Source organism: Girardinichthys multiradiatus, chromosome 21 (assembly GCF_021462225.1).
Source record: "Girardinichthys multiradiatus isolate DD_20200921_A chromosome 21, DD_fGirMul_XY1, whole genome shotgun sequence".
NCBI lineage: Eukaryota > Metazoa > Chordata > Actinopteri > Cyprinodontiformes > Goodeidae > Girardinichthys > Girardinichthys multiradiatus.
Window position 1 is genome coordinate 8,813,952 of NC_061813.1, and position 72,089 is coordinate 8,886,040.

Consider the following 72,089-nt stretch of genomic DNA (forward strand, 5'->3'; position numbering starts at 1 on the left):
CCTTGGTGGAATGTCCGTTTAACTTCTACTTTTATGAATTGCCGTTTTGTTGTGAAAATGTGCCCCTTTTTAAACGAGTTTCAGGTGAAACTTCGTCCTAAAGTAACCCTTTCCTGTCACGCTGTGATGTGGGTGTTGTGTCTCAGCTGGTCCACAGCTCCAGCTGTGTTATTCTCTTCCAGTTTACTACAGGTCTCCTGATTGGCTGCTTACGCTCAACGCAGCAGAGTTGCTCTGCGGAATGTCACGGACCGTACCATTTCTCCCCGGCTGGGGGTGCTAGCTTGATACAACGAGCGCAGTGTTTTATTTCCAGCGATCTGAAACTCATGACCTGTTTAAAAGGTAATAATAAGAGTATAATTTATTTAATTTTGCCATTATAATATAATTACAGTACCGTAAAATGAAATATTGTGAAAACTCTCGCTTGAGTGAAACCCACCCGATAAAGTTGACGGTTTGGTTCAAGATGGCTGGAGAAAAACAGTAATGGGGACGAAGGTTTTTCCACATTTTCAGGGAAAATGAGTGGTTGTGTGCTTTGAAGACGCTCCCTCTTGGTAACTGGGGATCCAGGTGAGAAATGTTTAAAGTCACGGCAGCTTTTTTTAGACCCTACGCGGCTCTTAGACCAGGAAAATCAAGCCAAACTCTGCTCGGTTGCAGGATTTTGACGACAGCCGTTAAGTAGTCTTCAGGAAGATTCTCTGTGTTTGCTTCGTATTTTGAGCGCAGGAACCGACAGAAACCCGCAACAACCCGCTTAATGTGGTTGTTGTTGTGCCATAACGCATATGCAGTAACAAATGTATGCAGAAGTCGTTACTCGGCTGTGAAACAGGAGGAGTGCAGCTAATGCAGAGCAGGCCTGAGGCTAACCCTGCAGCTGTGCAGCGCAGGTAGACGTCATGCAGCCGGGGTTCCCTGCTGTAATGTTGCTGCACAGACAGTAGAGCCTAGCTGGGGGATGCAGCTGATTAATACCAACCTTCAGTTTGATTCCAATCTGTCAGCAATGCTGGGGGGGAAACGGATGGAGGGGGCGTTGTCTGCTGTCACTGCTTCAGTTGCTCTGCATTACAGCTGGATCCGTGAGGCCAAACCAGACAACATGTATGGTAACAGGTACTTTATTAAATTCCTTAAAAGCGTTCTACCAGTTGTTGCACAGTTACTGTTCCCCGGAAAAGTTTCCACACCTCATGTACATTTTTACCACTGAAGTGAACATCAAGCTACAGTGTAATCTTTTTTATTGGGATTTTCTGTGTTTGGCCCACACAACTTTCTGCAGACCTTGGAAGTGGAAGGAAAATGATGTCTGATTTTGAAAGTGTGCCGTGCATTTGTATTCACCTCCCCTGAGTTAGTGCTTTGTAGAACCATGTTTCCTTGCAAGTATTGCTGCAAATCTCTTTGGGTATGTCTCTACCAGCTTTGCATATCTACAGACAGAATTTTTTTGCCCATTCTTCTTGGCCAAATGATTCAGTCTGATTGTATAGTGTGTGTCTGTTGTCACCAGTTTGCAAGTCTTGCCAACAACTCGTCTCACTGATGTCAAGGCCACAGAACTCGTGTTGTGTGACCAGCGCGTGTTCCCCCTGTCGCTTGATGAACCTCTGCCACTCTGTTTTCTACAAGCACACATTCTAGGTTAATCACTCTTCCTGTTTGCATAGGTTAGTCAAAAGAATTGTAAATGAAAATGATGTAAGTATTTCATTTTTGTTCTTTGTTCATGTCTTAGAGCATGACTCAGCGTGTATGGAAGTTTAAGCCGGTCTCCATATGCTCCGTTAGGTTGAACAAGATTTGTACCTCCCTGTCCGTTTGACCGTCCGTCGGACCACGTGATCTGTATCTGTCCATCAGGGTCTTCTGGGTCCAATAGCAGACAGCCATGTACTGCTCAGATTTTTCTGACTGCTCTGAACATAGGCATCGACAGCTAACTTCTATTCTGTTTGCACCGATCACAGAAAATGCAAAGAAGACTGAGTCAAACTACAAGCAGAGGAAGAAGGATAACAAGGAGGCTTGTTTTGTTGTCCACATTTGGTCAATTTATTACCACAGGGAATACTGGGACACAAATAAAGCATTCAGTTTGGGGTCAGAAATCACTCTTTCTCTTTGAATAGAAATCTGACAAAACAGCACATCATCGCCACCTACTAGCCTGCAGTCAACGTATGTATTTCTGAGTGAAACACTGTGGTCAAACGGACTCAACAATAGCAGGAATACAGTCAAACGTTCTGTTGGCAGACCCAGTAAGCAGCCTTTAAGGTGTCCCTGGAAGCAGATTTGGGAATATCTGATATGTTCCTCACTGGTTTGGATTGTTCCATTTGGTTAGTATGGATGGATGAGAAATGCACTGAACAGATTTTTGGAAGCTACTTTCAATCTGAGGTTTTCTTTTCATAAAACTTTGACCTGCGAATACCAACTCGGATTTCTCTTTTGGAGCATTTAAAAAAACATAAGAACAGCATTGAACATTTTTTTATTTATTATTGGCGATAATTAGTCATTTATATCAGGAGCAGAGGTGATGTCACAATGCATAGGTCCAAGTCACTATAAAACGGAGTATTAATATTTTAAACCAACTGATCATTAATTTATTGCATGGTTGAAAAAAGAGATTCCGCTGGTCTGGACCAGGTCTGGACCAGCGGAATGGTTCAGCCTTCCTGGGATTTTATTCTGAAATTTCACAATTGAACAGCGTCTTCAGAACTGATCATAAATTTGTTTTTACCCATTACAGATGTGAGGCTTGTAAACGTTTCTGTAACATATCAAACCAAGATTTTCAGACACATGAATACAACATTGTTATGGTCAACAAGTTGTTTTTTTTCTGCCTGGAAACAATTCTGAGTCGGGGCAATCTGACTTGTACAGATCAACGTGACATGATTACATTTTAAGCTGTTTTTACTAGTCACTACTAGTGTGGCTAGCACTGAATTTCACAGAGAATCTAGATCCTTACACTGAGATTTCCAGAAAGCTGCATTTCTAAGTCCAGTATGTTTAATGATAGATTAAGGTTGAAAGCTCAGAAGTAAACACAGGGACATTTCTCTTCTATGTGCAAACGTCTTGTCATCCTTTAAAAGTATTGCTCTCTCTCAATATCTCGCAGCCTTAATGAACCGAAGACATGATGTAGAAAGTAGTTTCATTTTAAATGGCCTCTTACATCTCTGTAACTTGATTTAAAAAATCTTTCCTCAGTAACAGTGATGACCTGGGCGTGCTTAGTCTGGTCCACATCATCAGAAGAAGATTGTTTTTTTTTTTTAGTTTTCAGCGAGCCTTCCAGCGGTCAGGGCTGCTCAAGCCCAGAATTGATGGATAATTGATTGTGTTCTATCTTTTATGAATTGATATCGTTTGAGAATAAGGAAGAGTGATGGTAGACGGTGGAAAGTTTAAACTGTAGTGTGCTGCATTTGAACAGCATAAATACACTTTAGAAATACACATCTGCATTAATGGCAACATGTTACATTAACACAGATACCCAGGGCCAAGGGTTATGGTGTGGTCCTCTTATATTCCCACCTGTGCTTGTTCGGCAGGGGCTGGAGGTGTGGGGATGGCTGGGGGTCTCTGGCGGTGTCATGGGGGGGTGATTGGGGCTGCTGAGTGTTAGTACAGGCCCTGGGCCACCGTGGGGACTGAATACTGGGCTTAGCCTGTACGGCAGGGCTGGTGGTGTGGTTGGGGTTGCTTCATTTATGAGCTACCTCTGAGCTGCCCTGGGTTGATGCCTTGTGTTTGTAACCCTAAGGCTGCTGCCGCCTTCCAAAACTGAGTCCACCTGTCCCTTGCTGCTTTTGGGTGCTGAGTGTTGCAGACTTTTACCGTTCCCACCACTCTTAACAACTGTGCACCTCAAGGTGACAAACAAGCTCAGAAACACCGACTCAACACAGACATTTATTTCTACAAAGACACTCACCCATCCACACACTCACACAAAAATGCAAAGGGTTAAAGGTCAGGTTACTGTTGTGCAATGTGGCCTGTTTACTTCCAGTCTTGATTTAATAAAGTCAATCACCCATTTAGGTTTCCGTCTTGAGATATCCTTTTGGTAGAGCAGAAATGGCCTGGCACATGTAGGCAAGCTTCTCATATGGTATTCCTGGAATGCCAACACAGGACACCTGTTAAAAAACAACAGCATGCAAAGTTCATGCTGGCTGGGTGCTACATTATGAGACTTTTGTAGAGGTATTTTCACACACATATATCAGCTTCATCTAGAACATTACTTTGCATTACTGGTTCTTCCAAAGAACAACTCTTTGCTCATGTGGAAAACTGGTGGGCCTACACATTTTTCTTCCACAGATGTTATTTGCTGACTAAGAACGGCTCTCAAGCTTATAGATGAGTCAGTGTGAAGAACACCCTCCCTCCCCACGCATCAAAACAGAGCAGAGTTTGCCTGCGACAGCCTCCCTTTATCGCACAGCCCACTGTGGGTAATGTCTCACACTTTAAAGGTTCATCACAAGCCGATGAGTAAAAAAAAAAAAAAGGAGAATTACATAGCAGGATAGGATCTGTCCACATATTATGAGCCAGGGGCTGATATGCAGGGCGGGCATCCAGTGTAAACACATGTCAGTGCGTCTGGAGCATTTAGTTTGAGCCGGCGAGAGGCTCCGGTGTGGTTTCACATGTGGCTAGACGTGGAGGGGTGGGAGCAGGCGGAGGAAACTGAGATGCTTGTCTAACATTTCCGCTCAGTCACAACCAAGATCGCCTTACCATAACCCACATAGACCCACCAGGTTTTTGGACCCCGGCGCCACTAATAGTAAAAGCTTTTGATCTCAGACAAGTTTAAAAAAAACTTCTTAAACCACACTGAAAGGTTGAACAAACTGGATGTAGTAATGCAGCCAAAGCTTCAGTCTGTTGCTCTGCATGGTTTAGCCTTCAGCTCGGACCGTGTAGCCGATAATTTTCTTGATGTATATCTTCATCTAAACCTTAGCTTACGCTTACTGCTAGTTGTATATTGCACAGTGCCTTGTAAAAATATTTTAAACCCCTTGAACTTTTTGCAACTAAAAATTCAAATTTATTGTGTTGGGATTTTATGATAGACCAGCAAAAGGTAGGTTGTAAAGGGAAAGAAAAATGATATGTGGTTTTACAGTTTTTTTTTACAAAATCTAGAACACCACACATCACCCTGAATGGTCGTCCCACTGTGAAACATGGCGGTGGTAGCATTATTCTATGAGAATGCATTTCTTTAGCAGGGACAGCGAAGCTGGTTTAGCGTTGATGGGAAGATTCATGGAGCTAAATAACAGGAGAACCCTGGAAGAGAACCTGCAATGGGCCAGAGGCCAGGTTAGAGAACTGAATATACCGTCTTTCCAGACTATAAGCCGCTACTTTTTTCCCATGCTTTGAACCATGCGGCTTATCGTGACGTGCGGCTTTTCTGTGGATTTTTCTTCACCCGCCAGGGGGCGCTTTAGCAGAAAGTGAAAAAAACGACACAGGTGGGAAGTCAATATTGGAAATCAAAGAAGAAGAAAGCGCTAATTTTCATTTAGCACATGCAAGCAGCAGGCACGACAGATTTTTTTTCAAACCCGTACCCACTCATCATGGAAACACGAAGAAGTTCATATGATGCCGCATTTAAGTTGAAGGCCATCGATCTGGCAGTACAGGAAGGAAATAGAGCTGCTGCACGTAAGCTTGGCATAAATGAATCCATGGTTCGGCTCTGGAGACGGCAGCAGGAAGAACTCATTCAATGCCAAAATATCAGATATCAGCGGCTTTTAGCCCGGTGCGGCTTATATATGTACATTTCCATTTTGTTTTTAAACTTTGTGGATGCAGCTTATATTGAGGTGCGTTCTATAGTTGGGAAATTACAGTACATGCATTACAGATTTTACTTTGAAAGCTGTTTTCCTTTGTTTATCTGTGCTGTATGTGTTGGGCTGCTGCACAAAATCAATATCACATATCTCAATATAATACTGATAGTTTTGTGTTAGAAATGTACCATACAAGACCCCACAGCAGGCAAACTGGCATGGGTTTCGTTTCCTAAAAACACTTATCTAGTGGCTAAATCAAGGGGTTTTTCAGACTTTTTGGAAGAAAACCTAAAGCTTTCAGACAAAATGAAAGTTGAAAAGCCAGTTTAGCCCATTTTTTAAGCTTCAGATGAATTTATGTGATGTGTTGCCCAAAGAAATCAAGAGCAACAGAGTGAGGAACAAGGAAAGTGCATCTCCAGCTTGAATAATAAATGTGGAACATATTGTGGATGGAAAAGGGAGGATGTGGTTCAGTAATAGTCGCCTGAACGTTTCTTTCTCTGCTAAATTGTTGGTCTTATTGCACTCGTGTATAAGAAAAGTTGATGAAAGTTACATGTGAAGCCTAATGACGGACTTTTACAGGGATTGGAGGCAGAGAAGGTGTGTTATTATATTAGGCTGTTGAGCATTAGCATTGTTCCTGGCAGTGTTCCACCTCCTGCAAAGCATTTGTCTGAGGTTTATAATGTCGTTGTGTGGCTGGAACATAAGAGATTTGATGAGGGCAGACTGTAGCTTTGACTCCAGTTAGAAGCTTTAAGATCTGCTTTACAACAGGTTAGAAATCTGCAGACAAAATGAAGCGTCAGAGTTTTAAAATCTGATGAAGAAAAGACGACCTCACCCTTACGTCTCGGTTATTTGCTCTTGAGCAGGAACTTTAACCTCGGACCAGCTAACAGAGGTGGTTCCACCCAGCAGTTTCAGGGAACTCTGTGTTTCCCTGTAAAGCACCACCTGAGTGATTAAAGCCTTAAAAACTGGAAGTTGTGTTCTCTTTCAGTCATGAAGAAGTTGCCCCCTCCTATTAAAGGATCTTGCATTCAGGGGCTTTCTGTGGTTTACTTTGAACAGGAACTTACAAATACATGTTTGCAGTAGTCAGTGAAACTTGTTTCTATTTCCCCTCCTTTTTTCTTGGCAGGGTATTTCCTTTTTTCTTTTTAGATTTGTTTTGCGACACAAGTTGCCACTAGTCTATTGGGTTTAAGGTCGGGGTTTTAGAAGACCGTTCTTAATCTTAAGGTTGGTGTGTGTTATCAGTTCAAGAATTTGGTTCATTATTCCATCCACCTCCTCTACTGCATCAGAGCAAGAAAATAGCCCCACAGCATGATGCTACCACCACCATGCTGGATGGTTTGAAGCATGTTCTTGGGTTTAAAGCCTCACTTTGACTCCTCCAAACCTTTCTGCCACTGTCCTTTGCATCACCTCACCAAAACACGTTTCTGCAGAAGGGATTTGGTTTATCCACAGGGGCAGCTGTACAGTTCAACTATGGACACCCCACCTAATGTTTCTAGAGCCACCCCTGGAGACTATATATAAAAAGTAAAATATAACCTTTGCTCTAGAAGTCATAAAGTATTAGATGATTTCATTTTGGTTAAATGCTTTGGCCTTCATATAGAAGGTTGTGTTTAGTCCTAGCAGCCTTAGTTTTTCCATCAGCAGCAGACACCAGGGAAACTAGAAGTCATTTTGGGTCTGTGTGTATGTGTTTATGCTCTCTTGGTGGTGGCTAGTGAATTTGAAACCCAAACCCACGCTTTGTCATTCCTCCGAGTCTCCTCCCACTCCAGCCTTGCACGCGGTGGCATGTGCACGAAAAACAGCAGAGAGGTGTTCACTTTCACCCCCCTGTCATTTTTGCTGCCGTTTTAACATATAGTCTGAGCAACCGCTCCTCTCTGCAACCCAACCCCACCCCCCCGCCCAAGTTCATTTCTGTGCTTGCTCTGCTCACTGTCTCCTCAGACTCTCATCTCTCCATGCATCTTCTCCTCCAGACACATTTGCGTCTCCCCTCCCTCTATCCCACAGCTATGATTTAGGCGTCAGGGTTGCTCCCACTCTCTCCCAGCCCTGGATCGAGTTACCCTGCCATTACTCAGTCATTCCCCTGGTGAGGGTGATCCATGTCGGGCGGAGCAGAGCCTGGTCGCTCGCTCACTCGCCTCTCAGAACCTGCAGACTGGCTGAGCTCAACCACAGACGCCCCTGGTCAGTGGAGCCCCTCCAGCCATGGCACAGGCTCCTTGGAAAGTAACGTGAAGAGGCCGGCAGAGGTATTTTAGGGCTGTGATTTCAATGTTTAGTGGAATTAAAGTAAAATGCAGCACTCAATACAGTTTTAAATGCCAGACTTACAGGAGATGCTTCATTCAAAACTGTGGTTGTTTCTCTTCTACCAAAAAACATAAGACTGTTGGCATGGCTGCGAGTAACGCAACAAGTCCAGCCGCTCCAGCTTCTGATTTGTGGACCTCATCGCTTTATGGTTATGTAATGTCGGGTTTTTGACGAGTTAAACATGGTGTTAAACCTCCCACTGCCCTGTTTCCATAAAAGTGAGTGATGCGAGGCCCTGCTGTCCCATCCTGCACGAAATGTTACCAGAGTAGAGGGGACCGGTTCTGTCGGCTCAATCAAAGCATGACCCTGCAGAAATTTCTCCAGTTGATTACGGCACATTGAGAGAAACAGCTACATTAAATGAGGATTTTGGATCTTTATGTCTAATTTGTGGTGGTCAGCAAAGTTTTCCAGAGGCAACAACAGCGTCTATCTCTTCCTAAGCCTGTTGTGCACTCTAGTGGAGCCATAACTCCCACTCTCTACTATCAGCAAGCCTTCAGCTCCTCAGATTTATTCAGCTTTGACATGCAGCCGTCCTGTCTGAGGCAAGGCGGCGTTTTGCCGCACAGCAAGTCCCGTTCAGGCTGGGCTAATCCTTTCCATTGGAGGGTGCTCTGGGTTGTGGCCCAGGGGCTTGTATATTGCTCATCTTATGGTTTGTTTTACAGTAATGAGACAGCCGAGGCCAGAGAACAGAGCTGTTGTGGAGCGACAGTAGGCTCCGGAGCCCAAGGGCCGATGGGCCTGTCGCAAATAGAACAGAGCTGACAGCTTGTTTACTCCTTTATGTACGGAAGGGTTTTATTTGGCCCAAATACAACTCTGGAAGCAACTCCTTGGATTGCTGATGCTAGATCAGATTTATTTATTTTAAAAAAGAATATTCAGAAAATATTTTTTCTTTAAAAGTTTAAATAGTAAACTAAACTTGACTCCATTGTTGGATAACTAGGGTCAAGTTGGAATGTGTCTGGCTTTGAGTCTGTCTGTATGATGGGATTAACTTTTTTTGTGAGGTGCCTTGAGACAATATTTGTTGTGAATTGGCCCAATATAAACAAACGGAACAGAACTGAACTGATTGGACTACAGGTCCTTCTCAAAATATTAGCATATTGTGATAAAGTTCATTATTTTCCATAATGTCATGATGAAAATTTAACATTCATATATTTTAGATTCATTGCACACTAACTGAAATATGTTTGGTCTTTTATTGTCTTAATATGGATGATTGTGGCATACAGCTCATGAAAACCCAAAATTCCTATCTCACAAAATTAGCATATCATTAAAAGGGTCTCTAAACGAGCTATGAACCTAATCTGAATCAACGAGTTAACTCTAAACACCTGCAAAAGATTCCTGAGGCCTTTAAAACTCCCAGCCTGGTTCATCACTCAAAACCCCAATCATGGGTAAGACTGCCGACCTGACTGCTGTCCAGAAGGCCACTATTGACACCCTCAAGCAAGAGGGTAAGACACAGAAAGAAATTTCTGAACGAATAGGCTGTTCCCAGAGTGCTGTATCAAGGCACCTCAGTGGGAAGTCTGTGGGAAGGAAAAAGTGTGGCAGAAAACGCTGCACAACGAGAAGAGGTGACTGGACCCTGAGGAAGATTGTGGAGAAGGGCCAATTCCAGACCTTGGGGGACCTGCGGAAGCAGTGGACTGAGTCTGGAGTAGAAACATCCAGAGCCACCGTGCACAGGCGTGTGCAGGAAATGGGCTACAGGTGCCGCATTCCCCAGGTCAAGCCACTTTTGAACCAGAAACAGCGGCAGAAGCGCCTGACCTGGGCTACAGAGAAGCAGCACTGGACTGTTGCTCAGTGGTCCAAAGTACTTTTTTCGGATGAAAGCAAATTCTGCATGTCATCCGGAAATCAAGGTGCCAGAGTCTGGAGGAAGACTGGGGAGAAGGAAATGCCAAAATGCCAGAAGTCCGGTGTCAAGTACCCACAGTCAGTGATGGTCTGGGGTGCCGTGTCAGCTGCTGGTGTTGGTCCACTGTGTTTTATCAAGGGCAGGGTCAATGCAGCTAGCTATCAGGAGATTTTGGAGCACTTCATGCTTTCATCTGCTGAAAAGCTTTATGGAGATGAAGATTTCATTTTTCAGCACGACCTGGCACCTGCTCACAGTGCCAAAACCACTGGTAAATGGTTTACTGACCATGGTATCACTGTGCTCAATTGGCCTGCCAACTCTCCTGACCTGAACCTTATAGAGAATCTGTGGGATATTGTGAAGAGAACGTTGAGAGACTCAAGACCCAACACTCTGGATGAGCTAAAGGCCGCTATCGAAGCATCCTGGGCCTCCATAAGACCTCAGCAGTGCCACAGGCTGATTGCCTCCATGCCACGCCGCATTGAAGCAGTCATTTCTGCCAAAGGATTCCCGACCAAGTATTGAGTGCATAACTGTACATGATTATTTGAAGGTTGACGTTTTTTGTATTAAAAACACTTTTCTTTCATTGGTCGGATGAAATATGCTAATTTTGTGAGATAGGAATTTTGGGTTTTCATGAGCTGTATGCCACAATCATCCGTATTAAGACAATAAAAGACCTGAAATATTTCAGTTAGTGTGCAATGAATCTAAAATATATGAATGTTAAATTTTCATCATGACATTATGGAAAATAATGAACTTTATCACAATATGCTAATTTTTTGAGAAGGACCTGTATTTAAGCTCTGAATAAGATGGATGTGCAGGATGGTTGAAACTAACTAGCTAATTGGTTTTTGCCTTTTGATAGAACTAATTGACAAATAGAGCATTTTTATAGTTTTTTAGTATATGTATTTTTACAGCCAAGTATAGTAAATATGTTTAGAAGAGAGGCACCGATCAGAATTGTGTGGTGTGTTGGACTTTGGACATATCCAGACCTTGCAGGACATCGGCCCTGGATAACTGGATGACACCCTGGCTCTAAGCCCTCTACAGTCCACAAGAGACCTCTAAATTGTTGCTTTTCACAACCAAAAAAGCATTTTGTGCCTTTTGAGAAAGATGTTTCTTCATTTGCCCCTAGTGTTGTCAGGTATTTGGCTTAGCTACACACATACACAGATAAAAAAAACACTCCCACTCTGACAGGTATGAAACTGACTAACTTTGGCGCAGGTTCTTGAGAGATTTAAGGCTAATACTACACAGTTGTAATCCATTATTTGGTTGGTTTCAGTGCACAGATAGCAATAGTTCAGCATGTACCTGTCAGTACTAAATGATTGCCTATTTCCTGCTCGGACGGGGGCGCGGCTTGTTGTGGAGTAATGGCAAGCAGCTGCTTCATCTGGACCTTTCTTCCAGCCTGCTGTTCGCAAGCTAGTGTGCCTGCCAAAACGCCCACGATTCCTCAAGTTCAGCGCTGCCTGTTGAGATACCAGCTGCTGTAGGTGGCATATAATCACCATGGAGCTGGAGCAAAAGTTCCAACCACTTTGACGGACAGTAACTTGCGTTAGGTTGTTGGACAAGGCCTTGAGGGCAAACAGAAAGCATCATTGTTTGTCCAGCAGGCTCACTTAGCACCTACTGCTTATGACAACCCCCTCTTATTCCTGCAGCCTTCTTCTGTGATTAGTTAAATGCCTCATTGATCCTCAAAGTTGAGGCACCCGAAGCGAGGGAGCTGTATTTATTACACGTGAGTGGTGCGTGCAGGATGTTGCACTGGCTGTCCTTTTTTCATTGGAAAACGATGGACATAAATCTGAGGAATGTGTTTGTCTGATATAAACTCCATGTTTTTTTTTTTAAGCAATCAGGAGGTTGGACATTTGACATGGGGAGGAAAGAAAGTCTCACCTTCAAAGTGCTTTCAAGTTGGCAAAGACAGACTTTAAAATCTGTGCCACAGTTAAAGAATTTGTGCTTCAAGAGTTTGAAGAATGCATGTAAGTGTTTGTGTGGAGCCCAGTCAGCAAAACAGAGGGACTTCTGGTAGAACAGGACTTCTCCCTGTGAATCACAGAAGCAATTAAGATTCAAATCTTTGTTTAGAGAAGGACGGGGAGTTGACTATACTTTCAAATAGGCAATCAAAGGAAAATCCCCTCATTCATGAAAGGACAAATTAAAGCATTCACATCCTTCGCTTTCAGGTATCAGTGTGGTGTGTGAGCAGAGGGGACATCTGTTCCAAAGAGCAAGGCAGCATTACAGTGAGTTAAAGCTTTCTCCACTCCATCAGAAGCAGAGTCCATGATGCATTTGTTTGACACATTTTAACGTGAGGAATTTACTGAAAGAAACTGTCCGTTGGCTGAAATCAGAGCTGAGCCAAAAAGCTTTTGATTTGATTTTCTATCGCCCCTTTTCCACTAGTACCAACTAGTTCGCTACGGTTTGACTCGCTTTTTCGGCTTTCCATTGGTTACGGTTAAGTGGAACTGATACTACTTTCAGTGCCTGCTTGCCTATGGTTCCAACCGTTCCGAGTCGCCTTGTAAACGCAACGTCAGAAGACTGTCGGTCACTGATTGGGTCGAGGGTGGCGTCACAGCATTTATTAGTTACTAACATCTCCAACCGTTAAATCGTTTTACGCTGGGCTTATTGAGTATATAGCACTATTATAGCAAGCTAGCATTAGGCAGCGTTTGCTTACCCTCACACGCCCTCTAGTTTGTATCCTTCCATTTAATACAGCATGTCTTTCCTCTCTCTCCTGTATTTATCCACAGTGGTTCGGGTCTTGCTGCCCAGAACCTTCTCCGTCTCTCTTCTTTCACTCTGAGTCTGACAACACCTACAAACGGAGCAGCAGTCTAAGCTGCTGTTGCGTTTGTGTCTCTATAAATCACATCACTTCGGACATTGGGGGCACCTTGCTATTAACGATCCTGCCCCCATTGAGATGATGCTCTATTGTATTAGAAAAATGAATCAAATCGTGTTAAACTGACATGATCCAAACAGGGCTGTCTTCTTCAGTTTGTTCAGAGCCAGGTTTAGTGGCCGAACATTACATCATATTTTTCATCTCTACGAAGTAAACTCTACAGGGAGACATGTCAAGTCAGTGATAGAGAAACTGAAAAAGGTCTGTGTCAGCCTGTTTCCACTGCTTTTCTTGTATCATGTTTGAACCGTTGGTTTTGTGGATGTTGATGTTCAAGAGAAGTGAAGCTTCAGAAGTCTTCTTTAGTCCTCTCTGAAATTAGCAGTGTAAATATCCCGTCTTAAATGCTCCCTTTTAGGTTACAGTACGACTCCATCACATTAGCCATATCGCTTCCTCTTTGTTCCCGTCTCATTCTGGAAGGGGTTACTCTCCATGTTTCCTGTGTAATTCCCAGTGCGCCAGCAACATTCTGATTGCTTTCTTGATGTTAAACATTCCCAGGCTCCTATAACCTTTTAGCTTGCCTCCTCCATCCAAGACCCGTCCCAGGTGAATGAGTGGGCGAACCTCCGTTTTTTAAGGATAAAATCTTATTTTTTTCTTTTTCCTCACAGGGGGGTGGGAGAAAAGGGTACTTGGAGGAGCATGGAGCTGTGTGATTGGAAAGTATTCTTTTGTTGCATTCCATTTAGTTGTTGCAAGACTGTGGGAAAGCATATTTTCCCAACCATGGTTCACTTAGGATGGTGTTTTCTTGTGATTTGACCTGAAGGTTTGATTGTGGAAAAGCAGAACCTCTCCTTCTTTCTGGCTAACACAACTCCTACTCAGTCACGTACTTCCCCACCTTTTGACATCTGATCGACAGCTGAGTTATGTTCTCTCGTCTGAGTCAGTACAGGGTCCGCATCGGTCATTAAGAAGGCGGGATCCGGGTTGTGCTAACATATCTGTGTGGAGGCTGGCATGTGGATGTGACCCTGGAGCAGAGCTGGGCCTACATGGATTATTTTTAGCCCAGCGATGATCATGCTAATTGCCCTCCCAGGCCTAATCATTTCCAGGCTCTGCAGCTCACAAACGACTGGAGGGGAGGCCAAACACCCACTAACCTCGTGTTACGGGGATGTCGGCATCAATGGAGCTGTCAGAGGGCTCCGCTGACAAGACAAATTACAACATTATGCTTCCTCCTCATATATTCCCAGATATTCTCTAAGCGGATTGGACTGAAGCGTCCAGTATTTCTGTCTGCTGCAGTGTATTAATAGAATATTTGATATTGCTAATGTGAAATGTCTTGGCAGCATCGTCTGTAAGTGACATTGTAAGGTTGCTCACTGAGCAGTCTCTTATGACTAATAAATCCCTCCTACAGCCAGTTTAGCTCCACCATGTGGGCTTCACCATACTTAAAGCACCAGCGCCTCCACCCTTATGAGCCCGTCTCACCACCCAGCATGAATTACTGTCCGAGTCAACTTACACTGTTTCCTCTGTGGTTCCTGTCCTAAGACTTGCCTCGGTAAAGCGGAGGGCACATAATGACCCGGGTCAGAGGGTGAGGTCTTTATGGCGAGGGGATGGTCAAATGAACTAGTTGGTTTGCGTTTCCTTCCTGACATGGTTCCCAATGGCATGCTGGGGGAAAGAGGGATTCCAATGTCTTTTCTGTGATGCCCCAGGTTGGTCCATCGGTGATGATGTCACACTGTAATAGGTTAATATTGAGAGGTGGCACATTAATAGCAGAGGGGTGATGCAGCCTGCATTCTACCAGTTACTTTGAGCTTGGAAATAATAGGAAGTGTGCAGCACGACATAACTACAAGAAGAGATGTATCTGACACTGTATTGTATTTTATTTTGGAGCAGGTTGGCATTTCCTACATTGTTCTCTATGAATAAGAACAGAACATGTATTGCACAGCTGTGGTCCCCAACCATGTTCCTCAGGGTCTGCTGATCTGCATGCCTCAGTAGATTCCCTGTTGCCTTGCACTGGATTTAAATTAATAGGTTATCAATGGGCTTCTTTAGAACTTGGTAACTTGTTGAGGAGGTCATGCAGTTATTGGAATAAGGCTGGAGCCGCAGGGCTATTGTCCTGTCCTGTGGAACACGGCTGAGGACCACTGGTGTACAAAATTGTATCAGGGTTCAGCTAAATAATAAAGCCAAAAACACATCTTGAACAGAAATGTTGATGAGATGCAGACATTGTTTAATCTAGAAAGTGCAACAGAACTAGGAAGTGAGTTTAGAAAAATTGCTGTATGTAAAACAGAGCAACGTTTCATATTCCGCCTTCCTATTATCGGCTGAAGTTGGCTCTTGATCAATTAGCTACTACTGCCAAGTTTGTCCGTATTGTCCCCAGGGTGGGTACCAATTGACATCCTGTGGCAGTCAGTTCCTTTTCTAACATGACCGGTACCTTCAGAAATCATCCATCTCACCTCTGGGCACATCTTTAATATTGGCTGATTGGGTGTATTTTAAATGTTGCAGCAGCATAGAGGAAAAACTTTCCGAAGTGGGAAAATATGCTGCACCATCTAAGTAGAACTGGATCCATTCTGCGCATGATTGCAGTGTCGTCGTCTTCTTCAGCATTTCCGCTCTAATTTGAGCTCCTAACAGCCTGCTCTAGTTAAACATACAGATTGTGCAGCGTATGCTTGCTGCATTGAGCTCCATCACATTTGAAAACAAAGGGTTTCATGTCAAAGAGACTTATTGTAGTTCTAAATTTAGGCTAGCCAGGCTTATCTGTTCCTTTGTGATTGTTTATTTAACACGTGAAGCCACTTTGGGTTTGATATAACGAGTTGGGTGTTAGATTCTATGCTTCGTGCTACCCAGTGGTATCTAACCCATCATGGAGAACATTTAGGTTATCCTACGAACCACAGAGAAAGATCAAAAGTGAAACAACCTGCCGTGTGTGGGCTTAAGCAGATTTTAAAGTAGCTGACTCAAGGGAGTTCACTGAAAATCTCTCATTTGTATCTTTAAAGCAGTGGGCTGCTCTGTCACAAGATGAACGGAAAGAGGAAAAAGAAAAAGTGAACTGTGTTTGTCAGCTTTTTAAACCCTGAAATTGATTCTTTTTCTGCTCTTTATTCCACTTACACCCTGATCTCCTGTTTCTTTCTGTTATAAAAAGAGGTTCTCTTTTTTTTTGCCTGCACAACACTTTGTTCTGCTTCTCAAAATTAGCTCTCATGATGAGTCTTCTCTCAGCAATCAATTTGCTACACCCCCCCACCTAAAAGGTTACCTGTGGCAACTGAGCCACGGTCACGTAAGTCTGGTTTCGCTTTTCCTGCCAGTTCTTATTCAGCTAATTAAATAAATGGATCTGTCTGGAGAGCTGGCTATAAAAACTGTCAAATTCTGATGCAGGATTGTTTCTTGATTTCAAGGCATTTGTCACAGGGAGAGAAAGTGGTTCCCATGGATGAGGGGTTAGCGTAAGCCTCGGGGCGAGTTAATAATATTAGTAGAGATTTGCTTATTTATGAGGCTGTAAGGGATTCCTGCTCGGTGCAGGCAATTCATCACAGAGGGGTTGGTTAGGTGTAGCCTGCCGCAGTGACACAACTCAGAAATGATTATCAGGCACTTTGGCTGTGACCAGTTTTATATGATCGGTCGCGCAGATCAGGAAGCTTGAGGACAAAGCTGGTGATTCGGCCGCTTTTTGTAGAAGAAATTCCTCTTGCTGTTTTCCAGCGTCTGAGTTTTAGTGCGCATCGGCTGTTTTTGATGTAGCAGGTTGGCCTGATTTCACCTCCCACCTGTCTCCTGCCTTAGCACTAACTAACAAGCTCAGCATGCTCATAATGAACAAGTCCATCTGTGTGCCATCACATCTGAAGGTAAAAGTGTTAATAGCTGTTCAGAAAGCCATAAAGTTGAAGGTGTGCACCACTTGCAATGTTAGCCTCCTTCAGATGTCTTAGTATTTTTGCTTTTTGTTTTTGACCTGATGCTGTGAACCACTGTCATGAAAATGAAGACACCAGAGGTTGTCTTAGAGGGTTGAACCCTTCTCCAAAGTGTATGATTTTGTTGAACAATTTCCATAACAAACATGATCTCCCAGCAGTGGATGCTTTAATATCCTGATATTCAGAGTTAGAGTCTTACTCCTCTGAGTGTAACTTAAAGCATCACTATGATTACCTTCTGGGACAGAGTCTGTATTTTGGTGTTTATCATTCACTGAGTAATTTTAAATTGAACCATATCAGCCTATGTTGAAGTACAGCCATTTTTAATAGATTTGAAAGGTTTCCTTCTGTTGTTGAGTCATCTGGTTTTTGCTGTAAGTGCTTGTTGGGAAGTTAAATACATGCATGCACACATTACTGATAGATTACAGTAAAGTATTGATTTTCATTGAATTTATCCTGTGTTTTCATTAAGGTTAGAGCTTCACAATGTATACTCAATCTTCATTACAATATCAGCAAGTGCAATGTCACAATCTCAAAGGACTGCTTGGATGCAACATTTGGGAGAATATACCATTTCATATGCAGTGGGTTAAATTTCTGCTTGCCTGTCATATGTTTGGTCGCTGGGATGGACTTTCTCTGTCCTCTCTGCCCACACCTAAAATAGATATTGGTGTCCAATACTCTAAAAACATTGTGATCATGGAAAAGAGAGTACAGAGGAAATACAGATTAATCACAATAATTGTTGTCATGGCAACATTTAACAATGAGATCATAATGTCATGTTTTCATAATATTGTACAGGCTAAATTGTGATAAAATACAGATTATGAGGCAGCCTCTAAACTTTTGGCTCTATTACTGACTCTTAGGATTGTTTTTATAGCTTATCAGCCATAACATCAAGAGCCACAGACTGGTGATGTGATTTAAAAATATTCTATCCTGGTAGCTGAAGTGTAAGAAACAGGAAAATCACACTGATCTGGCAGGCTACTATCCAATCCATTTTATTTATAAAGTACTTTAAAACACCGAACAGGACCAGGATGGGTATCCAGACTGATCTGCGAGCGTGCCGCTCCATGTGCCACAAACCACAGTGTACTGTGTGTTCTGACACCCTTCTGTCAGAACCAACATGAACCTCTTTAGCAGTTTGAGCTGCAGCAGCTTGTCTGTTAGGTCGGACCACGGCCAGCCTTCACATTACTCGTGCATCCTGATAGGAATTTATGATTTCTTGTGATATTGATTGACTCTAATTGTAATTGTTTGCAAATCTCAGAGACTAACAATTTGTTTGGGATTGTTACTTGGTCATAACTAGATCTTTCTACTGTTGATTGCATCAGAGCAACAATAACTGCTACTAAAGCAGTTAAAAATGCAATTGATTTCCAGTATTGCTGTTTAACTGTACAGTTGCACTGTTTAATAAATTGTCACTTCTATCGTTGTTGCAGTTAATACCACACAAATCATAAAGAAAATTTAAAGTCCACCTAATCAATCCCTAATACAGACTCCAGACTGAAAACACTCTACAACAGCCAGAGTTTTGGGGATACTCTGACTCAGCCGAACACCAACTTTAAAACCCAGGTCATCAATTCTATGTTCCACCTGGAAAAACATTAGTCCCTATCTAGTCTTAAAGTTTCTCTGGCTGCTATCCCGCTGGTTGTCAGTAGTACTGTATACAAACCTTGGAGAGGTTTTTGACCAGGACTTGTTTTTATTCCCAAATTAATCCTAGAGTAGATTTCATAAGACCTTTCATGCCATATTGCTGATGAGCCTCATTATCCCTTATTCATCCCCTAAGAGCTTCACAGCCAGTGCATTTCCACTAGTTGTTTCCACAGTGTTAGAGAAGTGTATTTAATTCAGCGATGAACAAACTATTAGAGGTAATTCCAAGTATCAAAATGAATGGTATTAGATGTATTTTTCCTGTCTTTTATATTCAGAGCTCAACCTAAGCTCCTGAATCTTCCCTTTAATGTGTGGACATGGTTTTCCTGTTAGCAGGAAGTCATCATGTCCAACATGTATCTCTGTAGCTGGGTGCATGATGATAATAATAGACAGAAAAGGAATACATGTATTTTCATGCCAGCTGCCCACTCCACCTTATTGTTTTTTGTGCTGACAACCAGGCAGGTTTGCTGTGCTGCTGCCAAGATTGGGGGTCTCTGGTTGCCCTGATAGCGTTTGGTCCCTGGAGGCCCCCAGCTTGATGTGGATAAGAACATCAGCCTTGTCCAGAGTCAGATCCCTGGCCAGTTTGAAACGTTCAGCAGCCAGGACCTGGTTCCAATAGAGATCCACTTGTATTTGATTGGACAAGGACATCATCAGATGTGTAATGTAGCTTTGATTCCTGACAGCACTGTTTCTCCCTGTGTGAGTCTGGCTCTGTGCTGGCACACATCAGTGCCTGGATGTTCCCTCAGAGAAAGAGCCCACCTTTCTGTTCTCCCCCACTGTTCCTTTCTTTTCTCCATCTTTTCCCTCAAAATTATCTTTCTTCTTCTCTGTCTCCCCTCCCAGTTCCTCGTCAGATCCATGGGGTTAGATCTTTATCGCTTTTCTGCGAGTCCTGCGAGGGGAACCTTGAGGGTCTCAGTGGGATCAATTTAAAAGGGAAGTGCTTGTCTCTCCTCCTCTCCTTGGCCCTCATGGCTGATTGGGTCCGCTCGCCAGGAACTCGCAGGCTTTTGATCTCAACCACCCCCGTCACTGCCTCCACCCCTGCTCAAGGTTTTTGTTGGATCTCGGCTCTTAAAAAAAAAAAAATCTGCTCTACTTTCTGAGAAATCTGGGCCCCATCCCCTTTTCTCTTCACCTGTGAGAGCGGAGGAGTCGTTTTGTAAACCCACTGGGTGGTATTAACAACCTATGGCGTGATTGACTTCTCTTTGAAGATGCGAGAACAATCTATCTCTCCAGGTAAAGGTAGACTGAGAAGGACCTATGCTCCTCAGGCAGCTCTCTTGAACAACTAGTGGGAAGTTGCTGGAAGCATCAATGTATTATTCACTCTGTAAGGAACGGCTGTCTCTGTTACAAAGAGAAGAAAAGTACAAGGTGGGGCCTGCAAGCATTCCCCTGCTGGGCAGCATTGAAGTCATTCCTCTCCTTGTACAACATGAACAGTGACCCTGTAGTTAGGGGGGTACCTTCAACTACAAAAACATTCTGGTTCTGCTTGTCCAATTTTCTAACACAGTTCTATCTTAAATTTCTTTCATAACAAGCCAGGTCTCATGTTCGTGACTTTTTGCAATCATTTCTTATGTTTCTCTTTAATTTGCTTTCCAAGGCTATAAACTCAGATAGCTCAACGACTTGAAATCACACGGTCAACTTTCCAGCCCTTGTTGTCAGTTCTGGCAAAAGCATCTTTCCTTTACTTCTGTTTGACTCGTAGACACTTCCTTTGTAAAGATGTTCTGTAAGTTTCTGAAAATTGTTAATGATGACCTTTGATATAAGGTATAGATGAGGATGATCTGGTTCAGAGCTGGACACTTAGTAAAAAAATATTTTCTTCAAGTATTATTAAGTATGTAATATGCTCCTGTTTGCCAAATATTTACAGCAACTTTTTTCCACTGTCTGATATTAAAGCTTTATTTGCTAGTGAGAGGGAAAACATTTGTTAGATTTTGTGTTATTTTCTTTGGCGTCACTAAGGTTTTTATGCCTTTTATTCAATTTGGAAAGGCCCAGACGGTTTTTTCATGGCTTTGTAATTCTCCAACCAGTTTATTCACAACATTTGACTTCAATGGAGATGCACTTGTGGAACACCTTAAACACACTGGTTCCCTGTGTGCAGAATTGTGGACCTCCACATGTCTGGTTCTGCTTTGGGTTTTGTCTAATGGCAGAAAATGTCACGTCCATCTGTCCAAGCAAGTGTATAAAAATACCAAACACCTTGGGAATGTTCAGTCATCGTGCCGTTCAGGAAGGCTTCCATGTCCTGCAGATGAACCCATTTTGGAGCTAAATATGTGTTTTAGAACCAAAGCTAAACACTTTGTGAAGATGTTGCTGAACCTGGTTAGAGAGTGACTGTGAACAATGAAACGGCAAATTAAAAAGCCAGATTACAGGTTGCAAATACACACAAAGACCTTTTTTTTTTTTTACGTGTTGTAATCTCAGCTTATGTAAAGAAAGTAATAAATAAAAGACAAATACATACTTATTCAGGCATTTAGCAAATTAAATTCTGTAACTACAACAGCTTATTGTCTCGAAGAAACAAATGTTCACATAAAGCATAATTGCTTTCGCTTGTATGCAAATATAATAAAAGGACATGCTCATTCCTATTTCTTCAAGACCTTTGACCTTTTTATCTAACATAAGGTTGGAGAACCCCCTACTTTGTTGGGGTGCATATGCTTTAATGTAGGTCTGTAGCTCTTTGGCTGTGGTCAGGGTCAGAACCCTGAACAGTGTGACATTCAGATTGTTTTTTCAGTCAAAGATTTCTTAAGTCAACTTGAGTTAAAAATAACCTTTTTACATATTTTAACCAGTTTCCTTTCACTTGTTGTGTTGCTATTCTGCTTTCACTGGTTGGTCTGTTGAGTTCAGAGAGATAAGTGTGAGGTGCAGATTTTTTTTTATCATAACCAGGCCAGACCACAGAGGGATATTTTCTATTTTATCCCATTTTAAAGATGATGAATGTTTGCTTTTAATAAGGAAATTTAATAAAATGTTTGTTTCAGTGATTGAAATGCCCCGTATATTATGATTCTGTGTGATTAAGGTGGCTCGCAGAGGTCAGGTTAGGGCAGCAGAAAGTCTCCCTCAGTGTTTGGATTGGAGTCAGGTCTTGTCACCCTCCTGCCCCTCGTCCTCCCCCTCCTCTGTCTACTGCCAGGTCACCACAGGTCACACCAAAGTTTTTCTTGTCCTACCTCACTGACCTCTCATCTCTTGGGGAAAAAAAATCCTGTCAAGAGTCAGGATTAAAATTCCAGGTAAATTTAGCCAAACCAGGCTTCAGGTTTCTCCTGCCAGTGTTTTTTCAGCTCTTATCACTTGAGTCTCCCTTCCTTTCTTGCCGAAAGCGCAGACTTTCTCAGCTGCTTAGAGAAAGAACTTAGAAGTTCTAGGCTGCTCGGTTTCTTGTTTCGGCTGCTGTACAGAAAAGCACCCTGAATTTCCAGGCCCTTTGGGTCCCTCGATGATGACATCATCGGTGTGCTTGTGCACTAATTGAGGTTTAATGCTAGAGTAGAGTAAGCAGGGCTGTAATTTTCCTGCCCTGGCTTGGAATAGATGAGAGCTTTTCATGTGGTCTAGGCTAATTTAGGCTGCAGTGCTGCAACTGTGGAACACTTCATACTTTAGTCCCTCACTGTCTGCCAAGAAATAAAAGAAATAAGGAAAATCAGCCCATTTGTAAGGTAATGTTAAGGACTTGGCATTACCAACACTCATACCAATAGCAGAACTGACTTATTACTGGGAGGCTGAAGTAAGTAAATCCCAGATGGGACTTAAGATAGATTGACGCCCAAAGAACAAAAAAGTAACGTGTACGGAAAGAAGATCTTAAAATAGTATCAATCACATTAGTTGCCATACTAACAAAACTTTTAAATACAGCCCGAACAACAGATTTAGAGCTGAATTCACATATTAATTTTGCATAGGGAAACATTTAGGAAAGGTAATTTTGAGTGCCTATAAAACCAGCATCGATAATCATTTGCCCACCAAGACAAACTCTCAAATCCTCAAGCAAAATGTCGGGCTCAGACCGCTAGCTGCGCTTTATACTGTATGCCATATCAGACTTTGTGTCAACATCAGGCTTGTTGAAATGGAAAGCCTTAATCATGTGTAATCACCAACATCACTACGTTGTGACTAACTGCAAAGGGGAGGAGTAGTGGTAGGGGAGGGGACACCTTAAAAACCTGCAGGAAGCCTCAGTAAGCCAAATGATGTCGTTAAGTTAAACCTTATATTTCATCAAATAAAGCAGCCTGAAAGTTGACAAAATAAGCTTTTCATTCACTTACTAACAGAAATGTTACACACCCAGAAGCTATAGTCAGATTTGGACATCGTTGGTTGCTAGGTCTACCAGACATGGGTATGTAAACAATATGATTTACTGGCAGGTCTGGAACCAACATCAGAAATCTTAAATGAGGGCAACAGGAGCCAATAGATGTGTTACAGACAGTTTCCAGAGCATCCAACAGTCCGTCAAAACACAAGCTGAAGGTCTCCAGACACAAATGACAAAAAGAGACAGGGAGTTAATAACTTTAATTGTATAACTTCTAGATATAACCTGCCAACACTCTTCAATGTGGAAGTTGGTATTGCAGGAAAAAAAAAAAAAACATTTTCAAGGAAAACTGTATATTCTTCAGGGTGACATGTCAGCTGTTCAGCCATCATTTCATCCTATTGCAGTTTTGGTTGTTTTGTACCAGCATTTTTTTGGGCACAAACAGAAGCCATCTGCCATAGGATGTTGATTCCAATTCAGTAGATAACTGGAAGGCTGAATGTATTTCAGCAAAGTTGGTCTGGTTTGTTTTGAGCTATCAACCTCTGTCTGGATTACATGCTGGATTTAAAAATTGGTAACCTTTTGGAAATGTTAAAGTTCTGGTAAAGACCTACACTCTCTACGGAATCCACTGATGTTTACAGTGAGCCTAACCGTGGTAGTTGTGCTAATAATTGGTATAAACAAAATATAGATATTACAGAAATACAGCACAGCAGAAATAGTTTATTGACCAACGCAAACAGGGAATTGTATGGATCTGACTGAGTATCCAAATAGGCTGCAAATGACATTGTGCATTTGGTTTCAGCATCTCTTTAGCGTACAGTGGCTGCAGTGTGTGATTTTCTTTTTTACAAAGTGTCTGCTGACTAACCTTTAGCACATGCATGACCTCAAGCACACACTGACCCTGTTGTACCAGGACCTGGCTGGCCTCTGCCTGGGCCAAGGCCTGCTAACTCCAATTGAGACAGTAGATACGGTTAATGGATCCTGTCAGGGTTCACATAACAACCTCCCGCTCAGCGGCTGAACCCATCAGTCAGACCAAGAGAGCTGGGCACTTTCTGGGGCTACTTGTATACGTCCTACTAAAGTTAACAGTGGGGGTTAGTTTGCGATTCATGGTAAACTGTACTTTAGCCTCCAAGCTAAAGTATGAAAGATTGCCCTTACTTTTAATACCTGCATATACAGACAGACTTGTACTTATTCTACTTTGAAGTCTATTTTTCAGCTTTATTAGAGTCATGGAGTATTATAGGTTGAGCTTTCTTTGAGGGCAGTTTAGGTGTGATGTGTGTATGTGCACTATGGTAATACTCCTCAAATATGTGTAGAAATGCATTCATTTTAGCCATGCCATGAGCAGGATCTGGCATAAACTGCCCTGTCGTGTTCTGCATTTAACCAGGAAGCTAATACTTGTTAATTTAAGCAGGAGATGAATGTTTCCCATTTGTTCCCACCTTGTGCCTTGTTATTATGAGCATCTTTAAAGTGGATGGCTTGCTGTGTTTTCTCATTTGAATTTGTGGATCAGAAAAAAAACGCATCACATGGCCTGAACCTCCATTTCTCAATAATTTATCCAGACAACTAGAACGATTGTTCTATGAATATGCACTAAAAATTTCCTTTCCTGTGCTCTTTAAGTTTTCTCTGTATTCCAAAGAGTGTGTTCATGTGAACAAATATACAGCTGTGTGTATGCAGCTCTTTTCTGCCTGAAACACAGGTGTCAGGACGAATTAGCCCTCCCACAACTGAACGCCAAGAGGGCTTAAGGATGCACCACAGGTTCTGCTGAGTCGCACACGAACCACGGTGTCTGCCTCTTCGTCTCTGCTCCCCCTCCTTTGCCACCCCCCGTCCACTCCAGAGTTGCTCTAACAAGGTTGTTGGAAGAGGATAAGGCGTGTTAAATGAATAATTTACACAAAAGAGCGCTCCTTATTTATTTAATATGGCTGAATGTGACTGAGTGGGCAACATGCGTCCCCAACTACAAAGACACTGTTGGCTAAACGAGCTCTCACTCAGCTTAATTGAGGGCCAAAGCGACAGGCATGTAGAGCAAGTAAGGGGTTGCAACGGAGAGTTTGTTCTGTGCATCTCCAAGTGCCTGCACTCTCAAAACAGGCCATGCATAGCTGAGCCAGTGTGTAAACCACATCGCTGCTGCCTTCTGTATTCTCAGGGTTAATACATCATGCCTTCAATGAGCTCAGGTAAGATTAGAGCCCCTCACCAATCTAAAAATGCTTCCTGAAATGTATGAGATAGCTTGTCGCCTGTGAGCAGGTCTGTAAATTTGACTAATCAGTGAGTTACCTCTGATGTTTGCACAAAAAACATTGAATAAAAACGCTTGAAAAATAAACTTTTTTTTCCACTTTTTAACAAAGAATCTTAGGGTAATTTCACACAGAAACCAGTGTGAATGTGCATTTTTTGTTACCTTCCAACATATCACAGTCCAGTATAAGAGAAATGGGATAAAATATGTCAGCTACAAGCCCTGAATTGCAACAATGTTTCTATTTTTACATATTTAATATTAAATGTGAGTTAAACTCTTTTCAAAAGGTCAATGTTTTAGGTGTAGAAAGTATCATCTATTAGTCACTATTTTTACTCCTTTTTGTCATCTCTTCATATTTGGTCATGTCAACCAAAGCTTAGCCACTTAACATGCTAACAAAATGTTTAGGCGGCTCGCTAGCTATTGACTTTTCTTTCACCTTAAAAACAAGCTTTGTTTTTTCTTTTTTTAATTAGTCTGTGTAAAATACATCTCTGGGAACAAAGGCTTAAATGGATCATAATATACTGATGTTACACGTTACCTTCAATGCATCACGAGATTCAGCAAAAGTGCAAGCATAGTAAACCTAACAAAGCACAAAGAAAGCTGTAGAATATACTGTAGTTTGCAGAGGTTCATAATTTTTGTTTTGTGAAGCTAAAATAAGACTGTGATTAATTAAGTGTGCTGTACTGCCTTGTTAGCACCTCCAACAGTCAACTCAAAGGCACAAGTTCCCAGATTTCCAGTATATTGATACATTACCTCCGGCTAGCTGCTGTGGCTAACACAGGCTAGTTTCCTTAGCGCCAAGCAACAGCTCCAATTAAGAGTGAAGCTAACAGTTTCGATTAGCTTCAGCCTTTTACTATGGCCTGTTTTAGCTACAAAAAGAAACTAAAAGCTGTATTTTACAATTGTGGTTTTATTCATTGGGTTCTAGATGACGGATCTTTGGTAAAAATGTAAATTTCTTTTGAAGCTATGGGAAAGTGTGTCCAAACTTTTGACTGGCAGTGTATTGCACATTTACGGTTCAAGGTTTCATTCCGGTCACTTGCGCAAAAAACTGTTTTTTTGATTTATTTATTTGTTCACAACTGTTGCTAACGTTGTTGTTTTGTGTTGGCAGAGGGAGAGTGGTGAGTGGGGGACAGGACCACTACCAGGACCCCACCCAGAAAGAGAAGGGCCAGGGGAGCCGCTGAGGACGGAGGAGTCTTTCAACTGGTAAATGTTTTGGTTAACATGCTTGGAGTTGTTAAAGACTAACGTTACTTAAGTTACTTGGGTTACTTAAGGTTACTTATTGTTTATATCAATCTTCCATACTGGATTTGTTGTCCTGTTGACGGACCGAAGGGCATGAATTGTAAATCTCCATAAGATCTAAAGAGAACACTGTAAAATTCAGTCACATATAAAGCAATATTTTTATCTAGTTTTTTTTGGTTTTAAGTAGAAACTTTGTAAGAATAAATATGTGGGAAATCCAAAATTTTCTTAAATCAGTCTGCATTTTTTTTTTGTCAACAGAAAAAAGAAAACCTACTGATCAGTAAGGTTCTAGACAAATTCCTTCACATGCTTTCTCTGACATCTTCCTCCTGTGGACAGAGGCAGCCCCTCTCAGCAGGAGCGATTCTTCACCACTGTTTCTGTGTGTGTTTCTCAAGAGAATAAAGTCCCACAGCTCAGATTGACCTCATTATAAAAATAGCTTGTCTATCCAGCAATCCCAGTTTCCGCTTTGTCCCCAGCCTTGGATATGAACTGATCCTTCCTACCTCCTGCTCTCTTGTCTATCATGTTTTTATCTGATTTAACATAAGATTAAAGCTTATGCAAGTTCTTGTAATAGTAACATTTCTCCTAACCCTGCCATGCCAACTCAGGCCCTAATCTGTGATGCCTTTTAATCATGAAAACGTCTATGCTACTTTTCAGATTGTTTGCATAATCTGTTCCCATTGTCTTCTGGTTAAAGAACTAGTTGTAATCTTTGTTCTTATTAACACTGCTGACTATAAAAGAAGCAGATAACGCCACTTTTAAAGTCTATTAAATGTAACAGCAGCCTCAGTGATCCTTGCTGTTCAGGGCTGACTTCAATCCTGCCAGATTGTATTCGCTGTTGTTTTAATGACCTACCAGATGCTTGATTATAGAATTTAATAAATGATGAAAAAACCTTATGTGTTGCCTTTAGTTAACCCAATAATATGTTGATGCTACTGGTAAACATGATGGAAAATGTGTAGGACTGCCAAAATGATTTTAATAATGAAAGCCATTATATGACTATTTTGTGTTGAAACGCACATCCCCAGTTTCTCTGGGGATCCTCTTTAGAGGACCAAGCAAACACTTTTGCTACTTAAACATTTCTTTAAATACTGTAACTTGTATGTGGTAGGAGTGATTATCTTCCATTGCCAGGCCAGAGTTGTATCAGCCACGGCTAAACTTCAGTCTTTTTTGAGCAAGGTGCTTTCTTGACACTATTCAGCAACAAAGGCTCATTGGGTCCAGTTTGAAAGTGTTGTATGAAAAAGAAAAACTTTTAGACATGCAGTACAAGTGGTTGCATGACATCCTCATGAATGCTAGGGTCAGATGTTTCCCAGCAATACACTAAAGAAAATGTCTTCCTGCCCTGCTGTCTGTTTTTTTTTTTTTTGTTCAGCGGTTTTTTCCAGGCTGGTTTACAGATAAAACTACTTTCAGCTGAGTTCTTGTAAACATGTAACATATTTGCATTATTTTTCTGTTACTGATGACCACTCTGATTTCTTTGTCCAAATGGGTGACATGTACATATTCTAGTGGATAAGTCTTTCACAGTTTTGTTAAAGTTACCACCAAGTCTGAGCATTCTTGTTTCTGCTCATCTTTCCTCTGTGTCACCTGTTTATCCACAACCTAATTCCACTAGCAGAGGTCATTTTATGTTCATTAGGAACAAGTTGGTTTGCCTTGACCTGCTTTTAGAAGCCCAGGCGTCACCTCAACAGAAGAACTGTTGTTGGTATCATCTGCATAATGTTTGGATCTTGCTCCATGTCTCCAGGAGCCAGCGTCTTTAAGGATGTTCTGCCTTCCCTTATCGCCCTGCTTAGTCTTCTGTACTAGTATGGTGCTCCCTGTGTTCTGAAGTCATCAGAAGAGACCAGAACCACTCTTGTCTGTCCTTCACCGCTAAGTTAACTTGTTTGCATCTGTGTTGCGTTGCCCCGTGGGGCACTTTCCTCTCACCCCACCCCCTCAATCTCATATGTTCTCCTCCCCACCTTTGCTGTTTTTCTGTCCCAGGGCTCGTCATGTCCCCGAACCTGCTCTAATTAGCATCCTACACAACACTGTTTATTTACCCAGGTACTTTCAGACGAGGAGGGAGGTGAGAATGAAAGAGTTGGGGAAAAGGGAGATTGAGAAAGCTGGAAGGATATAGGGCTGGTAACAGGAAGAGAGGGAGAAATGATGCAGGCAATCAAAGAGCTGTGAGACTCCCTCACTCCAGATGAAGGGCGTAATGATGGTTAGAAAGACATGATGCTCGGAGTCGAGAAAGTGAGACGCAGAGAAGTTTCCCGCCTCTCCATGCCTCCCCTCTGCCTTTTACAGCGTTTCATCTGAGATGCAGAGTGCCTAAAATTGGCTGCAAGTTGGCAGCTTCCTTCCTTCTTCCCTTTCTACCTTGCTTCCTTCCGGGGCCCCCATTAACGTTCTCCCATTACATCGGTAATCTTTAGGCTGGGGCTGGGAGTGCCTAGCATTCCTGTTGGAGGAAAATCCACCTCAGTCTATATATATATATAGGAGACAAAACTACAGCAGTGCTTTTTTAAAACAAATAGCCATTGGGCTTAATGTCACAAACTGATGGCTAGACATCCTCCTTCAGGAGTTTCTGCTACAGAGCAGAAGTCATGCTTCTCAATTGCAGAAAGTCATCCAGGTCCGGAAGCAGCTAAGCAGCCCCAGATGATCACTATGGCTCCCACTCTGCGTTACTGGCGTCCCAAAGTCACAGAAACAGCTAGGTAACCCTTCCCACCCTAATGAATGACAGTGGCTCTCTTTTTATCTGTTTTTGAATTTAATTCGATTAAGGGCATGATGTGTTGTTGTTCAGGCCTTTTAGCCTGTTTCACATAGTCAGACAGGTTCTGTTCAAGTGATTCTTGATTCTACAGGTCAACCTTTAATCAGGCTAATAAAATTAAACTTGTTTCAATGTCTGAAGCCAGGTTTATATTGGACCAGTTTGCTTTGGAAAGCTTTTTTTCCCCTAATAAAGGAAATAATCATTTGAGAACTACATTTAGAATATAGTTTGTGTGAAAACATTTTTGTGCCAAAAAGCAAAAACAGAACAAACTCAGCTCTGTACATTGAGCACAGAAGCCTTTTCATTCTCCAGCTCTGAACTGTGACATTGAAATTGGCCCAAATACCTTCGAATTCCATGAATATTGAGGTTGCATATTGAGAATTAAAGATCTGTTGAGTTTCCATGGTGTCAGCTATACGTCTACGCTTTTGCCCCTACCTACTGTCATCCATTGGAGGGATTAATCTATTTCCCTGTAAACAGAATAGGCCTGCTTGTGTGATCCATTGCTTTCTAAATCTGTGTATGTTTCCTGTTTTGTCTTACAATTTAGCCTTTTTTAGTTGTACATATTATCTCCCCAATTCAGACGACAACCTGTCCAATCTCTAATCATTATACTTGTTTTTGTCTGTTTTCCCCTCCTGTGCTATGAGACAGGCATGTCGTCATATCCTGCGTCTTTCCTGTTGCACAAAGCACTAAATGACTACCTGTCATCAGTGACCCTGCAGAAACAAAGTCTAATACTTGGCAGTGCTGCATGCTGCAGTATGGGCTTTTTGAGTTTGTGTTGTTGCTCTATATTTTGATGATGTGATGAAGTAAAATAGTCTGTTTTCATAGACAGGTCTCACTGTCCATCCCCATGTCCAGTTCCTGTTTTGTGCGCTAACCTCTTGGAATTTCCTCTCCCTTTCTGCTTTTCTTTCTATTTTTTGCTGTGACTCTTTAGTGCTGTTTGACCTATTTAGTGGAGTCCAAATGTCACAGTAAAGGGAAAGGTCAGGTAAAGGTTTTACACTGAGCTAAGTCTGAATAGCTAATGTAGTCCTGGCTGCCTAAGGGTGTGATGGTGTGGGGTTGCAAGTTGTTGACACTTGAGACCTTGAACACACACCTCTCCATGGTTACACACATTCAAACACACTACTGTCACTCACGCTCTAGTTCAATGCCACTCAGCTCTGAGCCAGCAGACATGTCATGTGGCCACACGCGAATCTGCCTGCATTCACCCGGATGATTGGGAACGTTTCAGCTTCCCGGGAATGTCACATGGCCTCGTTGGACACCGGGTCAGAGGTCAGCGTTTGTCAGAGGTGTACAGCCTTCTGCCTGCATACGGGAGGGTCCACTTGTGTATCAGTGCTGGAGCATATCTGTTGCATCCTCTTTTAAAGCGTTTTCTGTCCTGCCTAAAGTTACTGAACTTGAGAAAGCACATCAGTTAAACCTGAAAAGAAGTGCAATCATTTCCCCATTTCTGAGTCCCTAGTCAATACAAGCAGAAACAGGCAATCCCATTTTGTGTTTATATATGAAGTATTGCAGGTCAGCTGTGGGATTTCTGCATTGATCAAGCAGCCTTCACATGTAGGAGAGAGCCGCTGGATCCTAATTGGAATGGATTTGTCCTCTGCATTGATTTTCCCCGGTGACAGTAGATGACATACAGTACAGTGATGTGTTTTTGTGTGTGTACCTAGTTTTTGTTACCTGTTTAGTAAGTTTATTGGTATAATCACCTACCATGTCTGGACCTCATTGGGACCAAAGCTAGGTCCTAATGGATGAGATGTCATGTTTGGGTTAGGTTTAGGCATGTACAAATGAATGAACGTAAACAGAATCTGAATACGGATAGAAATGCTAACTTTTTGTTCTTCTTCCAAATACCACATGGTGTTATAATGACCTTCCTGCAACACCTTTCACTGCTTGTTGTGTGGCAAGAAGGTAAAATGGAGCAGCTGGATGGAACTGAATCGACTGGCATTTCTGTGTGCTTGTGTGTATGTGTGTGTGCGTGTGTGTGTGTGCGCACATTTGCCTGTGTTTCGTGTAGCAGAGCAGGGTGTGGAGCTAAAAGCAGTCATGAGGAAAATGAAATCAGTGTTTTACAGAGGTCCTTGTTTCATCCCTGGGTCCTCTGAATAGGCTAACACACACACACACACACACACACACACACACACACACACCTATACACACCTACAGATGCACTGCATGCGAAAAAAGGAAAGATGAACAGTTGACATGCATGCAGGACGTTATAACTAAGCTCAGGTTAACAAAGGATAATAGACCAGCATCATTTTTTTTTGTTAAGTTGTCAAAATGTTCATTTAAATTGTTTTAAGAGACCAAAAAGCCAATTTTGTTCATCTTTTATTTACCTATCTATAATTATCTAATCCGACATGCTGGTTTTATGTGTTTGGAGGTTTGTTTGAGGGAAGAGAAGGAGGGTGGTAAAAGATGGCCGCCGGACATGGCTTCTCACAGCTGGCTGGTTCCGACCCCCCATGATCTCCCCTCTTATCTAGCCCAGATTCTGGCCTTTTCATCTGGGCTAAAACCTGGGGAAGCTTGGCTTCTACTGGGGTTTTCAGCTCTTTGTCCTGCATACACGCTAACAGGCTTCATTCCAGACCCCCTCCATCCCCCGGCTCTATCTGGGAGTCCCAGATGAGCTTTTCTCTCACCTACATGGAAGATAACAAACCCTACACAACTCTACTTTCTGCTTGGTTTTGCTCAATGCACTTCTGATCAGACTTTGAAAATCCGTAGCACAAGAAGGAAGAAAAGATACCACTGTTGTTTTCTACCGTTTCACTCAGGAATGTATATAGGTATAAACAAACTCTTTATTGTTTTGTATTTGGGTCCTGGCTGCTTTCAGGAGAAACGGAGCTAAATTGTTGGACTCTGTATATTGAATTGTAGCTTGCTAAAGTGAGGCAAAGTGTAAAGTGAACACATCATGGACCCAAATGCAGTCCTCTGCATGTTGTGAAATCTCAGAGACTCGTTCACCCTGACTAAATTGCATTACTGACTAACAATTGGGCCGTTGTTTTAGCTGATCAGCCCATTAGTCCAGGCTTGACCAACTCTTCATGTGACCCAGGTCCAGGTTGAACAGTGTATATCGGTGTTTTTGTCTGCGTTCAACATGCCATTCTATTCTGCTCCAGGTGGATCCCTGATCTGCCCTCCTGCTCAACCCTGACCCATTTCCAGCCTAAACAACAGATCCTCACCTCTCCCCCTTCTGCCTCTACCTGATAATATGTCTCTGTGGTTCAGCCCCCACTTTCTCTCCCCTCTCCTTCTGTGGCTCACATTTTCTTTAGTAACCAGTCTTTTTCTCCCTGGTTCCGACCTCTGACCTCAGGCATATCAGACCAGTTGGTGTTTCAAATCGAGCAGCAGATTGAATAGCATCTGTGACCTCTGTGTGCAATTCTTTCCTAGTCATGCCTTGGTTCAGGTTTGCTTTTTATACTTTTATACCAGTGAAGCAGAACCTCTAGAATGAAATTGCTCATTTGTTCAAAAGGTTTGCTATGGAACAATTACCGTCAATTAAGCTCAAGTATAATTTCCTAGTTTGTTCTGTTTTTTGGCGCACATTATGTTCTTAATTGGTGGTAAATTAAATTGACTGGACGTGATTTGATGAGCACGCAGACGTGTCTCTGTTGCTCTTAGAGGTCAAACTGTGTTAAGGAATGTGTTGGCCAGGGGGAGTGTTGTAAACAGACAGCAGTCAGTTGATTTACCTTTGAGGTCTGGAAGCGAAGAGAAGAACCAGCCACCCAGCCTGGGTAAGACGGTAAAAAGCTAAAGGAAATGCTGCTGTGACTGAAATCCTCTCTGCTATTTATCTCTTTCTTAGTGTCATTATGAACCTGATTATTGCCCACTACTGTTACATCAGCAAATGAGAGCAAACACTTGTCTGTTAATCCTCTATCCTCATGTCTCTCCTTTGCTTAACCATAAGATGGAGAAAGTTATTAAAATGGCCTTTAGGCTAATGGAAGCACATAATAAGAAGAACAACCCACATTATCAGTCAAAGTCTAAACATAGCGAACATAATGGTTGTATGGTACCCAGATTGCCTGTTTTTAAACTGTAATGCTGCTTGATGATTGATCTGTTCAGGGAAGTGAACAACTAGATGGAGCTTAAGGCAGTGCAGTCACTGTCTGCATCAGCACACCTTCTGAGATGCTGCTCGAAGAAAGTAAGGCTTGTTCCAGAAACCCTTCTTCCTGCCAGGCCTGAGATGTGAGGTTGAAGGCCAGTAATCCGTTCTTTCTCAGCACACTTTGGCAAAGGTGCTTATTGACAGGAGCGCACAACTGCGCTCTGGAAGCGTGTTCCCCTTTAGAACCGCCAACCAGGGTAGTGACAGGGTCTTAGTTGTCAGTGTATAATAGGTCAAGTCTTCCTTTTGGCTCAGTGGCGGGATGTGGTGGTGATGTACAGTCTGTGTGACCAGCACACGACCTATCAAAAGTTCATTATGTCATTTTATGCCTAGTGTTCCATGGCAATGACACACCCCTCTTGATTCTTCGATGACTGCTTTTGTTATTAAAGCTCACATCTTCGTGGGGAGTGGCTGCCTTGATTGGGGATTTGTGAGCAGCCAGAAGGAGCCTGAAGATGAGATCTATCAGCCAGATCACAAAACTGCTTTTTGAAACATGTTTTTCACAGGTGTCATCTTAAAGCTGCGACTTTAGGGGTATTATTGACTGTCTGCAGCAACAGAAACGGTTTTCTCCCACTCTTTCTAATTATGCCCATCCAGTATGTGGTCATTTAATAATTTTGTTGCAAGAAAACAAATTCTTAATAGCAATGCAGTGATGTGAACCCAGATAATTAATTTAAGACGTCGTGAAATTTCAAAAAAATGATTATTAATAGGAGATGCACTGCTCATTTAGCAAGTTGTCTCACTACGTCCATACTGTTGAACTACATTGACCTTTGGCTGGACTCTCCGATTTGTCCACAGATTGGACAGACTAATTCTGCACATTTTTGAAAAGCTACTTTTAAAAGAACTGATTTACACGTTGACTTTTTCCCTTAAATGGAGATAATCCTGTATCCCAAATAATGAATCTAATATCATTATGTTCCAGTGTCCCTCATCTGCTGTAGCTTTAATGTAACATTTAAAGCAAACATGGAGTTTGCTCTACACTTACAACCGCTTTATTAGGTACAACTGTTAAATTCCCTGTTAGAACAAGTAGTTCCTCAGCCGATTAAATGGCTGGACATCAATGCATTTACGAATGATGTTGTAGTTGGTGCCAGACAGGCTGGTGTGAGTCTTTCAGCAACCCAGCTGGGATTTTCCCACAAAAGCTGTCCTTTGGGTTTATGGAGGAAGGTCTCAAAAAGGGAAAGAAATTCAGTTAGTGGCAGCTGTATGGATGAAACATAGCACATTGAACTTTGGAGCTAGTTGGTTCCAACAGTAGAGGACCACACCGGATCCCACTGCTCTCTGCTCTGAACAAGAAACCAGGGATACAGTTTAAAGCAAAGTATGGTAACAAAAAAAAGGAAAAACAATACCTGGTCTGATGAGTTACTATCAGCTGCGACATTCAGGTATTGTTGTCAGATATACCTCATAAAGTGACTTCTATGCATCTGTTTATTTAAAACAACCTTACTGGTTAACTATTTCTGTCAATGAAACAAGAGCAGACACCAGCAGCACCACTAACGATCCCTCTTACCTTAGGGGTCGTTTAAAGTTTGAAATTTACCTCACACATAAATGGTAAAAACGGTTCTATTCATCTATCAAGATTATAAAGATTGTGTAAATTGGAGATCATTTCAGGTAAGAACATTCTAAGTGGGCTGCACGGTGGCACAGTTGGTAGCACTGTTGCCTTGCAGCAAGAAGGTCCTGGGTTCAATTCCCGGCCTGGGGTCTTTCTGCATGGAGTTTGCATGTTCTCCCCGTGCATGCGTGGGTTCTCACCGGGTACTCCGGCTTCCTCCCACAGTCCAAAAGCATGCCTGTTAGGTTAATTGGTAACTCTAAATTGCCCTTAGGTGTATGAATGAGTGTGTGTATGGTTGTATGTGTGTTGCCCTGCGATGGACTGGCGACCTGTCCAGGGTGTACCCCACCTCTCGCCCATAGACTGCTGGAGATAGGCACCAGCTCCCCTGTGACCCACTATGGAATAAGCGGTAGAAAATGACTGACTGACTGACATTCTAAGTCATACCTCCCAGGCTTAAACTGTACCATCCCTCCTTTCCACAGTGGAATCAGAGTTATTGAAGCTGAACTTTCTTCCGAGAGCCAAAAGTGACAAAAGGATTACGATCCTCCTGACGACTACTCCAGCTGTTCATACACACCTTATTATTCCATTCCTTAATATCCAACAGTTTAAATTAACATTGGAGTGTTATTCAACATGCATGGCGTTTGCCGATCATCCCTCTTTCTATCCTTACATAAAACGCCCAGAGAAACACACATCCTGTGGTTTTTATTCCACTCTGTGTTCAGCCAGAGTCACAGTCAAACTAGAATTAACTGTCCGCACAGAGGAGGAATATCTCCAGTTTTATGGAGTCGTAATGCGGTACGGTACTGTATAAATAATCTGCCAGCACAGAAATACTTCCAGCTGTTAAACAATACGCCTGAGCAGTTTCTCTTTTCTTCTCCTTCGTTTGAGTGAAAAGAATCCCTTTTATTTATCAAGAAATGATTACTTAAATATTTGCCTTTAGTAACACCTCCAGATTGTTGCTCTTTATGCTGATTATTGTTTCAGAGTGCAGTTTGAACTTTGACTGGATCAGATGCTGCGATTGGATGTTGGCTCATATTGTGAAATTCAAACCTCAGCCTCTTTTTTTGACAATTAGGTGCTTTGAAGTTTACCTTCTGTAATCTTCTCCTTCTTTTGATATAATGATGCTGTATTGATACAATCATCGGGAATTTCACTCTTGTTTTTATAGGCATACCTGTGGCTTTTGATTGATGGACGGAAACTCCATGGTTGATTGAGATAATAAAGACTTGTGTAAAACCTCACTTTGAGGTTACTGTTTCCCCACAGAGTTCAGGCGTATTCTGTATCACCACTGTCAGAATGGCAGAACAGTGTGGAAAAGCATTACCCTCACTGGGAAACCATGAAATGGTTGGTGAATTGGTGAACAATTCCAGATAAAGTGAATCCAAAGAATTCTTTTTTTTTTTTTTTTATTTGTTTCACAGGACAATCCTTATTGCCTTTGGTCAGGCAATGGAAGGGGCAACGAAGAGGGGAGCCCCTCTTCATCTCGTAAAGGTCCTGCCTTTGGGCAGCTTTCGCGCTCCACCAGCTGATTGTTCCAGGAACTGATTGTGAGGTGCTGGGGTAGGGGTGGTGGTTGGAAGGGGTAGGTATTAAGCCCCCTTCAGATCCTCAGTAGTTACCGTGGCAGCCTGCTGAGTACATATCAAAGGGGCAGTAGGTCCTTAGCCTGGGGCAGTGACACTGTGCTGTGTGGGACCAAAGACCCATGGATAATAGGACAGCTTGTCACACTTGTTAAAAATCTGTGGATTTTTTTGACAAGGCTTTTTTGTGTCTGTCCTGCTTGGGTTGCAGAGTAATGAAACAGTGTGGCAAACTAAAATTTTATGCAGACAGGTCACATATATATATTAAATACATTTTTACACAACCAAGGTATTCAGTAGCAATGTCAATTATTTCTGTTCTTTTTCTTTGATTAAAGGGATTTCATTCTGCAATAATGCTTGATGCATCATTGCAAGATGGAGCTGCATTAATTAGTTGAGTTTTTTAGCAAGTTTCTGATGTTACCTGATGCAGATTTCCCTTTTGACAACTTTAATGTAAGAAGATACAGTTAAGCCCAGAATTATTCATACACCTGGCAGATGTAGGTTTAAACAGATCGTTTAATTGTACAAACATATTTCTTCTGATTGAAAGTAAAATTTACATTTTAGAGCGGCCCAGGCAGAGCTCCGACTTGAATCTGTTCATAGAGCTATCAGAAAGATAGCTTAGAAACAAGTCTACGAAGGGTCAAATAAAAATAAAATGCTGGCCTAACTGAAGAAGGACTGGATGTTCCATGACAGTCAAACAAAGCAACTTTGCTGTAATATGTTCAGCCTTTCTGATACCTGGTCAGCCTTTCTGATACCTGCTGAAAGTGAATGAACCCCAGGTGTGTCTCAACATACCATAGGAAATACCTTCTTACATCAGTGTGCTTCCTCTGCCTTCATTTTTAAAACATCTCATTAAGTTTGAGTCTTCCTTCAGTAACAGCCTCCACCCTGAAGAGTGTTGTCGTTACTACCGCTCAGCAGGGTTTGGATAACCAAGCTAAAAATGACTGATTCACTAGCTGACATCCTGAGCATCTAATGTTTACTGTCAATGTTGATGTGAAAAGATCACATTAAAGCTTTTAAGTGTGAATACAGAAGTTGGCAGTAGAACTAATGTAGAATGTCTTTGTTTTTTTTTGTTGTTTTACATGTGTTTCAGTTGGTTACAAGTGATCCAGCCCATCAGATGAAGAGCCTTCAGTTCCGGAGCATTGCTCCTAAGGCCCCAGCTGTGGTGCCTTCACCCTCCCCTTTGGCCCCATCCTACCAGCCACTGTCTGCTCTACCCGAGGCTACTACTGCCTCTAGCCCCAAGTCCATCCTGGTACCCACACAAAACTATGCACTGATGCAAATAGCAGGCCAAGAAGGAACATTTTCCCTCGTTGCACTTCCCCCTTCTGTCTCCTCTCAGACTCCACATCAACAAACCCAGTCAATCCAGAAAAACCTCAAGTTACCCATTCCCAGGTATCCATCAGCAAGAAATAAGAGGACCTCAGAAAAGCTCAAATCACCAGTTGCTGCCAGTACAAAAGTTCCTCTACTGGCTCAGACCAAGTCAGTGGGGTGTGGAACATCTGCAGTGTCAAAGCTAAAGCCAGAAGAGACAAAGGACATTACGAAAGAGCCCTCTGAAAAGGTATTTCTGATCGACCCAGCCTCTGACATCTCTGTCACTGCCCTGTTACCAGAAAACACTCTCCTCTGTCCTGGTTCTAAGTTAGAGCGAACGGCAGAGGCCAATGAGCGACCTGCTTCAGCTAGCCTTATTCAAAACCTCCAGTACCCTTCTGCAGCTCTATCAAGCTCCACAGGCAAACCTTCAGAGGAACCTAAGACCACAGTGGGGCTGTGCCAATCTAAACCAACTGCAGCCCAGCCTCAGAGCAGTATCACTGTCCTGTCACCGGCCATCTTCAGTAAAGCAGTTCAGATTATCCCAACCCCACCTAAGGGTAAACTGCCCATTCTGCCCTATTCTAAAATGAAGAGCTCCCTGATTCCAGCTACTAAGCTCAACAGTTTTTCTTTAGAGAAAAAAGGCCTCTGTGGACAGGCAGGACTCTCCACCTCTCTTGATACTATGTCCAAGAACACAGAGAATCCTGAAGTCTTGAGGCAAAACCTGGTCCCAAACTCCATTCAGCAGGCCCAGACGAAGCCCTCACTTATTCCCGTTACCCTCCAGAAACCACCTGGCAAGAAGAGAGGAAGGAAGAGAAAGACAATGGAAGACATTTTGGCTTTTGAAGCCAGAAAGAAGAGGTCTTTGTCTTTCTTTCGTAGAAGGGTCCCTGAAAAACCTCCAGCAGTAATTCCAGGCTTCAAACAAAAGGAAGTTGATATTTCCAAGAAGTACCGAAGTATCCGACCCAAGCCTATGTTGGTTATGGAGACAGTTCCTCAACTGGTGAGTTTGCCTGCACTAACACCAGATGGTCAAGAACAGGAAATCTTACTTGGTCATCAACTCTCTACTGCTGCCACAACCATGGCCCTGGACTCTTCCCCCCAAACCGCTCCAGTAACCCTTCACCTGAGAGCTGGTTCCAACCCAAAAGTGTTTATCGGGAGTCGTCCGCTCCACCGCTGCTCTATCTGCAGCCGCTGTTTCCAGTTTAAGCATCACCTCCAGAACCACATGAACACTCACGCAAACAGTCGGCCCTACATCTGCCCCCTGTGCCGCAAAGCATACGCTCACAGAGGCAGTCTTAGCACACACATGAAGCTTCATCACTCAGAGGTACGACCACGTCGCTCTCTGTGCTGCGAGTTCTGTGAGAAGGTCTTCGGATATGTGGGCGTGTACTTTCGTCATCTGAGGGAGGTCCACAAGGTGGTGCTGACCGTGGAGCCGTCAATCAGTCGTCATGAGGATGACATGTCTTTAGAGGGGTAAAGTCACTGTTGGATATCTATTGAACCTGTGCAAAGCCTCCTGACCTTTAGCTTGAAGCAGTTTTTTGAAAGGATGTCAACATATAGAATACATTTCTGAATATATAGATTGATTGCCTAACTGAGGATTTTTCCGTTTTCTCCACAGAACCATCTCACCGGAACCATCAGACGAACAGGATCGGGAAGACCCTGTGGAGCTGCAAATCAAATGCGGCCGCTGTCAGGCTTCCACCCCCACCTTTGCTGACATGAAGATGCATTTGTTGTATGTGCATGGGGAGGAGGTCCACATTCGCGCTTCTGATGGTAAGGTCCAAAGTGTCGGCCGTGAGGTGGAGAATGAGCTGGTAAAGCATGCCGCTCACTATTGGCGCCAGCTCAACGAAAAGCGCAACCTGGTCAAGTGCGGCAGCTGCGACGAGGAATTCTTTTCCTTCTCCAAACTTAAGAAGCACATCATGTCCCACCACCGTGTCGGGGACAGTGAGGACGATGAAACTAGATCATCCTCTCCTGAAAATTCCGGTTACTTGGGGGTTCTGGCAGCCGGGGAGGCCTTTAACTGTGTTCTTTGCAGCAAGGTACTGGACACTAAAGAGTCGGTTATGGAACACTGGAGGAATGATCATCACTGTGAGCACACCATCCTGCTGTGGGATGCCCTGAGCTCCTACTCTGGACAAGAAGAGGGGGAGGTAGATGGAGATTTAGACATTCCTGCTCCAAGCCCACGTTAAGCAGGTGAATGGGCGAGGCCTTTACTGTAGCTCCTCCTCATACTCACTCAGTCCTAACAATCAGCAGCACAGGGATGGAGAGGTTCTCTTATGGCGTTTTAACACTAGTTTCATCTTTTACAAGGTTAGAGATGATGAGAAATTAAAGGAAAGGCTGTCGAGTCAAAGGTGAAGCCTGATGTTACAAGTCGTAAGAGAATATCTCACTACGTTAGAAAATTAATTTTTATTTTTCGGATTGCACTGTTCTGTTTTAGGAGTGTGAAAGTATTAAAAATATTATTTTTACTTTTTATTTAATCGTTATTGTGGGTAATATTAAATCTAACTGACACAACTGTTAATACTCAAGGGTCTTTTCCTCTAACCTACCTAGCCATGCAGATCATTTGTTTTTTTGTGCTGGAGTTTCACTCTGTGGAATTATCCAGAAAGTAAAGTCTGTTTTGTTTTCAAGCCATTTATCCAACATCCAGATGGTGGTGATACAGAAAAACTGGATGCATCAGTGGTCCTTGTTAATTGTTGTTTGCTTTGTTAGCATTCGGACCCATCAACAAGTACCTGTAGACAAGAGTCCTATTTTTAAGTAAATGATGTCATTTTGAAAAGCTTTGAGCACAGCCAACACGTTGTGTTAAGTCTGCATGGTGAGATGCCACTCGGAGAAGGTGAGGAAATAAAAATACACAGCAGTAGGATACTGTCTACTATTACGCTGGCTGACAGTTTTATCCATTGGCCTAAGGTCATCCAAGATAAAAAGAAATCTGTTTGTACAATCCTGACGTAACATTTTTCATGGAGTGGAAAATCCAAATCCATGATTCACAATTAGAGCTTTCAGCTCGGCACTGAAGGGCAGTCTGAGGGTCCCGTTTCTTTAAAGACCCATGAAGGAATGATTTTGTAACCAGCACCAAGTGACATCCCTGTGGCCTTGAAAAGAAGAAAAACTTTAAAAATGGAGAAAAATGTGTTATTCGTAGCACGGCTAATCATCAGTATGACTCCCTGTAGGCCTCTTTCAATCTTAATGCCTGTATGTGTATTCTATGAAATGCCAGGGTCTATTCAAAATAGTGATTGTAGAAGTGAGTACTGTTTGCTGATTTAGTAAATGCGCAATGGTTCGCCTACCTGTTGTTGCCAGCTCATGTATGCACCTGTGGAGTTTTGTGCACCCAGACTGAGTAGAGTTCATAGAAACTGTTGTTAAATCCAGAAGAATATGCTATTTTGTACTTTAGATTACTACAGAGAGTATTTATGCTTGTGATTGGTGATTACAGAACCAGCACTGAAACATTTGTTTGTTTGCTTCACTATATTTTGAGGGAGGGTTGTTTTACAGGGATAGCTTGGATTAAATGGAGTGAGCTTTGGAAGTTATCAGTAATGCTTCCCTTGCCAGAAGCAGGAGGGGTGGTAGCTTCACTGTAGGAGTAAAACCAAGACAGCTCCATGGTGTCACAGTACTTAGACAATTATTTAACATGATGTAATTGCTTTTATTTAAAACAGAGAAGCACCATTATTCCTACTGCTGATTAAGAAAAATGTTCCGTTATGTTTATTAGCATTGGTGTTCTTTGACTTAAAACTAAGTTTCTTTTGGTTTTCAAGTGCTTAATGAGCAGAACATTATCCTTCTATGTTATTCTGCTCTTTATAGAGCAAGTAGAACAAGCTGTTAGCTGAATAATTAGTTGGGCTACTGAGCATGCAGTCAGCTGTTTTAAAGACTTGTAGCTAGTCAGCTGTATATTTGAAACAGCACTGCCTTAATATGACTAATGGTTGATGCTTCTTTAATTTCCACATCACAACGGTCCGGTTTGACGAGCAAAAATATTGCCAAACAGCTAACTTTTAAACAAGGGAATTGCTCATCAGCCGTCTTGCAGCCACCCGATGAGCAATGCACAGCAACAGGTGGGGGAGGGCAGGGACTTCTGTACTGTAAAAATAGTATGGTGGAAAGTTTCTGTAGTTTTGAGACTGTCCTTTTGTAAGCTAAAATCTACCTTTTAACACAGATGGCCGGCCCACACCTAGGTGGTGAAGGGTTAGCGGCTTGTCAGACAGGCCCCATATCAGCTGATTTTAGATATATAAAATAAACAATCTTATCATAGGAGACCGCTCTATATTAGTTGATAAACATCCATGATTTTGCAAGAAACCATTAAGTTTGTAGCTGTTTTCCCAGCTCATCAATATCTATGTTGCTATACAACGTTCCATTGCAGGAGCCTATTGGCTGTATAAATCTTCCTCATTGGCAGTGACTTGTCACTCCACATAGAGGGGGGCACGAGATGTGGTGTCGGGGTGCCCTTTTTCTGTTCAACGGTGTTGAATAAAGAACATTCCTGTTCTTTTCCTAATCTATAAGTTGTTTGGAAATTATCCTGATTGGACATTGTTCAGTAGACAAAACCTAATGGTCTGTTGGGGAGGATGCAATTATAGAGTTATATTCCACAGATATAAACATTTTCAGCTTCAGTTGTTTCAAATCGTCAGCTAAAATTTTAACATCTAGTCCATCTGACATCAGTCTACGACGGATAAGGTAGCTATTACTGCTAACTTCATAGAACCTCACTTCAAAAAACTCCAAATGATCCCTGTAATGTCCTGTTTCTGGGTTGTGATTATTACATGATATGTAGCTCTGTTACCATATGTCTGTGTTTGTGTTTCATATAAAAATAGTACACAGGGTCAAGTGAATGTACCTGAATGTTAAAAAAGTGACCAAAAGTAAATATATATATATATATGCTATATAGACATTATTCTATGGGTAGAATATATAGATATATATATTGAGAAGAAAATATCTATATTTACAGAGTCCCTAGTGAATTAGCTGCTTTGTTCTGTCCACATGGAGTGCAGGTGCAGATAACATTACAACAAAAGCCATGCAGATCGATCTTTGTGTGTCTGACAGGAGATGTAGGAGGGTGGGCGGAGGCCAAGGCATGGATGGGGGTCAGCTACAGTGAAACTACACTGTGGGATCATCAGTAAATTGTCCTTTTTCCTCAAGCCCTTAACAGCAGGCACAAAGTGACAGAGTTCAGGGTCAGTCTCTTCGTTCCTCAGCTACACGAGGAACATACGCCACTGTCGGCACACGCTTGGAAAGTGAACATCATCTTTTAACATGCTGATGGTCACCGAGGAAAAACAAAAACAAAGAAAGGAAAAAAAGACTGAAAGTGTTTGTGCTTGTGACTGTTTGTGTACCTGAAGAACCTAATGTGAGAATAAAGTTGTTGACAACATTGTGTTGAGACAGTTTTTAATGGGACAGTAACGGATTTTCCCTGTTAAAATCCCCTCTGAATGGGTAAAGCTTACATGGCAGGACTTCTTGTACGTAATTTACATGTACAGTAGGAACTGAAGAAGATTGTAACAGATAAAACTGCAGTTATCAGAAGCACTTACTGAACCGTGTAATCCGGAACATGTAAATGTTGCACCAGGCAATTTGAAACAATGTGTAGCTCTGCCTTTAAAAGCGCCTTGGAACGGGCTAGCAGTGATTTACTCAGCATTCAACCTGGCCTGAGTCTCACTTGGCTGCTAACAGCTGGCTGGTTGTTGATTCACTTTAGTGTTTGAATTAGAGGTGTGAAAAGAAACGTAAAACCCCTGAGATGCTGCCGAACAGTTTGGTCTGAATCTAGAGCAGACAAATAATTTTAAACGGGACAGGAGAGGCATCCAGCACATTTAAAAAAACTGGTGATCTACAGCCTCTCACACCATATTTAAAATTGCTATTATTGGTTTAAACCAAAGAAATCCCACAAACGACCTGTTGCCAAATGTTCTGACTTCAAATGTTTAAAAGTAAAGGGTTATGAATGGATTTGGAAGGTTCCTCAGGGCCTGAACCCGGCCTGTTCTGCAGTCCATTCATCTGTTTTCACCAATTAAAAACCCAGTTTTTTTTTTTCAAGAAAAGAAACCAAAGCTAATCTAATGCATTAGCTTGTTTAGCTTCGGGACACAGCTATAATCTAATGAGTGGTTTTAAAAACTAAGCATTTACTTGGTTGCAGCACGAAGCAGTGAGTGGAGCTTTGCAGAATCTGACACATTTTTTATTTTGGTCCAGATTTTCTTCCGATGACTGCTGTGACTCATGCTGAGTCTCAGGCAGCATGATGAGTGCGACAAGTCTCAGCAGATTGTCCTTTGTACAGCTTTAACTGTGGGAATCCTAAATGAGCTTACATCTCTTGGGTTACAGAGCCCTATTCTTCTGTCAAACGTTTTGACACTTTTCATAGTCGATGCTCTCTTTGCTTTGTCCCGTTTAGGTTAGCTGAGCCCCTACAATTGACAAGAGGCTTATGGGATGCATCTGAAATCTAACAGCAGACTTAATGTAACAGATTTTATTTAGGCGCTAGCTACAGTCTTGGCTGTATGATGAATTGTTAAATCTCTTTTCTGTTTTAACAGAAGCAAATGGAAACAAAAATAATAAAAGTACTCAGAAGTGTTTTCGAGACTGGTATTAAAGTGGAGAGGTGTGCTGTAAGCATGTGTGGAGTAAAGGAGGATCGTGGGGGAAGCCAAGAGCTGTTGGTAACCTACATCTGCCTCACCTCTGTGCTCTTCCCCCACTTAGTGGGCCTTCCATCTGCCTGCTTTAGTCTCAGTATGTTTAGATTTCATAAACGGTGTCTGGGAGAACTTTACATCTTTACACACACTTTTAACGAGTGGAAATACTTCATGAATTAGGTTTTTTTAAGGACTGTTTGAACAGGTCTTTTTTTCAGTGTAGGTTTCATTTATTGTTCATTTTCCTTCATCCAAAGTAAAAAAAAGTTATACACACATGCTTAAAGGTATACATACACATCCAATAATATTTGGTTAAACGCCTCTTACACTCATTTAAAGTGGTTATTTTCCTGTTAAATACGTGACCTTTAAGCATAGTCCATCTATTCTATATTGGGGTGAGCACACAGCGATTTTGGATGTGTTTGTGATTATTCTCCAGATGACACACCTAATCGTGTTCAAGTTTCAATAATCCAGCTGTTGATTTAAGATCCATCCATCCATCTTCCCCAGGGTCGCCTCCCAGTGGGATGTGCTGGGAAAGCCTCCTGATATAAGATGAAGATGAAAAAATTAGTTGTCTTCATTCTTAATTCAATTTATTATACACAACACAACAGGACAACTGACAGTAAAACATCCTCAGCATGGAGCTGCCACCTCCATGCTCAACATTTGGAGCAGTGTTCTTAGGTTTGAAAGCCTCACCTAGATTCATCCTTATATTCTACTTGTCATTGTGTCCAAAAAGCTCAACCTTCATCTTGTCTGACTATAGAACTTTTCTCCAGAAGGCAATTTGGGCAGCTTCAGATTTGAGAGAAGAGCCTCCTTGATCTGCACCCTTTTAGTTCATTGTGATATTAAACTGGCTTTCATGTGGACCATGAAACCAGTGTTCTTGCAGTTTCCAGTTCATGATAGGCCTGAGCTTTGGTGGTTCCTGGTTTGTTTCTGATCATTCTAACCAACTTTTCCTCTGTGGTTGCCGGTTTGAATCTGATGGTTGAAAATTAGACAGCTGTGTGTTTAACAAGATGCATCCAAACTTTTATTTGGAAGAGATAAAACAGGCCAACCTTAAGTCTGTGGAATGACCTCAACTATGATGAAAATTTCTAGACTATGCTTAGAAGTGAGATCCTTGCCAGGAAACCAACCCATTTCAATAAACTCTACCGATTAATCCCAACAGAGTATACAACATCCTACTAGAATTAGCTGTATCTTCTCAAACCTCCAGTCAATAATGGCAGATGTTAAAAGGGAGTTGTTCCACATAAATGCTCAGTATGGGGGGACTGCTGCAAAGTTTCAATGCAGTCGGTTGGGTTTCCTTACACAGAAAGCGTTTTACCAACTTGTATACTGAACTACAGTGCATTGTTTTAAAACTAGGATCAAATTGAAATGAGTTTAAATGTGTCTATATGTCTGGATTAAAGTGGATCAGTTTATCTTTTAAAGTGCAATTTTAGTTGTGAATTGGCTCTCTGTAAATAAACAAATTAAAAATGTGTTATACAGATGTTTGTCAGGGCAACATAATTTTGGCTCTGTGAGGATTAGAGAAATTATTTATACTGCCAACTCCAATCCAACAAAATCAAAAAAGATGTTTGTTGAATGATCATTCCACTCTGTCATTCAAATTAAGTGCATTTTTGAAAGTCCAAAATAATATTATTGTATGACAACTTATTGACACTGCTTTGCACATAATCAATTTGTATTTTCATGTATTTTAAAGAATATATTAAGGACAAACTGGTTTTAAAATGGAACGTGATATGAAAATAAGCAGATTTTGAGACAATTTGTAAAGCTGAAGAAGGTCAATTAAAGTTGAAGTTGTCTGTGTCTTTAGATGACTTTGTAATTTATCTGACATCACAAAAGTTCTGATCTCCATCTGCATCTCTTTTGATCTACATGAACACAGACATTTAGACTGAGAACTCCCACACAATGGAGACAGTTTCTAGTTGCTAGGAGAAGGGTGTGCAGCAGGCCCTTCCCTAGAAGTCATTGCCACCCCAGTGTGGAATGCATATCTTAAGCTCTAATTGATTTGAAAGAGCACAACTTTGTATCAAGGGGTCAAAGAGCAACGCTGGTGTAACTCCTGCCTTCGCCCAAACAAACCACTTTCTACTTTCCAAGCATCGAGAGGTATCAAATGAGGGTAGGTCACCTCTGGGTGGCTTTCAGCTCTAGAAGATAATGCTGCCACACAAGCACAAATCGGCTCTGTCTAGTGTCGCCATTGCACCTCATCGCAGGCGCAGATAAAAAAGGAGCTCACTGTTCGGTGATGCATATTTCCTTTTAATCAGAGCTAACGTGTAGCACAGCCTTCACAGTGTACACCCACCTCTCTGTGGCTCTCAGGGGGACAGGGGAGATCAAAGCAACACCCCCAAACACACACACACCTCACTTGTACATGATGAGGAGAGCTGGGGGCTGCTCTCCTTCTTTATCTCCTTCTTTGAGCAACACCCCCTTGAAGACAGCCTTGGAAGTGTTGAGACTGAGCGAGAGAGCATGAGGGGTTAATAGTGAACTGCTCTAATTTGTACCTGTTCGAGGCTTGTTGTCTCTTCTCGGGTTGACCCTGATTTTGCAGAGCTGGCAGAGATAAAACAAGAGCGCTAAACAACATGCAGAGACACTTGGAATAACAGAACTCCAGAGCAGATTTATGGGGCAGTAAAAATGTGACCCACACTGACCACAGATGTTCTTGTGAACCACTTAGGTGGGTTGAAACCTGAGTCCAGCTTTCAGACTCTGGCTAATTGAAGACCCTCTCACTCACCTTCTGATGCCATTCTTTCTTAATAAACTAACAGCCGTGACGCTTCTGTCTGCATGGGGACTGTGACAGCAATACATGTGCACCTTCATCAAAAGTAATTCAACTCTGCCCAGTGACAGGACCTGGGCATACAAATCGGTTGCCCCACATCTACGAGCACTATCTACATATGTCTGTCGATGAGTCTGGAGACTGGATCCGCCCTTCTCTTCTTCCTCTGCCTCTTGGTTTCGGGTTTCAAAGCAGCATCCCAGCTCTCCTCACCCTCCCAGATTAGTCATCTAATGAGCAGCAGTGCTGATCAGGTAAATAATTGATGGCGGGGCGGCTTTGAGAAAGCCATCGATCCAAGTGTGGTTCTAAATGGAGCAGAGAAGGAGGTAACTGGGGAGGACAAGCAGGCATAGATTCCTCACTGTAATGCTGTTTGCTCTGTTGTCCAAATGGCATTCAGCTTATAGAATCCAAAAAACATCACCAATTAAAGAACTTCACAAATCAAGATTAAAACTGTCACATCAGGGTTTTTTAATGTTCATTCACATAAAGCACTGAATAAATCTGTTGTATTGTCATTGTGGATCCATCAATCTGGCTTTCAGTATTTGCAGTGATGCTGGATCAGCCAATTACTGCAAATCCCTTCAGTTTTGCACATTTTGTAATATTACAACCACAAACCTCAATGTATATTATTGATATTTTATGATGATTGTGATTAAACCAACACAGAGTTGTGCTTAACTGTGAAGTGGAAGAAAAGTTATACATGGTTTTTATGAATAAAAATCTAAAAAGGTTTCAGTTGCTTTACTCTAATACCCCTAAATGAAACCCAGTACAACTAATTGCCTCAGAAGTCTCCTAATTCGTAAACATAGTCCATACATCCAGCTGTTCAGTGAAGGCCTCAGAAGGGCTCAGTTAGGGGACATTTATGGAACATGAAACAAACAGTGTTGTGATAACCAAGGATCGCAGCAGACAGGTCAGGGAGAAAGTCGTGATGAGGTTTAAAGCAGGTTTGGGTTTGAAACACGAAACCCAGAAGAAATGCTGTTTGCCACCTACCTTTTTGCTGAAACAGTAAACATTTGGAAGAAGGTACAAGACTAACCATACAGGTGGAATGGAAACGTTTAGATCAAAGCATATGCATATTCAGAATGGCCCAGTCAAAGTCCAGATTGAAATCTGGTTGAGAATTTGTCACAGGAATTTATGTTCATATACGCTCTCCATCCAGTCTGACAAAGCTGAGCAAAAAACTATACATGGCACATCTCTGATTTTTTAAATAAACAGTGTTAAAAACCAGGTATCACTTTTCTTTCCACTTCACAATTATGTACTACTTTGTGCTGTCTGCTCGTGGTTGTAAAAAGTTGGACAGGCCTTAAAGCCTCTTAAGCTGCCATTCCCTTTCACAGGTCATCCACTCATGTCAGCCATGTCACTTCCATAGTGAAGTCACCAGTACAGAATCAGCATGCTGTAATGGAGTACTGCTCTGCTGCTTCCCACTTTACACTTAGAATCTAACTCTGCTCTGCAGCTACCTCCCTTGGCAAGTCCCTGGATGAACTGACAGCCTGGCTTGAAAGTGTCTTGTCAAATTGGATTATGAAACCTCTACCTTGATCTAACACTTAAACCTCCTTCAGTGATGCTTGAAAATCTTGACAGATGCAAACAGCTTTGATTTCTATGCAACCAGAGCATCAGATCTGCTTTGTTTGCAGGGTCACTGTGGTCACTCATCTCCATAAGTGGGACAACTTATTCTCTACAGGGCTGATGGAATGTTTGTTGGTGACATTGCTCAGAATGAGACCTCCTTTTTCCACGATGCTACAATGGGACATTCGCTACAGGGTTCCTGCTCAATGCCTTTTGGTCCAGATGGTCAAGAGCTCCCAGCGTTCCGCTGGCTGGGCGCCGTCTGCCCCAGGGGGAGTCCTGCCATCTGTTCCTGTCCTCTCCTCTCTACTCATATAACTCACTGTCTCAAGTCCTCGTTGTGCTCTGTATAAAGCCTCATTTCTGTCAGATTACCTTCCATGTCCCTCTATGGCTGATGAATACCTACAATGAGTGAAGTTGCCTGTCCTGTCTCAAGCTTTCCCTGTTAACCGCTGCCCTCTCTGTCCTCCTGGTCTCACAGCAGCATCTATTTCTGTTTGTGTGTGTGTGTCTGTGTCCAACAGAATTCAAACAAGACAGATAGCATCTTTCTGTAGTCATTTGAGCTCCGGGGAATATGGTGAAACAACCGGATGCTCAACCCACTCTTCTTTGCCTTTGGGGAGCTGCGTCTGCCTGAGCTGTAACCTACATTTACTGATCACTCTTACACGTAAGGTTAAACTAATCAGGCCTGCTGGAGGACGAACAGATCCTTCATACACACACACACACACACACACAGATCTAACAACCATCAATACGAGCGGTCCACACACACACTCAAACAATGAGATTTGTGTTTGCTGTAGCGCAGAAAAGCTAACAAGGTCAGCAAGTGAGCAGGCATCTGAATGTGTAATTAATTTATTTAGTCTGGTTCCAAGGAGCCATGGGCGTGGACTAATAAGAGGAGGAGGGCAGAACACGGGAAAGACCTGAGAGCCAACATTTCCCTTTTGTTTCTTTTCTCCTTGTTTTAACCAGAATTAAAACAAGGAAGAGAGCAATGGGGAAATTTCCTCCATGAATTTGACAGCTCAGTTAGCACATACATGTGAGGCATGAAGCTGTCGGCTGTAGGTTGACCATATTTAAGCTGGTGGGTCTTGACTTGATTGGTTTATTTTTTTAGGGAGAATCAGACAGAAGGAGTTGGAGTACATTTTGAAAGTGAAACAAGCAGATTTACCCTCCCCACCTCAACCTTCGCTGGTCCATCCCTCCTCCCCTGCTACAGTGACTCTAGCTGGGATCCACTCACCGTCTTCCCCTTGGGGAAGACTGCCATCCGACTCGGGTCATCAGAATCAATTATCCTCATCCCCTTTTTTCGTCTTGCCAGCTTTTACATGAGTCACATTTTTCAGAACGTTATTTTCTCCTTCCTTCTTTCCTTACCGTCCTTCTTCACAGCTAACCCCCACGCCGCACCAATCCAATGCTTATCCAATGCTTGGGGCCTGAAAACAGCGCTAGGTGATAAATCTGTGGCGATGTACTGTAGAAGAAAATGAAATGAAGGAAAAGAGAAGGAAAGCCTGGAGGCTCAGCATTACAGCCGGCCAGTCTGCTCAGCACAGCAGAAATTTTTAAAAGAATAGCCGCCCTGGACAGATGGAAATGGAGTAAGGGTGTAACGATATATTTACCTCAGGAGACGAGACGGTCCATGAGGCTTGAGTCACAAGAGCAGATAAGATCTTGGCAATATTTTTGATAAAACAAAGACTTCTCGCCCCTCTGTCTTAACTCAACGTTTCTAACAAGTAGGACGTCCCAACTGGTTTTGTGAAGTAGGGGGAGGGCTGAGGGGAAGGAAGACTTTTCAGGGGTCACAACTTTTTACCAAAGGTAGGAACAGTGCTTGCAAACCCCCTAAGAAAGGATTTTCCCTTTTGACATATTGTTTTGGCAAAGTAACAACTCTAATGTCTAATTGGGACTTATTCAGTATATTATGTTTGCTCTGACTGTTGTTTTTATCTTTATACAAAATAACAAGGATTACATTTTTTTTTTCATTTAAAATGTTTTAGCATACCCATTGTAGTTTAATGCACACCAATGTTATTTTCTCAACCAGCAAGTATAAAAACGAAAAATATGTGGTATTTCACTGTTTTAACAAAACAGGAAACATTGTTGTACTAAGTATATAAATTTTTTATATATATTTATAGTCAGACTACTTATAACATCTATACAGTAGTTTAAGTGTATTATGAGTATATTTGAACATTAGTATACTTATTAAAGTGTGCTATTTTTACTATATACCAGTATATTTTTTGTTGGTATGTTAGCAGTGCAAACACATTAAAGTAGTAGAAGTTAGCCAAGGTTTAGTTTTTGTTCCTTTAGTTTGTTGCTGGTGGGATACCCATACTTTGGGACTGTTAGAAGCTAACGGCATTGACACACTGCGGTTCCTGTCAGTCTTTTTTCTACCAAGCACAAAAAATGCTGCTAGATAAATGATCTTAAAGTGCTGGAGGCGTCTTTGATGTTTCTGTAGGGATGGGAGAGGGAGTATTGTCGGTTATTAGTTGATTCTGTCAACACAAAGCAACTCAAGCACTACTTCCTTTTTCACTACAAAATAGCAGTCTCAACGGACCCAACAGTGTCAGGCTTAAAGCATTCACCTACATAAACAGCTCTTAATCATAATTTACACTTACTTTTATAAGAAACATTCTGATGTTCTTATAGTGTGATCTTTTGGACTAGAATATTAAGAAAATGAGATGCAGAACGGAACAAATGGGAGAGTTGGAGCAAGTTCAAGGATCTTGAAGCCAGCTGAGGTTGCTCACAGAATATCTTGAAGCTGGAAGCCCTCAGCTCACCCCTGTGAGCCAGAACTGTAAAACACAAGGTCCAAATATTAAAGCAAAGCAGAATCACACTGGATCTGCCATTCTCAGTTGTCTCAGGAAATGCCCAGGTATCATTCCGAGATGAAAACAACTGATCTGTGACCAGGGGCTGATTTGTGTCCATGAAGATAATCAATACCATGTTACTCGCAAGAGCAGAGGGAAAGAGAGGTGCTGTATTTTTTCATATTTAATGCCTGACTGACTTTAATAGCTTCATGTGCAGGACAGAGGAGGAGTTCCGTACCAACTGGCATCCACAGTCACCTTAAGGAACCCTTCAGAGGCCGAGCTGGAGTGTTTACCTGCACCAATGAGTAACATAAAACACAAACAATGCTCGGTGTAATTGGCACTGATGCGCTTTAAAAGCCCTCCTCCTCCTCCGCAAACACCTGCAGCCCAGGAAGCCGGGCGGCCCCCTGGGAAATCACACATTAGCATTTAGCTTTTTTATCTGCTGCACTAATCAGAGCCAAACGTTTCAATAATACAACACAGGAGTGGTTACGCAACCCAAAGAAAGACCCAAGAGAGGGAGAAAGAGCACTCACTAAGGAGGTATTTCTAGAGGTTGCGCAGAGTTTTGGCGCCTGGGTTTAATGCTCAGATGGATCTGGGTGGGGTTGAGGGTGAGCCAGTGACCTTAACTGGACTCCAGCTTGTTTTACTTGCAATACCAGCATGCTGAAATCTTTCTGATTTACCAACTCACTCACACCTTCCAAGAATGACTGCAGTGAGTTAGCAGCTTCCAAACAATCTGGGATAAACAGAGACTGAGGTAAGTCAGTGAGGCTGAACAGTGGTGTTTAAGACTTGGTGTTAACACTATGACCTCAAAGATCAGGCCAACATGCAGAAGGGTAACAGCTAATATGGACCACCTCCAGCTTTAACTGTACCCAGTGGGTTGTTATGGTTTTTCTTCAAACAAAGTAACTTCCACAATAACTCAGTATGTATCGTTGACAGAAACAGTTCAGAACCTGAAACCCAAAACGTCCTGCCGTTGTTTGCTACCCTCATCATTTTTGAAATCCGGTTTTAGATGATTGTCCTGGAAAATATTGCAGATAGTTCCTTTCATTTTCGACAAGCCCTGTAAACTGCAGTAATCAAAGCTATTTAAAAAAACCAAAGCTAGATTTATTAATAACTGATTACAATTCCATATCCAATCTGACATTTCTGGCAATTTTTTTCAAGATTATTGAAAAGGCAGTTTATGAAAAACATTACCACTTTATAAGAACAATAATCTCTTCCATGCTCTCCAGTCAGGCTTTAGAACACATCACAACATGAAGACTGCATTGACAAAGGATTTGAATGATAGACGTCTTAGCAGTGACAGGTTTAGAACTTCGGTCTTGGAACTGAATCCCAGTGCTGATCATAACATACTGATTGATGGATTGGAAAAATGGGTGGAATTATCTTGTACAGTGTTGAAGGGAGTAATATCTTTATGGGCAGAAGGGGGGCTATTATAAATCTAGGTAAACAAAAATGAATTGTAAGGTTCCTCTGGGGTCCATTCTAGGCCAATTTTTATTTAACATCTATATGATCCTTCTAACTCAGATCAGAGAGCACTACAACATTTCTTACTTTTATGACGGCAGTCCACTACAAGTATAAAATCAATAAAGAATGGATCTGAATGTCCTCCTGCTTAATGCAGGAAAGACCGAAGTAATTGCTTTTGGTTCTAAAACTGCAAGGATAAAGATCAGTGCTCAATGTACTCAATAGTGCAAAAGGAGATGACAGTGCATGAAAGAAACCTTGGTTATGTTTTGGACAACCATATCTGTTACTAAATCAGCTTATTATCATCTTAAATACATTGCCAGAATAAAGGGTTTCTTGTCAAAAAGCATGAACCAGAAAAACTGGTGCATGCTGTCATGTTATTATATGAACCATGTAGAGAGCTCAAGGCTTACTCAGTGTTCCCAGGTGAGAACCTAATAAGGAGAGGCAGCGTTTAGTTTCATTGCTTCTCAGCTCTGGAACTCTCTGAAAACCTGAGAAGTGTTGAATCTGTTCAATACTTTAAATCAGGAAGAAAAACATCATTGTTTACTGCAACTTTTGATCAAAGACTACTAAGAAAACAGTTTTCAGATCAATCACAAGTGATTGGAAAGTGAGAGTTAAGATAAAATTTGTACAGTAACTTTTTAATGCAATGATTATTTAAGCACAAAGTTTTTTGTTGTTTTTGTTTTTACCATTCTAAAGTTTAAAATACACCACCGGCTTGTGACGTGTGTTTAAAAAATGTGCCTCTTTTGGATTTTAATATAACAACCCCACCAGAGGTGTGTGGCCCCTGATGACCACTTTACAACTTCAGCAAAGTAAAATAATCTAGTCTGTTTTGAAGCATTTCAGCTTGAAAAAATTTGTCCGAGCATGTTTTAGGCTGACTGGTTGCCCAGAATGTCTGTGATCACACCCTTGAACTGTGAAGCCGGCTTAACCTTTCACAAGTTCACTGTTACGGGACTGTCACTACCTCACATAAAGGTGTAACGGCACACAGGTAACATTAGTCCCTCCTGCCACTTCTATGCTTTCAGAAATATGACAGATATGGTCAGGAGGTGCCTGAGTCCTGGCTTGAATTATTCTATGAAAGGAGCCCTAAACGGAAACATGACTGTGATCTTCATCCCACGGATATTTCATCAAAGACCACAGGAAGTCTGAGGATCAACACACTCAACAGAGCTCATCCTTTGGAATGTGTGAGACCTCTCTGAAAATTGTACACACAGTTTATTTAAATATATGCTTCATTTACACTCTGGGAGAACACAGGCAGTTTGAAGTAGGTTGCACTTACTCTGGAAGCACCTTGAGAACATTTCATGAGCTCCAGCAGTACTCCCTCTTTAGACGCCAACCGCTCCTACACTCTGCACCGTACTGGAGCTTGGCAACCCTTGATCAGCCTCTCTGGCCTGCAGCGAGCAGGAAATGACCTATTGTTCTGAGATAATGTGAAATATAATGTTCCCCTACACTCTTGGAAGGCATCCTGCCCTGGCAGCCTCATCGCTGTGGGCAACAGTAGGCGCCAAATATATGAGCACCTGCCAAACAGAGACGTCCATCAGAGGCGCGATGATGCTGGTTTACAGTACTGAGATGAGAGGGAAATCCCCCCGGAGACTGGAGGGAAAACAAGCACCTCTCACACAGCCGTTTCACGAAAACTCACCTCCGCCCACTCAGTACAACCGGGGAGATTTTCTTTTCGAAGCACATGTGAAAAAGCACCTCTGTGTGCCGATGAGGCCATGAAGCTAGAGAGGTGAAAGTAAAACAATAAAAGAAAACCTTCTTTATTGTTCCCGCTGGAAGAAGCCAGGGCCAAACACCTACTTGAGCGAAGCCTCTCCACTCAACACATTCAGTCTCCCTAAATCAGTTCATCAATTCAGAAGGATAAAAAACTACATCAAGCAGGACAAGTGGAATCCTTATCTGTAACTGCTTCCAAGCAGGCTGTGTTAATGAGCGGCCTCACAGCGTAGCTCGACATGACGAGGATCTCCATTTAGTCAGAGGCTGGAACCCTCATTGATCATTACAGTACACTGTGGAGCTGCACTTTCCCTGCGTGGAAACAGCGTGAATGTGTTTATTTGAGTGCATCGGCAGCCGAAAACTCATAAATATCCTTGGCAACCAGGCAAATGAACAAATCAGTTTGTAAGAGGAGAATAGCAAAAAGAGGGTCGACCCATGTTGTGTTATGGAAACGGGGTGATATTTAAACCAAAAATGCCAGCATGAAAAGGTTTCTGCAAACACCACAATTACCTGTAACGTGTCGCTCTCACTCGTTCTGTTGCTCATGAAAATAAAGCCAGTGAAGAGCACAAATTTGGAAGTTACAACTGTCACTTTTCCTAAACCTTTAACAGTATTTCCTCTAAAGGAAGCTGTAATTATGGTGCTTGCATTTAAAATCCTGATGGAATAATAACTGCATTACCTAAACTTTATTTAGGACGGAACTTCCACAGCTGCCATGGCCTAAACGTTAAACGGCTTCTGCTGCACCGGAAGCTTGCATTTCACCTTTTTTCCTCCAAGTCTATTCAGCTGTTGTCTCAGATAACATGCTCTCGAAAAGCACAAAGAAAGGCTCCCGCAACTTAAACATGCTCCAAAAGGATTCTCCATGAGGTGAATTAAGTGGAGGGCGGCATATTCAGGTAATAAAGGGGTGTAAATCTGTCAGATTAGTGACAAAAAATGAGTGTGGGGGATTAAGGTAAAGCATGGATGTGGTTCCTTTTGCTTTATTACTCATCTTACATTCAGAGGATCCTTTTTGGAGGAGGTACGCACCTAAATGGATTAAAGTCACAATTCGCTCTTTGCACAAAACAGACATTTAGGCATATATCCTCTCCTCTGTATCTTTGTGATTGCATGCTTTGATGTCGAACCAGCCGCCCACTGTGACTTTCTTCCAGCTGCTGAATTGTGTGTTCAGTGCAGCTTAGCTCGAAACATTTGAGGTGCCTAACACTGCCATCTATTGTTCTTCTTTTTAAAGCTCTTGGGCTGTGCTGCATGGTTGGAAGTGCATTGTTTTCACAGATTACAAGAGCCTGCTTGTGGAGATTCACAGCACATGGTGGAAGTTTTGGTAAAGTGCTTTTGGCTACACTTCATCTTACCTGGGTTTAGTAGTTTTTCATATTTTCTCTATTAGATGATAAAGTTTTGCTGTTATAATATATATTTTTTTTGTTTCTGTGTTTTCTTTTTCAATTTTCAATTTACTGGTCTCTCCCAACAAATTGTCATGGAAATGTTAGATCACATTTCAAACCTATGTTACAAGAACTCAGCCACAATCTTTCTTTTTTATCTTTAGAGATCTATAAACTATTTTCAAACTTTACCTTTTTTACCTTTTACCTTTTTTTTAACTCACATTTTGTACGTTTGTAGATAAATACAGTGTTTCTTGAACATGGTGAAATACATATGCTGTATGAACCAGTTGTTTATCCAGTAGGGTTATGGGTAATCAAGCAATTGTCAAAAAGAGATTAAATGTGAATCTGGAGTCCTTAGGTTCACTTAAAGTTATCAGGGCTTTAGATAAAAAAGAAATAAAAAAGACAGACACCAAATATTTAGGAAAAAATAAATAAAAGGTGACCCTTAGAGCAGCATAATGTTTTCAAAGAGGTAATTAGGCAAGAAAAAAAAAAAAAAAAGAAATCTACTCTATTTACAGTATAGTTTAACCAACATGACTTTCATCTAGTGAAATTAACTCAGCTAGAACTGTAGTGTCATATACATGGGTAAAAACAAGCCTGTGAGAACCAAACTAATCTAATCCCTGATCAGTGTATGAAGAGCTCAAGAATCATCTGTTTCCTATCTGCATTCATTGCATATCTACAGTTACATTTCAAAAAATTTGAATTTTAAGAAAAAAATCCAATTATTTTTTCACTCATTTCAAAAAGTTAAACTTGTGTATTATATAGATTTATTCTACACAGAGTAAATATTTCAAGCCTTTATTTCTTGTAATGTTAATGATTATGGCTTACAGATGATGAAAATCCCAAATTCTATGTCTCAGAAAATTTGAAAATTATTTAGCACCAATAAAAAATGTTTTTTAAAGAATAAATGTTATGTAATGGCGATATTATGACATACGCAATCACGAGGAAGACTGCTGACTTGACAGATGTCCACAAAGGTAGTTACTGACAACCTCCACAAGGAGGGTAAGCCACAAAAGGTCATTGCTAAAGAAGATGGTTGTTCACAGTGTGCTGTATCCAAAACTAATAGAAAGTTGAGTGGAAGGAAAAATTGTGGTAGGAAAAGCTGTGCCAGCAACAGTGATAATTGCATCCTTGAGCGGATTGTCAAGCAAAATTCATTCAAGAATGTGGGGGAGCTTCACAAGGAATGGACTGAGGCAGGAGTCAGCGCATCATGAGCCACTACAGACAGATGAATCCTACACATGTGCCACAAATGTTGCAATTCTTTTGACTGTTGTTCAGTCCAAAGTCATCCTTTCAGATGACAAAAAAATTTGCATTTCATTTAGAAATCAAGGTTCCCAAGTCTGGAGGAAGAATGGAGAGGCACAGAATCCAGTCTGAAGTTTAGTCAGTGATATTTTGGGGTGCCAGGTTACTTGCCGGTGTTGGTCCACTGTGTTTTCTAAAGTCCAAAGTTAATACAGCGATATACAGAGACTTTTAGAGCACTTCATGCTTCCTTCTGCTGAAAAGCTTTATGGGAATGCTGAATTTATTTTCCAGCAGGACATGGCACCTGCCCACACTGCCAAATGTACCAAAAGCTGGTCAATGGCTATTGAACCAGCGGATCTGTTCATTATTAGCCATTTTGGCATGGTCTAGAAAATTATTCAAGCCACTTACAGGGCTGCTGAAGGACCTTTCTCTCTCATCCTTACCATATTCTTCTTTTAATTCAGTCAATGAGAAACATGGTGGACCTGCAGCATTATGATGTGATCCAATTTTTACTAGCTTGGTTGTTTGCTTTCCTTTAGCAGAGGATCATGGTAGTACATCCAGCTATGCAGTGATTGGTACCAGCCAGAAGAAATGCCTTAACTTTCTTGGATGTGAAACTCTGGCAAAGAGTAGACGTCATGCATGTTTATTTTCAGACCACTCCTCTGGGATGGTGTTTTGTTTTTGGCTATGTTTATTGTTTTATTATTATTTTATTTATTAACATTATTATTTATCTATTATTTTTTTATTGATGTATATATTATTTAAACATGTTCTAGTTTAGTATTATGACTTTCAACCAAGAGATCAAACATCTTGGGCCTGCTGCACATCCATTACATCATTTATTGGAGTGTAAATTAGAAATGAACTAAATCTATTCTTTCCCTTACGTTCACATAACTATTGCAACATCATCCACCCTGAAACACACATCATTCTTACAAGAACAAATTCAGACAGGCCTCATGCATTCTCACAGCAGAAAATGAAGTCAGGAACGGGCCATAAAACTGTAAGCGCACATTTACAACAAAGCCTTGCCTGTCGTAGACCCCCTCACCACCTCATGCTGTTAATTCTGCTATAATTACTGTGCTGTGCACCAGGCTATCTGAGATTACAGAGGTGAATTACACCTGATGCCAAGGGAAAGCACTCCATACTTTAAATATTTAATCAGCCCCTTCACTGTGAAGCAAATGAGGCGAGGCAAAAGTTGGCGAGTGGATGGGGAAGAAGGGGAAAGAAGGGGGGTTTACCTCAGCAGTATTTTGTGCACATGTGAAAATGAGCGAGAGCTCACATGAATGTACCAGCACACACAGGCGTAAACACCAGGGAGTTAAGTATGTCATTACCTCGTGATTTTCCTGCTGATAGATCTTTTACCGGCCTCTCATTTCGAGAAACTTGAGCACCTCAAGGAGTTTGTGCAGATCGTGCGTGCACTAGTTGTTTAAATGTGCAGAGGAGTGGGGCAGGGACGACCTGCACACCTGCCCTCTGTGAAGCTCAGAAACATGGTGGATTAAACAGGGCACGGGGAGGCAGAAGAGAAATTCTAAGCCAGTCGGAGCTCAGCCTGTTACAGCTGAGCAACATGGGAAGTGACACAATAAGGTGCTAAATCCTGCATGCCTTGTATGTTCAAGTGACCATGAAATGAACCGTTCACAGAGGTGTATTTAAAGCGACACATGATATGGTGAGATGGGCAACCTCACAGAGAGAGGTACTCTATAAAGTGCAGCCTTGCAGATTCTAGCAGGAAATACAAAGTGACAAAGAACCCTTTGACTGCTCACTCTGTTTGCACAAAAGCATTATTTAATTTAATGTGACCACTGTGTACAAGCCTATTTTCTGTACTTGAATGGAAACCTGGCAAAGTGGTATATATGCACAAATTTGTACGGGTACATTTCTTCTCTTATTGTAAAGGATTTTTCTTAAAGTTTACTGAGCTCTATTTCCAGCGTAGGTACTTTCTTAAGATTTTTTAATCCAGTAACAAGTGTTTCCTGGCCTGGAAGATTACTGTTCTTTTAGAATGGAGCATGCAGGCCAAATTTCAGGTTTGCTTTGTTATTGTTCATAATGCTGCTGAAACTATACAATGTGGTGCTCTTGGAGAAAGTCATGTCAGTCAATGGGGCCTTGTCTGCAGAACTGCAGGTGCTGCTCGGGTCTCCTGTAAAGAAGGAGCTTAGCCAAACAAATTGTGTTACCTATTTAATTCAATTCAATTCATTTCAGTTTATTGATATGACACAGATTCACAAGATCCAGTTTATATCCAGAAATATATGGTCAATTCACTCCAAATAGACAGATTCAAAGCCAAAAATATAGATTCCAGTTAAACCATACTTATAAAACAATGCAATTACGTTTATTATACTAACTGGTAAAACATTGTCAAAGATTATTTAAAATAGTCAGATAAGACAGGTCTGGGAGGGAAAAATATGTGTTCAGACTCAGTGCTATTATGTCAGCACAAGGTCCAGAGAATAAAGACAGTAATGAGTATGTCGGTGAATGTTTTGGGCAAAGCCAATTGAATCTAAGATATTAGGTGTGTAACAATACACATATTCATACCGAAAATATCTGTTACAGTACTGCCGTTTCGGTATGTGCATGTACATCACAAATACAGTCTTCTTTTATACCTTGAGATGTCTAGAACGTTTACGTGCAGAATTAAATAAGCTATGCAACGTTCTGTAGCTCGATTTTAAAAAATGACACCAAAGCAAAACAATCAGGACTCCCAGCTATCACTAAACTCTGCTATTTAGGAATATAAACGTTTCTCTTGCAGCTGCAATGGAGAAAGAAAGGTGCACCAAACCAAAGCTTTATATCAGTGCATTTTTTCAATAGTAATAAGTTATGTAGCTCGCTCTGTGCTTAACTGAATTATTCATTTGAAACAATTTCGAGCTGAATGTTAACATCACTGGTTCTGGTATACAAGTCAGCTGATGTCCAAATGGTTATCGGTAATATCCAATCAGCAGAAGCATACTGCATCGCTCTACACGTGTGAAATATAAGTTGGAGAAATCTCTGTCGATAAGAGGGGATATTCCCAACAGCTGTTCATGCTGCATTCAGATATAACTGACACACTAGTCTGATGAAATATCAACAACACTAAAGTGATTTGAACATGTTTTATTCTCAAGTATGGACACAGTCTTATTTAGAATTTCTAAACATCAAAATTGACCACTTTAAAGTGGTTATATTGTTTTATAATCTATCTATCCAGGCATTATCTATGCCTGGTTGTAGTACTTTATATTGCAAAAATGTAACCAAATCTCCAGTTAGTTCTACACTTTTTGCTTTTTTATGTTTTAGAATGTAATAAAATCAAATTCATTTCAGAAATTGAAAAAGATTCTTTGATAAGTGGTGACCAAGGTTAAAAAATATATACACTACAGGTCAAAAGTTTTAGTTTTTCATAAAAAATATTTAAAGTTTTTTTTTTGCAATTTTTTGTTTGCTAGATAATTCCATATGTGTTCATTCACTGTTTTGATGCCTTCAGTAAGAATCTGCATATCACGTAAATAGTCATAAACATAAAGAAAACCATTAAACGAGAAAATGTGTCTAAAACTTTTGACCGGTAGTGTATATAGTTGTATTTATTCTTCTAAAAACTTACTGAACCGTGACTTTAAAAACCTATACATACTGAACTGTGATTTTTGGCTACCATTACACCCATATTAAAAGCTCCATTTGGCAGCCAATTTCAATGTCAACAAGAATGTTAAATTCAAATCCCTCAATGTAATGACTTTATTTGTATTTAACACGAGGCAGATGAGAAATATTAGAATTGATTTAAAATTTCAGAGTAAGGACCTGGTGGATGATACAGAAGTATGTTTAAGTGCTTTGCAAATTGTGTCAGAGTCTGAGTCTGTATGTGTGTGTGTGTGTGTGTGTGTTTTGGTGTACTTGTCTACATAACCATTCAGTGTTTCTCAGTTGGTGCTGGAGCTCTCAGGTGCGCTGGATGACAGGTGTCTCCTATCTGCTGATTGCTTGGAGGAGTACTTAAGCGGGAGGCTGCCAGCACTTCGATGCCAGATTGTTTGTCTTAGTGGTAACAAGCTCAGCCTCTATTGATCTTTGCTTCGTTTTTGAACTTCATGTAACTTTGTATTTTGTTCCCACGCAGGTTTTTACCTGAGGCTTTGTTTACCTTGCTGAGTTCTGACTTTGTTCCAGAGTTTCTCTAAGCATCTGGATTATCAACTACTAAGTTAAGGATCTATCTTCCTGTGGATTTCTCTCACTACCGTCTGTACCTTTTGGACACGGACCAAGATGGCGGCTTCCCATTTCCTCCAACTCCAGGACCCAGGCATCAGCATACCCTGTCCCTTCCTCCAAATATCGGCAACTGAGCTCCATTTTATAATTTGCAGGAGTTGACTCATTTTTACTAACATAACCACCAGTTTTCACTTTGACAAAATAAATCAATCTGCTTAATAAAAATGAAGTCATTAACTAACAGTCTTTGAAAGAAAGATCTTGTGTTCAATAAACCACTTTTAATTGTTTCTGTTGAAATAGAATTTATTTTTGAGATTTCACGATCTCATGTACTTTAAGGTTGGTTTTAAATTTGTTTATTTTGGGCCGTGGGAAACACACTCTCAATGGGGTAATGGGTGAATAGCATACAGAAGCTGCAGAGTTTTGTGTTAAATTACATACAACTCTGCTGCTACACCAGTCTATCTACCTTCTGACTCTCACGTGTAGTCATAAGTTTTGGATTATGCTCAGAGTGTGATCCTAATAGCTTTGCTTCAGCTGAAAAGAGTAAGACATTTTAGAGAGAACGGCCAGTAAAGCTGTTATTTGACTGCTCTCCATATATTTATGAAATTTGGATCAGAAATCTAGTGTTCTCTCTGTTGTGGCCATTTTTAACAGTGTTTGTGTTTGTTAGCATGTGCATGTATCTGAAGCAGTATTAGCAGTAGAAATAAATACCAAACCTTTAAAGAACCAGTTTTTGTCTGATGTATTTTTCCATTATACTTTTATAATTCTAAGATGCATTTGTTGATGTGGTGTTGTAATATTGTATTTGTTGTTGCATTTTAGTATGCAAATTAAGTGAAGCTAATGTTCCTACAGACTGAAGGCCTAATATATTCTAGAGCTCCTAGAGGAATGATAGCCCCAGGGGACATTGTACTTTACTGCAGCCTTGAGCATAAAGAAATGAGAAATGTGAGATTGGGTGTTGACCTTTATGGAATTAGTTTCCTCATGGGGCTTTTCCACCAAATAGGTTCCAGTTCTTAATCAGAGCTGGTGCTGGAGCCAGTAATTAAGTGGTTCCGTAAAAGAACCAGTTTGCTTTTCCACCACCTTAGAGCCAAGTCTGAACCACATCATTGCATCATTTTAAATGTCTCATTCAAGTATTATTTAAACCTCCCATTTTTTCCATTCTTTTTCTGAAGGATTGTAGAGCAGGGAGACGATTTAATCACACAAATTATTTTTCCAAGTATCACTGCAAATAGATGTTATAATATCACTACCTTGGTTTTTTAACACGGTTATAAAGAACTAGAGGTGCTTGTCATTGAGTCACAATCCTGATTAGCTAATCTCTCAGCTGCACCAGCAGCTGGAAAATGGGAGTAAAACAATTATTATAGCAAGATTAATTAACACGGCCTGGTAAAATTATAGACCGACATTGTTAAAGAATTGAGTCGGAATTAACGATTATGTCTTCGGGGCAAAATAATCAGCTGTGAGAACAGTAAGTGGCGCATTGACCTACTTAAATCTGTGATGGGTAAACTGCAGGAAGACGAGATCGGATTGGAGGTCTGCTTCTCTGAAGCTGGTCCATCATTTAATTCTTGTTGAAAAAGTGTTTTTACTATTTTCATGTTTTAAATTTGACCAATCAAAAACTAAACCACACTTCTGAGTTTTAAACAAGGTGTTCACAACATTTTGATTGGCTGCTACTCCTCATGAGCCTGCCATAGCTCCTGATAAAAGCGGTTCTTTCCTCTGACCCAACAGCGAACTGCGCCTGGGATATCTCCTGTTTCCAGTGCTGAAGCCAGAGCTTTGTCTCAGTGGAAACACAAAGAGCTGATCCATTCTCCCAGTGTTTAATGGTTCCTAATGGCATGTGCTACGAAAAGCTCCACAGCAGGACATATACCTGGCATTTTCCTGGTAGGCTGGCACACATTTGGGCCAATACAACTTTTTATGCTAATCGATCTGCCATAAACATTTCACTCGATCATTTTCTGATGCTGGACATTTCCCAATTGCATCTGGTTTACATCAAGCCACAAACGCACTCAAGCACATCCCCATTTGCTGTCCCACTTATTGGGGACGAATCAGCCTCCGAGACACCAACTACAGACGCTGTATCCCTGCTGCAGAACGTCTGTCCATCTGTCTTCGGTGAGTAAAAAAATCTCAGCTCAATAGAAAGCTGTGTGTGAAGGCCACATGTGCTTCACAACTTCATGCGTGCCTTAATGAACAGTCCTTTGACTAAATTTCAACAGCTTTTTTCAAAGCCACCCACAAACCTCTTTCAAGAGCAAACCTTCATCCTATGTGTACATGAATGTTTCTGTCTTTTTAATATATGTGACGTTTGCGGATTGTGAAGTTGTATGGTTTTCCCTTATTTCTTCATAGGGAGTGCACTGACTGATTCGTGACACGAACTGACAGAAAAGTTCAGATTTTTAACTCCAGCAAAATTCGCTTCGCATCTATCGCGGGTTTTGCTTCGCTCTGTTTGCCCTAATCGTGCCGTTCGCATTGCGTCCTTCGCATCGCTTCGCTCCTGAACGGGCCTCTGCATAGGATTAACATGTAAATCACTCCCTCCTGTCGCATCATTCGTAAATAAATCTCAGCTCAAAAGATACACAGCCAAATTGTACTGTCCACATATTCTAAATACAAAAAATATTTTTGTGTCTAAGCATATGGACAAGAACAACAGAATGTGGCATGGTAGCCAAGTATCGAATATTTTATAATAACGGCTGATCGGCGACCTACAAATTTGAAAATTAAATAGTTATGAATTAAATATAATTTCCTACATGAACATAGATGTACCTTGAGCAACTGGTGTGAGTTTTATACTTGTATGACAACTGTTGTGCTGAAAATAGGGCTTTAGATGCAACGCAAATTAACAGAAAACTTCAGATTGTTCTCCAGCGAAATTCGCTTACGCATCCATTGCGGGTTTCACTTCGCTCTTTCTTTGCTCTGTTCCCCTTAATCACACCATTCGCATAGCGTCCTTGCATCCATCGCCTCGCTTTGCTCTTGAATGTGCCTTTACATAGGGTTAACAAGTAAATCGCTCGCTCCTGTCGCATCATTCACGTTCGGTGTTAACGCACCTTAAGAGTCACCGCGCAGCATGTGCAGAGCCAAACATCAAGACCAGCAAGGTAGAGTCCTAAACCTGTCAGCCTTTATAACGTGATTCAATATAAACACAGAGGGAATAATTATTGCGAAACGTTTGACAATGTCTAAGACGTTACACTGATGAGGCTAAACTTTGTAGTTAGTTGCGTCAAGAATGCTTTTCCTCTTTAGACTCTTTTTCTGCCACTAGTTGTTGAACACAGGCAGATGTTAATCGCTGCTTCTTGTTTAAGTTAAGAATTTCAACGCTTCAACTGCACTCAACTCAAACTGTCTGCCTTCACTCTGTCTCTCTTCGTCCTCTACTTCATGTTGTTATGGTATTTAACATCTATTGGTGCAGGAGATGAAGCAACAGCAAATATATTTGTAATTTTTGCACATTTGGCAGCATCAATGTGAGGATTTTCTATCTCTCACCACCCTTTCCATTCTGTGTCCTCAGTCTGGTGCCTTTAGCCTTAGTGAAAAGATTTACAATGTGGTAAGTAGTGACTTTAATGTGACAGTGAGGGAGGCAGTGACTGTGTGCCAACCATAGATCCCAATATTTTAGTCAGCATCATCACTAAACCAACATCTGTTTTCTAACTTTATTGTTATAATGAAAACTGATTGCCACAACATTAATGTGCTAAAATGTATTCATAGATGTAGTTTAACTTGCTCAGTGAAAAAGCTTTGAAATAGACCTGATGCTAATCCGTCACACATCATGTAACAGAGACATGAACTGTGGCTCAAATTAAGTACATCATGTAGTAACAAGACTTTATTATTAACATTAGTATAAAACATAAACATGATTACAGTGACATCCCTGTGTGCTATTTAGCATCAGTATTTATCAGTAATTATCATATTCACAGGGCTGTGAGCAGGTTTCTAAGTGTGTATGTGTGCCTCACCTTCTCCGATTGTTGGGTGTGACTGGCAGGTGTGTTCCTGCAGCTAGTGCTTGTTCAGAACCACTCAGGAGGAGCATAGAGAGGAGTGGATCCCCTGAGGGATATTTCAGATTTTTTTTTAACTTACAAATTGGTAATCAGGCTTCCTTGTACTTTGTTGCACTCTAACCAATTTACTTTATCTTACTTCGAGTGTCACCTTCCAGAAGAAACCCGTTCTCCAATCCTCAGTCCCCTGTCTCCTTGTTTCCCGGAGTTTGCTGGCGAACTCACCTCTGGATCCTCTCCGAACAATCCCCTCACTGCTCCTTTAACTTCTTTTTCCATGAACCACTGACTAGACCCTCCTGCACACCAACACTATTACTCACCTGCCTGTCCACCCTCTTAACGCTCCACCGCTCTGTCATCGTCTCCGTCTTCCTCTCAGAACAAAAAACAAACACCATCAGCAAACCGCTCCACACACCACAATCTTTCAACTTCAGCTGCTGAGTATTTAACCACCTCTCTCCCCGGGTCCTCTTCAACTCCCCTAATAATAAGACTCAGTTTCCGCACACTCCTCATCATATAAAATCAAACTTTGGTTTAATTTATTAGCACCTACCTCTCCTCCTCCGTGCCATCTTAAAACCTACTCCTCCCGAAACCTGGAAGAAACATAACCTTTTTTGTTGTGTCAATAAACCTTCCTTAGTAATCTGTTGATGTTACTTGAACAAGGGTCTCATTACAAACCATTATGACAGTCATACAGTCAACTGTAAACCCATTTAGTTAGTAGCATCAAGAAATATAATGAACATACTAAATACTATCTGTTAAAGCTAAAACAAAACAAGCATTTTTCATGTCCTTGGCAAGGAGTTTCCATGTATGTATGAAAAATATACTATTTAGGTTTTAGCTTTGACAAACACTATTTATGTTGAGTTATACAACTCTTCTTAAAAAGTTTTTGTAAAATTGTTTATCGTTTTTATACGCACACATTTCTGGGGATCATCTGCATATATCATGTCTGACCAATCATGGTGGGCCACCTAAATCAAAAATGCCAGGGCCAATTTTTTGTCCCAGTCCAGCTAACACCACTAAATCCTTTCAATGTGGAAGTGCAACAGCTCTACTTCAAGCTAACACCGGATAGATGAGCTTCTCACCCCATCTCCAAGGTTGAACCCAGCCACCTAACAAAAAAAGCCCATTTCAGGGACTTGTATATTGGACCTTGTTCTTTTAGTCATGACTGTAGGGTCAAACATAGGCAGAGTGGTAAGTCAAGACGTTTCTTTACAACAAACTGAAGCAGTGCCTTCATTTATGCAGAACAGGCTTCAATCCATTTATCAATCTCCTGATCTATCCATGACCTTTTAACATGGAACCCAGATACTTGATCTCTTCCACCTGAGGCAGAAGCTGCTGCGCTCTTCAAAGGAGCAGTCCACCATTTTTAGGTTGTGAACCATGCCTTCAAATTCAGAGGAGCTTTTATCCAGCATCTAAGAAGCATGTCAACTGCAATAGCCCAACAATGTTCAGAACCTACAGCATCTTGGGCCAAATATTTAGGAGCTTTAAACTTCCTCAGGGACCTATGCCACAGAGATGGAATCCCCTTTTCCTAGTCCTCAGATTTTTCACTCTGAGTCCTTAACAGAAACATAGTAACTGAATTAAGGAGATTCTCAAAGAGCTCTTTCCACCACCCAGTACAATTACCAGTTTGGGTCCATAGTCAGTCCTACAAAACCATTCATGGCATGGAAGGGTCCCCGTCTCCATTTTCTGAGGCAAATCAGATGTCCTTCCCCATAGCCTCTCCAAATTCTTTCCATGACCAAGTTTTTGCTTCTGCAATCACAAAAGCCACATTCTTTCTCATTACCTTTGAGCTGTTTCAGGAGTACCGCCAAGTCCTAAAGCCCTTCTTTTCAGCTCAACGGCTTTCCCTCACTGCTGGTGTCAATCGACAGGTTCTCTGGTTGCAGCAGTAGGCCAAGCACTGATACCTAAGGGCAACTTAGACATGCATGTCTAAGGAAGTAAGAATACCCAGAGAGAACATACAAGTTTCAGGCAGAAATCCTGACTGGGATTCAAACCCAGGCCTAGCCCTAACAACTGTTCCACTGTGCAGCATGGATTAGGATATGCTAGATGTAACAAAGCTGATGGTGCTAAAGTAGCTAAAGATAACAAGGAAGCAGAGGGTTTGACATCTGGCAAAAGAAAGCAGAATGTCAGATATCTGAAAGTTCAAAAGCAACATTTTTCAGTGTGGAAGCTTTGTTTGTGTGTTCCTTATTTGTACGACTAGGTTTTTATTGTTCAATGATTACTATAATTTCCTTTCCTTAATTGCAATGAACATTTTTTTATAGTTTTTTTTAGAAATGTTTATTTTTTCAAATATACAGTTTAACATGGAGAAGAAAAGAGCGTTAAAAGAATCGAGATGAAAAGCTGAATGAGGAATGGATGAAACAAGAGAGAGAAGAGGCTAAGGTGCCCTTTTTAAAATTCACTGACTGACTTTAAAGATTTAGATTATTTATAAGTCTAAATGTATGTTGTTCATCTGAGTGAACATGGGGAAAATGATTGAAAAACACAGGGGAAAAAATCTGGAGATTGGTTTGCATGTTTCAAGTATAATCTGAAATGTGGGTAATCCTTTCCCACTGCTTGTGCACATTACTTCTCTTTTGTTTGCCGGTTGGTGAATCACCATGAATACACCAAGCAGGGTGAGTAAACAGCAGAGAGAGCATTGTAGGTGGGTAACGGTGTTCCAGCAGCCAGCTTTATTTCAGTCTCCTGAAACTGCACACTGACTAAAAGATGCTCAAGTCCTCCTACAATGTGGATAGATGTAATTTGTAGTTTACATGTGACACATTCACCATAGTTACAGATGGACACTATGAGCTTTTAGGTTTTTAATTATTGCTGTTGTTTACAGCATGAAAGCATGAGAGGAGAGAAAGGACAAAATTCCAAACAGTCCACCCAGATTTCATGTTAGTGCCTGACAGAAGAGCACTACCTGATAGTACTGCAGAGTCACTGGACTCTGACAGACCTGAGCCAGATGTTAGTGGTTTATGGGTGGGACTTTGTCCTGTGGGAAACAGGCGTTTATGGGCTTTTTAGCCACAGAATGCGGTTTGTTCTGTGGAGGGAAATATGCAGACGCCTCCAGTTAAACAGCTTAGACTCACATTCACTAACATGTGTTTAGAAACAGAGAAACGCAAATTACAACACACATACACCAGGACAGTGACCTTTACTGTATTTGTTCCTTCTTTATGTCACTAACATTGATTTGCTGTTATTGGTTCAAATTTTTTTTAAACATCTGAGTTGCAGCTTTTCATCCAAACTGCTTTCCAAAGGTTTCCAGATGTATTTGTATAGTACTGATCTTCACAAATTCAGCATTTTCTCCAGCTGGACTACCTTTATGTTAAAAAAAACAATGAAATGTAAATGTCTCTACCAGCTTTGCACAGATTTTTGTCTATTCTTCTTTGCAATATAGCCCAAGCTGAGTCAGATTGGATGCCGTGCACATGCAAACATCAATTTTTAAATCTCACCACAGATTCTCAATTATAGATCCAGGATCTGACTGTGCCATCCTAAAACATAAATATATTTTGACCCAAACCATTCCATTGTAGCTTAGACTTTATGTTTTGTTGTTTATTCTGATGGAAGTTGAATCTCCATTCCAATTTGATGCTGCCACCACTACAATTTACTGTCAAGCTCTTGCAGTGTTAGTTTTTTTACCACACAAATATTTAGCATGTAAGACAAAACTTTCAATGTTGGCTTCATCTGACCAGAGCACCATCTTCCTCATGTTTAGTCTGTTATCCAACAGGACGTCCTTTTAACAATTGTCTTCTTCTTGCCACTCTTCCATAAAGGCCAGATTTTTAGCTTGTAACTTGCCTTCCTGGCAAAATCTCTCTTGAAAAAGATAACGTTAATTTCAAGAGTCATCCTGTTAATGGTTAAATAACAGTCAGTTAGTAGATTGTTGTCCTGTCAACAGTTTCACCCCACCTGAGTGGTAGATATTGGCTGCTCATCCAGAGTTACCATCTACCTCTTGGCTGCTTCTGTATTTATTACTTCACATGCCCAGGACATCAGTTTATGTCATATTGTTTAATATAACTTCTACAAAACCTCAAGCCTCACCTGTCTGTTGTCTATTTTCTAATTAATTGACTTGAAATCAGTTTATTGCACTGGATCTGATTTTCACATACTGATTTTATTTAGATGTATCAAAGTAATGTGGGCTGAATACAAATTTGGGCTATGTATCTACTTTGTGTTGGTCTGTTGCATTAAATTCTAGTATATGATTTATATATTGATGTTTGTGGTTCTAACAAACTGTGGAAAAGTTCCAGGTTGTGAATACTTTGAAAGTAATTCTAAGTCTAACATAAATAAACAAGACATCTTCATAACATATTTCCAAGCTTCAACCTATTTTCTGTTATAGTGTGATTTGGGTGGAAACGGCTCCAGAGTGCTCAGTTATGCCAGGGCTGTCCTAACAACACATGCCGGCTGAAGTCTCTACATCAGGATTTCATCTCGCACTGACATCACCTGGCACCTCTGTCAGCTGGGAGTGATGCGTCTGGGGCCTGACGCCATGCCCGCTGGGTTTACTGGGTCGCTCTGTCCGTCAGGATGACATCAGCGGCACTTCTTTTCCCTGAAACTAGTGAGTCAGCCACTTTCATCCATTTGATGGAGAGGGAAGAGTGGCATATAAATGGTGCTGCCTTTCAAAAAGATAAGTAACCTTTTTTTTCAATTGTTTTGCTTGTTTTTATCTGACTTTTTTCTTCATCCACAGGGGTTCTTGCTCCCTTACAAATTCCTTTTAATTTTGTTTTTTGTCACAGTTGAATTTTTCAGTTTAAGTTAAGGTCAATGTTCATGA

The 72,089-nt window shown here is 41.4% G+C and overlaps 1 protein-coding gene across 7 annotated transcripts; it reads left to right on the plus strand.

The window, feature by feature from the left end:
- The first annotated feature begins 221 nt into the window (after nucleotides 1-221).
- Nucleotides 222-43,952, plus strand: znf438 (zinc finger protein 438). Of its 7 annotated transcripts, none has more exons than XM_047349681.1 (5): nucleotides 222-345; nucleotides 26,593-26,690; nucleotides 36,875-37,038; nucleotides 38,169-39,910; nucleotides 40,062-43,952. In XM_047349681.1, the coding sequence occupies exons 4-5, from the start codon at nucleotides 38,196-38,198 to the stop codon at nucleotides 40,651-40,653; spliced, it is 2,307 nt and encodes a 768-aa protein (XP_047205637.1). In that variant the 5' UTR covers nucleotides 222-345; nucleotides 26,593-26,690; nucleotides 36,875-37,038; nucleotides 38,169-38,195; the 3' UTR covers nucleotides 40,654-43,952. The 7 variants fall into 7 exon arrangements, with proteins under 7 accessions (XP_047205637.1, XP_047205631.1, XP_047205636.1 ...); XM_047349680.1 differs by lacking the exons at nucleotides 222-345; nucleotides 36,875-37,038 and adding exons at nucleotides 441-579; nucleotides 26,997-27,018; XM_047349677.1 differs by lacking the exon at nucleotides 222-345 and adding an exon at nucleotides 441-579.
- The last annotated feature ends 28,137 nt before the right edge of the window (nucleotides 43,953-72,089 follow it).

Bases quoted from the DNA above. Each gene is read 5' to 3' on its own strand.
- znf438 (XM_047349681.1), top strand. From the start codon at position 38,196: ATGAAGAGCCTTCAGTTCCGGAGCATTGCTCCTAAGGCCCCAGCTGTG. The intron at 39,911-40,061 runs GTAAAGTCACTG...TTTTCTCCACAG, and splicing joins GATGACATGTCTTTAGAGGG to AACCATCTCACCGGAACCAT.